The sequence below is a fragment of the Eurytemora carolleeae genome, unplaced genomic scaffold, assembly GCF_000591075.1.
Source record: "Eurytemora carolleeae unplaced genomic scaffold, Eaff_2.0 scaffold373, whole genome shotgun sequence".
In the NCBI taxonomy this organism is placed as follows: Eukaryota; Metazoa; Arthropoda; class Copepoda; order Calanoida; family Temoridae; genus Eurytemora; species Eurytemora carolleeae.
The window spans coordinates 177,956-249,330 of NW_019396273.1; the positions used below are offsets into that span (position 1 = coordinate 177,956).

A 71,375-nucleotide genomic window follows, 5' to 3' on the forward strand; every position below is an offset into this window, starting at 1 on the left:
CAAATTTTTAACATGAAACATAGAATCTATGAATTTAGTCCATTTTTAAAAGTTTATGTAATTCATATTCAAAAGATCCTTAAACATCCCCTGATGTCTGTTGATCGGTTGTGTACAATACTTGTACACACTAGAACCTGCTGTGGAAAATATCGAGCTTTTAATTGATCTCTGTAACTCTCTTATCTCTGGTTTTAAGTGTTTCAATGTGAATTCAAGGTACATTCTAGTTCTTTTCATGTACCGGGCTGAATTTCAACTATCCAGGGCAAGCAGTACTGTACAAATACAGACTAGGTAAGACTAAACGGAACGGTACGTCAAATGATGATCCCTTTCTTGTGAAATTTATATAAATCTGGGCCCGGGTATGCCACTCTAATAAAAAGGTCACTAAAAAATACAACTACAATAACTTTAAATAGATCACAAATCAAATAAGAAACTTTCGATTGTCATGTTTTGTGGGACACCCTGTGGATGTAGAAAAAATGTCGGAATTAAATTGAACAATAGATTGTATTCACGTTATTGTTTGTTTCTGAATAAAACGAAGCATACAATTTGTTGCAAGAACTACAAAATTAGTTACAATCAAAATAATTGGTTAAACCTCCGCTTCTGCCAGTTTTGACATTTATTTTGATTACCCCCCTTTAAATTTAAATAATTCTAGCGTTAATTTCCTGATCATAGGTTTTTCATAAAAACTCAAAGTTGTACTTAAAAATTATCTTTTAAGGCTTTAAACGTAAAAATTTACAATGTTTTTTTAAAAGAATCCGTTGTATTTTTCTTAAACGCTGCAGCTACTCTCTTTCGATTTTATTCAACATTGTATGAATTGCATTTTTCTGCACTTCGTGTTACAAACCGATTTATCTTCCCTCCGTTTACGTAAACAAAAAGCAGGGATAGATAGATAAATAGTGGGATGCGCACGCGATAAGTGTGGTTTCGTCTCTGGGTCAAGGTTGGTCAAAAAATCACGCAAATGTTTAGTTTGCACGAATGCTGGAAACTATCGAGGTTGCGTGATTTTCTACCTTTTGTGAATAATATCGAGGTTTCGTAAAGTATTTATATTTTACTAAAATAAGTCTAACAACAAATTATTTTTAAACAAGATCGTCACAAAAAAAGTCAGATTTACAATTTTTCTGCGATCAATTATCCTAAATCTGCTTTTTTTCTGAATCCATTAATTATCCTAACATTTATAAAACTGTTTCTAAAACATATTTCGATTTAATATTCTCGTCAGTCAACAGTATATCCCTAAAACAAAAATGAACTATTACAAATTAATTAAACACAGCAACACAGACCCATTTCACTCAATAAGTTGATTTTTAAGCTAACTGTAAAACTATTTGCTTTATAACATAATTTATAACATAAGATTGATGAAAATGTAGTCTTCATATTCCAAAGTTGTATAGGTCCCATTGTGTTACAAAAAGGTTTAAAAGATTTATTCTAAAAAATGTCTATAGTTTTGTTTTATGTTTTTTAAGATTACATGGATAAAAGATGAAAAAATTTCTTGTTAGGCTTTCATGAAACTTCAAGGGACTATAAGCTAAGTGTAATTTCAAGGAACTATAAGTGTAATTTCAAGGTACTATAAGTGTAATTTCAAGGGACTATAAGTGTAATTTCAAGGGACTATAAGTGTAATTTCAAGGGACTGTAGGTGAAATTTCAAGGTACTGTAAGTACAATGTCAAGGGACTATAAGTGCAATGTCAAGAGACTATAAGTGCAATGTCAAGGGACTATAAGTTTAATTTCAAGGGGCTATAATTGTAATTTCAAGGGACTATAAGTGTAATTTCAAGGGACTATAAGTGTAATTTCAAGGGGCTATAATTGTAATTTCAAGGGACTATAAATCAATTTCAAGGGACTATAAGTGTAATTTCAAGTGAGACGCTATGCAAAGAAATATATATCAATGCTTATAATTTTGAAAACTAATTATTTTCAATTGTGGTTTCTCTGCAAAAGTGACTTGTGCTGAAAAACATTAACAGAATTAAGCACTTTTACCGTCTTTGTATGGAGATTCGCTGACAGTCTCTTTTACTTAGATAATAATATTCTTCAAGAGCAAATCACAAAGTAAAAATATATTTTTTTAATGTCATGGTCAATATTTTTAAATACCTCTTGAATTCCGGTGACAGGACCAGTCAGTGTGACGTCATTTTGTTTTGATTTGACCCCAGAAACTGGACCAATGAGACTGGAACAAAACAAAACAGATTTACATCATTTTTTGTGTTGGAAAATAACATTTTTATAAAAAGAGATTTATAAATGAACCTTTGAACGGTTGCCGTGATCTAAGTGGCATTTTTTTAAAGGGATAAGACCCAGTTAACAGGTGTTACCTTTAAGCTTTGTCTGAGATATCCTTGTATTTCAATTTGAAAATTTATAATTTTTCTCACTGAACGTTTCTTACTGAACGTTTCCTTACTGAACGTTTCCTTACTGAACGTCACCTTACTGAACGTTTCCTTACTGAACGTTTCCTTACTGAACGTTTTCTTACTGAACGTTACCTTACTGAACGTTTTCTCACTGAATGTTTTCTTACTGAACGTTTCCTTACTGATAGTTTCCTTACTGAATGTTTCCATACTGATTGTCTCCTTACTGAATGTTTCCTTACAGAACGTTTCATATACAAAACGGTTCCTGCCACCAAACGTTTCCTTCTACAAAGCGTTTTCTGCCATAAAGCGTTTCCTGTCACAAAACGTTTCCCGATTCAAAACGTTTCCTTACAAAAGGTATCCAAAAATGTGTATTTGTATGAAATATAGCATATTTTAATATTGAAAATTCGCCAAAAATTTCAAGAAAAATACACGATATACAACGGAAATCATCAGAACTTATAAAGAGAATATCGAGGGTACCAAAAATTGATAAATATGTGTGAAAAGAAGTGAACTGTGAACCCGGCAATTAAAGTTTAGGTGATTGGTACCGACCCTCCTATCATTGATCGAATCATTTCATCTTACAACCATGGTAGTGAAGTTTTACAAGATTTTGTCAAAAAAAATGTTGGAAATACCAGTGCAGTAACGGTTCTTAAAGAGGAAGAACCAGCATTGTCCAGTCTTCCTTATCCCCAGTGCAGTTGGTTCTATGTGCAAAACCAAAGCCCTTGTAGTATAGCCATAAATAGCAGTAGGTGTTAATGTCAACGATGCAAACAAAATTAGGATCTAAAACAGAGTTGCCAGGCGAGAAGATATCATATCTCCGTGACAGAGTGTGAATTCCATTCCTTTTCAGATGTACATGGAGAGTGTGGTAGATTTCTTCAAGAATGATTAAGTTTGTTTTCGTTATGATTGCAACCACAAAAATAGTCACATTTAATGTTCAATAGATTTTCAAACTATTTGTATTTTTTATGAAAGGTTTATCTAAAGGAAAAAATTTGTAATGAAACACTTTCTGACAGGAAACGTTTTGTAAGGAAAAATTCAGTAAGGAAACGTTTCGTAAGGAAACGTTTTGTGACAGGAAACGTTTTGTGAGGAAAAATTCAGTAAGGAAACGTTTCGTAAGGAAACGTTTTGTGAGGAAACGTTCAGTAAGGAAACATTTTGTAAGGAAACATTCAGTGAAGAATCGTTTTGTAAGGAAATGTTTTGTTATTTTCGTTGAACAATTAAAGCAGTCACTGTTAATGAGCAGTTTTTGCTATGAAAACGCTGCACTTTGGTCTGGAAGATTTTACTCGAACTCACTTGGCAATTTAACATCTAAAAGGCACAAAAAACGTCTTAAAATGGACAATTTAAGCGTTATTTCTACGGTACCATCAACATCTTTATCTGATCAAGTATGAATTAGAAATGCGTGTTTCTGTTTCTAACTGTTCCTTTTCATTTGATGAGGTTTCTCTGCATATTTTTTGCCTCAAAGAATCAATGGAAAAATTATCAGAATGAAACACTTTTATGTAAAATAAAAACGATATTTTCTTCCACATTTTTGATCAGATAAAGGTTTCAAGGGTAAAACAGGAATTGCCATCTTTGCATTGATGGTTGCCTGAAATTACGCTTGCAGTCACTTTAAAAAAAAATCCCTTTCGTCATACAAGACTCCCTTTTCATTGTTTAATTTAGAGTTAACATTTACAAACTTTAGATGGAAAATATTATTCTGTTTTTCCTGAGAAGGGTTGGTAATAACACTGTAAAAACACTAATAATATTCTAGGAAAAGAAAGAACATGAAGGGAATATATAAACTTAAGTTTAATTAAAATATATTTTATGTTTCAGATTTAATCAGAGAAAGGAAAACTTCTGTAAACGTCTTTTACTTCAGTGTACTTTTTTATTTAAAAAAGGTGGCAACGCCCTTTTCGCATATTCACCGTCAGTTTTTAAACCCCACCCCCCCCCCCCTTCTCTCTTATTATTACCAAAAAATCCAACACGCGCAACGAAACATGACGGTTGGTGAATAGGATCATATGCCTTTTTCCATATTTCTTTAAGTTGTTTGATACCAAAGAGAATAATAAAAAATATCACATGGCAGTCATATTATAGAAAAATTTATTTCATAGTAAAATTTATTTGAGTAAAAGATTTTTTCAACGAATTGAAGTGCGAAAAGTCTTTAATATCTAATACAGTAAGAAGAAGACATTCAAAACTATTCACCAATTGTCATGTTTCGTGGGACACCCTGTATCTCAATGCGACTTGAATTAACCCCCCCTCTCCCCCTTCATTTTTCTTTTTCAACATTTGTTTCGCCTTTAACTGAATTTTGTTTGCCTCTGCACATGTTGTAAGGGCAAGCCAATACTATCAAGAAATGTCGTCTTTCGATTTTTTCTTTCCCACAAAACTGATAGTTCTACTAAAGCAAAGGTATTGGTATTAGCCTTTTTTAATTATACTGCAGTGAGACCTATAAAATTGTGGAAGAGGAAGACGAGCTTAAGAAAATTTATTTGTTTTTGTTTTTGTTAAAAAATGTAGCTAAAAAAACAACTTATTAATGGAAATAAGTCTAAAGATTATTTAAAATCATAACTTAATTCGAACAGTCGTATTCCTATTTCACAGGTGTATGAGCCCCTTATGAGCTCATTTTGAATTTTGATTCAATATTATTATTTCCTAGGCCATTGAAGAGGCCAAACCAAACAGTCATTGTCATGATTTGAAAAATCATCATACAAACGTATCCCTAAACAATTTTATAGTATAGTGTCATTAAAAAAAACATTTAGTACATTACTATTATATGATGTTCTATGTGTGGGAGGGGTTGATACAGTGATAACCAGAAAAAGTTTGGAAAGGCAAGTAGACTTTTTAAGTCAAGGTATGACTTTAAATAGTCAAATGAGCATGATACACACCAATAGTGCAGTGTAAACAGACCCATCTCACTTACTAAGGGTTTTAATAACTTACAAGTAAAGCTATTTGCTTTGTAACAACATCGAATGTGTACTTCAGTATTGCTTTAATGTCGTCTTCCTATTCTTCAGCTTTCTTTTTATCACTGTATAAATACTTTTGTGAGAAAACACCTGAGAAGCTGCTAGTGGAAGGAAGACAACAAAAGTTGAAAATCCCCCATGAAAGATGGCTGGACCACATTCCTAAATAGAATATATCAGCTGCCCTATTCTGTTGCATAAAACACGTTTGGTCAACCACACACTGGGTACACTAGACGGGCTGGTACAGTTCATCAGTATTCGTAAAAGTATGCATCTTTCACAAATGAATACAGTGAGACCCTTAAAACTGAGTTATATGCAGACGACTGTTAGGCTCAAGTTATGATATTTCAGTAGTCTATTAAACATGAAACACAGCAATTGTGCAGTGCAGTGAAAATGTCGTCTTCCTTTACCAAAATTGTATGAGACAATTATATTTCCGAAACCTTGATTGTCTGAAAATGTTATTTTTATTGTTAAAAAATTCTATCTTTACTGTCTTAATGTTACCTTTATTGTCTGAAAATCTGACCTTTTGTTACGCGAGCCATGCTGCGTGTATAAAGTCTGCTTGTCACCCCTGTGTATTTCTGAGTTCCCCCTGAAGATCTGTACGGAATGTATTGTGAAAGAACTAGTTTAGGAACTGTTTACAGACTGACTACGCAGGCGCAAGATTTCTCGCGGAGTAGTAAATAATTTATATCAGTATATGTTTATTCGTTTTGCAAGTTTAGCCGTGTCCAGAATTCTGGGATCACTGTGGTAACTATTTTTATATATACTTATGCTCATCGTTTTGATTATAGTATGATTGATATTTATATATATGTGTTTGTTGGTTCCTAGCCACAGTTTTTTAATGCCTGAGTGAATTATTTGTTGTATTTGTATGATTTATCACTCAAAGCTTTTTCTGTGGGTTTATTAAACTTATTTAGATTGAAGGCTCAGAGAAATAAAATTATTGTTTGAAAATCTGACCTTTATTGTTTGAAAATCTGACCTTTATTGTTTGAAAATCTGACCTTTATTGTTTGAAAATCTGACCTTTATTGTCTGAAAATCCGACCTTTATTATCTGAAAATCTGACCTTTATTGTTTGAAAATTTGACCTATATTGTTTGAAAATCTGACCTTTATTGTTTGAAAATCTGACCTTTATTGTTTAAAAATCTGACCTTTATTGTCTGAAAATCTGACATTTATTGTTTAAAAATCTATCCTTTACTGTTTAAAAATCTAACCTTTATTGTCTGAAAATCTGACCTTTATTGTCTGAAAATCTGACCTTTATTGTCTGAAAATCTGACCTTTATTGTTTGAAAATCTAACCTATATTGTCTGAAAATCTGACCTTTATTGTTTGAAAATCCGACCTTTATTGTTTGAAAATCTGACCTATATTGTCTGAAAATCTGACCTTTATTGTTTGAAAATCTGGCCTTTATTGTTTGAAAATCTGACCTATATTGTTTGAAAATCTGACCTTTATTGTCTGAAAATCTGACCTTTACTGTCTGAAAATCTGACCTTTATTGTTTGAAAATCTAACCTATATTGTCTGAAAATCTAACCTTTATTGTTTGAAAATCTGACCTTTATTGTTTAAAAATCTGGCCTTTATTGTTTGAAAATCTGACCTTTATTGTCTGAAAATCCGACCTTTATTGTCTGAAAATCTGACCTTTATTGTTTGAAAATCTGACCTATATTGTTTGAAAATCTGACCTTTATTGTCTGAAAATCTGACATTTATTGTTTAAAAATCTATCCTTTACTGTTTAAAAATCTGACCTTTATTGTTTGAAAATCTGACCTTTATTGTCTGAAAATCTGACCTTTATTGTCTGAAAATCTGACCTTTATTGTTTGAAAATCTAACCTACATTGTCTGAAAATCTGACCTTTATTGTTCGAAAATCTAACCTTTATTGTTTGAAAATCTGACCTTTATTGTCTGAAAAACTCGTTCTTTTCTAGTCTCAGCTGAGGAGGTTATGTATCCATGAGCAACATGAGCAGCAAAATCTTTATCAAAAACAATGCTTGATGACTTATTAAACAGGACTGGAGGCATCATTTTTAAGTCACCCTCCATTAAAAGAGGTGCACCCCCAATTAACAACAGTTTGAGCTAAAAATGATGGAGATATTATTGTTTTTCTCTCTTAACCTTAACAAGTTGAAATCCTTAATAGTGACCCTTAATTGGATTTTTGCAAGGCAGGGAATTTTAGAATTTTCTTTTATTTAGGTGAACGGGTAGTATAACTCTTTAAACGGGGAATAACTTGAAATTACGCAGACTAACCCGTTAATATGATAAGAACAAATTCAAAACGTTATTTAGCATAAATTGAGGTTTCCTCTATTTCAGACTGAGGGATTTTTTAAAATTACAACTCTTTTCCTTTTTTATGCTATTCTGTTGAGTCAAAATCAATTGGTTTTATTTCCAAAATGTTTTCCATGAAAGGGAATTACGAAGTTATTTAACTTTTTGGTTATTTCCGAGAGAAGGGGTAGTTTAAACCCGGAACCCCCTAATTCAAATTTTGGCCCGAGTTTTTGTGATTAAAAAGAACATATTTTTTGTAATCACTAAACCTCCACAGTTAGAAATTATCAAATACAGGGTGTCCGAAGTAATAAACATGGGAATTCAGTGACGAATTCGATATCGTCTTTTTAAATAATTCTTTGATTTAGTATAGTGATACCTACTGAGAAAGCTGTAATTTGTAAGAGTTTCGTCTGCTATGTTCACATTTTGTTTGTTTATGTTTTGACTGCATACGTTGTACTTAGTAAAACAAGAAAATTGCGTCAACAGTTTTATGCGCCAGACAAAATTATTAAAAATAGTGTTAATTTAGAATAAAGTGCTTATCTTACAGTAAAATAAGTGCAATTTTATGATATGTATTTTCTGTTTTTACACTTTTTTATTTAATCTTGGAAAACATGTCAACTAATAGGAGAAAATTTCGTTTTCCCTTTATATTTGACACTTGTGACGTCGTGTATGACTGGTACATTTTCATAGAGAATAGAATATATATTAGAGGGGAATTTAGAGAATCTCTCGGTATGAATTTTTTTAGTCCCTTTCAGCCTGAAAGGGAGTTCAAAGTGTACAAATCATGTAAATGTTCACAAATGATATGCAGTAGAGTACATTCATACAGTATGTTCCCTAGACTATTCATTTCAATTTTGATTTTTTTAAAGCTGTTAAATAAACTTTATAACGAATTTGGTGAATAAAAAACATCATTTGATTTATAATCATCGTTTTTAAAGTGAAAGGCATAGAGTCTATTTGAAATGATCATTGGTCAATTATGAAACCAGCCTATTTCATAATTCGGATTTCTTTTAACATTAATTTAGTTTTTCTTTAAAATGATATTCCAGGGCCCAAAAGGTTGTATAGCATAAATATGTAAAATACACCTGCAGTATAGAAACAGTACAACAAAATGGCCGTTTTACACTTTTTTCTAGTAAATTCCTCTCTAATATATATTCTATTCTCTTTGTACATTTCTCTGTTGCCACCAATTGTAATTAATAATCTATTCGGAAATTATGAACGTTCTGAAAGTTTTCGCAAACTTTAACAACAAAGTGTTTAATATGTCGTAGTTTGTCTATCCCCCCCCCCAAAAAAAAAACGCTAAATCTACGATGCATAATTATGGTTGGATTTGAGAGTTACCACTTTGAACTACCCCGCTTTAACAATTGAACCCAATTTTTCTTTAATTCTGATCATTTCTACATTGCTTTCCTTCAGTAGAAATGCATAAGTCATTGACTACATGTAAAAGCAGCGTTATATATTGGTTCAGACGGCTTTTAGAAAATGTAATATTTAATTATTGAAGTATAACATTTTGGATAAAATAATACCTATTGAGAGTCCACATGAGAGTATGAGCATTAAACAAGTAAACCCGGTTAGAGTTAGTCCCAGAAAATGCATAAATCCTAAAAATAAAAAAATGCAGAATACAGAGTGTCCCACAAAACATGACAGTTGTTGAATAGTTTTGAATGTCTTCTTCCTTATATTATATTGGATATTAAAGACTTTTTGTTATTTAGTTAAAAACATCTTTTACTCAAATATATTTTACTTTGAAATCAATTTTACAATAATATAATTGGCATACAATATTTTTCATCATTCTCTTTAATTTTCAAACAACATAGATAATTATGTAAGAAGACAATTTAAACTATTCATGTTTCGTGGGACAGCCTGTAGATAGAATTTAAGAATATGAATTTGAATAACGCAAAAGCATATTGGATTTAAAGTTGGATTTGAAAGTACAGTTTGAAAGTTTCTTTTACTCAATGATTTAAAATGAGCATTATTTTTTTCGCTAGATGCGCTAGTATCAATCAGAAAATGAAAGGCATTTGCCATTTTCTGTTGTGCGCAAATTCCAAAACAGAGAGAGGGGGATTGAATTTTGTAGATCCAGAGAAATGATATCTGTGGGATGCCTGCGTAGAGACTAGCAGCTGGTGAGGTCTTAAATGTAAGACATGTGGCCGCAGCGCTCAGCCCCCTTGCCTGGCCTAACCTAAATAAATACTAATTTAATTATTTTTCTGGATCTACAAAATTCAATCCCCTCTCATTGTTTTGGAATTTTACGGGGCATTTGCGCACAACAGAAAATGACAAATCCATAAATGAAACGTATAAGTTCCTACCCATGATATTGACAAGGGTGAGTATGACAGTGAAGACGACTAGGAACGAGGTGATGAGGTCTGCCAGCAGGAACAGGGAGATGATGAGAACACAGAGGAACACTAATGTCATGTTTCTACTCAAATTATACTTACATCAAAACACAAAAACTACTCTTGTAACTTATAAATGTTGCTCAGTATGTACACGACCTAAAGTGAAGAAATAAATGTAAGTTTTCTCTTTCTTTCCTTTCATTTTTTAAACCTTTACCCCCTCATATCGAAACTGTAAATTTTTGTTTCGACAAAAGTCTAATTAGATTGAATGTAAATGACCGGTAAACCAGTTTTTACCCATCGAAACGGAGTTCATTGTGTATTACAGAATTTGGCGTATTCTGTAGTCAAAATTTGCCCACCCTTGAATTTAGGCAGAAGCGCATAGAAGTTTCGCACATACTGCGTTGAATTTTAAGACAGAGACTGAGTCTGTTCTAGCCGTCGCACTCGCCCCACTAGCCTATCCTTGCCGCAGCACTCAGCCCAGCTAGAATGTGTCTTAACCTAACCTAATCCTTTAAAATACACATATCTCTCTTTCATGTAATTCTACGTAGCAAGCGCGCGTCACTCCTTTAGGGAACTTCCTTGCATGTATTGCAATGAATCAATATTTAGAAATAATGTGAGTTCCTGAATATCTCTGCTTTCACCACTTGCTCCGTCTCCAGATTTGCATAATCACGTGACATGGTAAACACGTGACCTTTATATAGTAGTTTATTTATGTGAGATGGTAAACATGTAACCTGTACATAACATGTAGTTAAGTAACATGGTAAATATGTAACCTGTACATAACATATAGTTAAGTAACATGGTAAACATGTGAAATGTACATAACATATAGTTAAGTAACATGGTAAACATGTGACCTGTGCATAACATATAGTTAAGTAACATGGTAAACATATGACCTGTGCATAATATATAGTTAAGTAACATGGTAAACATGTGACCTGTACATAACATAGTTAAGTAACACGGTAAACATGTGAAATGTACATAACATATAGTTAAGTAACATGGTAAACATGTGACCTGTGCATTACATATAGTTAAGTAACATGGTAAACATGTGACCTGTACATAACATAGCTAAGTAACATGGTAAACATGTAACCTGTACATAATATATAGTTAAGTAACATGGTAAACATGTGACATGTACATAACATATAGTTAAGTAACATGGTAAACATGTGACCTGTACATTACATATAGTTAAGTAACATGGTAAACATGTGACCTGTACATTACATATAGTTAAGTAACATGGTAAACTTGTGACCTGTACATAACATATAGATACGTGACATGGTAAACATGTGACCTGTACATAACATATAATTACGTATCTCATAGTAAACACGTGACCTATGCATACATACCCTATAGTTACTTGATGTGGTAAACAATTGACCTGTGCATAACAAATGTCACGTGACATACAGTGTTAGGCGATTATACCAATACAATAAAGACGACTTTTGATTTCAAATTTGATTTAAATCAAGCTGTTAAACAGCATGGATACATATAAACATTGAAGTCAGGAGAACCTATCAATTAAAAAAGCTTCTCTTTAATTATTTGTAAACTTGTAGTTCGTAAAAATCTTCTTAAATAAAAAAGTCGTCGTCATTGTGGCTTGTTCATAACATATAGTTATGTAATGTGGGACGCGGGGTAGAACTGTGATATGGTAATAACATATAGTTATGTAATGTGGTGACGTGGTAAAACTGTAATATGGTATATAACATATAGTTACATGGCATGGTAATCACGTGACCTGCACATAACATATAGTCACGTGACATTATAACACGTAACCTGTCAATAACTTAGTTAACATGGATATTTTTTCAAAAATGTTTTTACGATTGTAAAACCTTGAATATTTGATGCATTAATGAGATCTTTAACTGCCATCATTGCTTTCATTCTTTCCTCAGAGTCTCCTAACTGGAAAGAAAGAATTGAATAAAAATCGTTTTTCACAGTGGTTGGGGTTTATATCAATACAGCAACTTTTCAACTTTTCTTTTAAATATTTTATTGCGAACAAGCTTGGTTCAAATAACAAGCTTTCGAGAAATCAAAGTGAAGCTGTTCAATGGCAGCTTCTCTTTGTTTTCATACTGATTGAAAGCTTGATAGAAATAAAAAATTGTAATCGAAAGTTGTCTTCATTGTATTGATATTCATGACGACGATCGAATGGTTTCAGTTTTTATAGATATTTAGTAAATTCCCTACTCCAATAAATACTTTTAGATCAGTACCAATCCAGGTATTACCTTTCGTATCCTTAGGTATCTGTCTTACAAGATACAACTCAATCAAGAACTCCAGGCTTCTCAATAATTATACTTTAGTCAATATCAGACCGGATACGACTCTATCTGTATTCTCAAGTATCTGTCTCACAAGATACAGCTCAATCAAGGACTCCAGGCGTCTCAATAATTATACTTTAGTCAATATCAGACCGGATACGACTCTATCTGTATTCTCAAGTATCTGTCTTACAAGATACAACTTAATCAAGAACTCCAGGTTTCTCAATAATACTTTAGTCAATATCAAACCGGATACGACTCTATCTGTATTCTCAAGTATCTGTTTTACAAGATACAACTCAATTAAGAACTCCAAGTTTCTCAATAATACTTTAGTCAATATCTTCAGTATCTGTCTTACTGAACATGTCTATTTTAAAGATTAAATGCTACATAGACATGGCTTTAACTGAGATTACTGAACATATCTGTATCTGAGGTTACTAAACGTGACTATATTTAAGATTAAATGCTACCTGAATATTTCTATATCTGAGGTTACTGTACACGTTTATTTTAAAGATTAGAGTCTACCTGAACATGTCTATATCAGAGGTTACTGAACGTGTCTATGTCTGAGGTTACTGAACATGACTGTATTTAAGACTAAATTCTACCTGAACATGTCTATATCTGAGGTTACTGAACATGTCTATTTTAAAGATCAAATGCTACCTGAACATGTCTATATCTGAGGTTACTGAACAAGACTGTATCTGAACCACCACAGCTGACATCCATTGTGTCAAAATTTTTGAAAACACTTCTGCGTGGGGAGCCTGGATGGTGTGTTTTCTTTATATATTTTTGGTTTTCAATTAAATTTGAAACTAACTACAATTAACATTAAAAATGGTAACTAAGAAATGAGCCCTTCATACACATCGCCGAGAGAAGAGTCGTGAGCTTACCAAGTGTTAAAGAATAAACGCGGGAATAGCTCGGATTTTTCCAAACATTAAAAAAACGTTCCTTTGATAGAGTAAAGGAACTGGATAAGTTTCTCCTGGAAGAAGGTTCCATTTTTCAACAACTTGTCATAGGACTCTAGGTTCATCCTGTACTTGTACTTCAGGTAAAAAATATAGCTTAACTCAGAAATTATACTCCCTATAAACTCAAATTTGTCTCGTCCTAGAAATTTTGTAACCTGATGGTGTAGACATTAAATATTTCAAAGTATAAATTATGTTAGATAGTCAAACTGTGAAATATAATGGATCATCAGGATTAAAGGATGAAAGGGATTAAAAGTTTAGAATTTAATGCAAAATTGCCAATATTGTTTTATTTAGTGCTAGCTGAAGGGCCTGGCGTTGCCCATGGAAAAAAATTTGAAAAAAAAATGTGAAAAAAAATGTTTAAGAAAAAATTTGGATTTTTTTTAGCCTATAACACCACCGGCCACCATGAGAGTCCACAAAAAATGTCAGCCCAATCGGTCCAGCCGTTTGGCCAGCAATAGGCAACTTAACATATATATATATATGAATGTCTTCTTTTATCATATAGATTTGAGATCTGTAAGACATCTAAATGTGTCATTTTTTCTTTGGTATAGCCGTGGTTTGTTACAATGCAGTTATGGCTGGGCTGCGGTGGGCGTGTTCCTACTTTTTATAATTCGTTTGTTTCTTTCCGTTCGTTCCTTTCCATTTGTTCTCTGTCTGTTTATTCCAATCTATTCGTTCCTTTCTGTTCTTTCCTTTCCGTTTCTTCCTTTCCGTTCCTTTCTTTCCGTTCCTTCCTTTCCGTTCCTTCCTTTCCGTTCATTCCTTTCCGTTCCTTCCTTTCTGTTCATTCTTTTCTTTTCGTTCCTTTCCGTTCGCTCCTTGCCGTTTTTTCCTTTCCGTTCATTCCTTTCCGTTCCTTCCTTTCTGTTCATTCTTTTCTTTTCGTTCCTTTCCGTTCGCTCCTTGTCATTTGTTCCTTTCCGTTCCTTCCTTTCCGTTCGCTCCTTTCCGTTCCTTCCTTTTCGTTCCTTCCTTTCCGTTCATTCCTATCTGTTCGTTCTTTTCCCTTCGTTCCTTTCCGTTCGTTCCTTTCCATTTGTTCCTTTCTGTTCATTCCTTTCCATTCGTTCCTTTCTGCTCTTTCCTTTCCGTTCGTTCCAGTTAAAAGAACAAGCGTTCCCCAGGAACGACACCCAGCCCTTTGCAGGCAAAGCATTTCTGACATTTGCTGCCGATAATTGGTTTTCAAATCAAATACAATTGTTTTAGTTCTCTAATTCATATTTTTAGTTCTCTAGTTCATATTTTTAGTTCTCTAGTTCAGAATTGTAGTTCTCTAGTTAAGATTTTTGATTATCTAGTTTACAGTTCAGATTTTCAGTACAGTGTACAGTACAAGCCTGTGTCTATAAATGTAGTTCCGGATTTCTTGAAAACATAATGATTAAGGTAACTCATGAAGTCCTCAGTCCAATTATCAAGGAAAGCAATGTGTTTCTCCTTCTCTAGAGTTAGGAGCAGATTACGGATTCTAACAAATTCCTGAAACAAAATTTCTATTATTAAAATCAAAATTTTAAATTAAATATTCAGCAAAATGCTTTAAAAGATTTTGAAACTATTGCATTCTTCAAAGATTATGAAATGAGAATTATGATTGTTTATAATGATGATCTGGAGAATGATGATCATGAGAATGATAGTCATGAGAATGATAATCATGAGAATGATAATCCTGAGAATGATAATCATGAGAATGATAATCCTGAGAATGATAATCATGAGATTGGTAATCCTGAGAATGATAATCATGAAATTGATAATCATGAGAATGATATTCTTGACAATGACGATCACGAGAATAATAATCATGAGAATGATAATCATGAGAATGATAATCATGAGAATGATAATGATAATCATGAGAATGATAATCTTGAGAATGATAATCATGAGAATGATAATCATGAGAATGATAATCATGAGAATGATAATCATGAGAATGGAGAATGATAATCATGAGAATGATAATCATGAGAATGATAATCATGAGAATGATAATCATGAGAATGATAATCATGAGTCATGACAATGACGATCACGAGAATAATGACCCCAAGAATGATAATCATGAGAATGATAATCATGACAATGACGATCACGAGAATAATGACCCCAAGAATGATAATGAAAAGAATACCTGTGTATGATTAACGTTAGCAAAGTATAGAACCACTGTATCCCCAACCTCAGGAAAATATTCCCTGTCAGTTCAGATTACACAGACAGACAGACAGACAGATTAGACAGACAAACAGACAGACAGACAGATTGGACGGATACACAGAATTGCATTGAAAAGCTGTAGGATAGATTTCTTTTAAGATCTCAATGACTAAATTTAAACCAAGCAAGACAGAATTTTAAATTTTAATTTTACAGAACTTTACATTTTGAAAGCTTTAAAGTTATCATGAAAAAAGTTCCAGAACTGAAAGACCATAGATATCTGGGACCGAATTAAGAGATGTGGAGAGGTAAGTTGCTGAACTAGGTAAAGCTGTTTCAAACTTCTTTATAAGTATTAACAGGCTCAAATCCTGAGCCATTGATTCAAATTTTAAGGTTCAGGATCGAGCCAGTAAGCATTTGAGAAATAAAGTTTCACGGACCGGTAGGTTGATAGTTCCGCAACCTTTTTTCAATTCCTTGAACTCGGTCCTGGATACAATTTGACGATATACATTGCCCTGTTTAATCTTTTCCTTTCAGCCTCGTAGAACAATCCTAGATAGGAGTCCTTGGGGATAAATACACCTGGGTCAAAATCATCCCTAGGATACATTGTTCGGCGTTAATATCAATACAATCAAGACGAATTTTCTATTTAATATTTGATTTATAACAAGCTTACAAGTTGACAAGTAAACAAAGGGAGGCTGTTAATTGACAGCTTCTCTTTGTTTTCATGTTTATGTGTATCTATGCTGTTTGAAAGCTTGGTAGAAATCAAAAATTGAAATCGAAAGTCGTCTTTAATGATACGTCGACAACTGTAGTATAATAGAATAGAATAGAATAGAATATAGTAGAATAGAATAGAATAGAATAGAATAGAAAAGAATAGAATAGAATAGAATAGAAAAGAAAAAATATAATATAATATGCTTTTTTTCAAAATAATCAAAACATTTGTAATTTTGACCTGAGTATAGTTGACCCCCAAACACTGACCTGAGCATGGTTGACCCCCAAACACTGACCTGAGCATGGTTGACCCCCAAACACTGACCTGAGCATGGTTGACCCCCAAACACTGACCCCTAAAACCCCTCCAGCTAAGCAGATAACCGCCAGCTTGAAGATAATACTCTCAGTGAGGAGGTATCCAACCTCACTCCTCATATCCAAACTATACAGGGAGATCCAATAAACATGAAAATAATTTGAGAAAATAAATTGCATTCAACAATGATTTTTGAATGTCTCCAGGGTGTCAAAGTTTTTGTGAATAAACAGAGAATGAAAAATTGTAACATTTGAAATAAATTTCAAAAAAACCTATCTAACTTTTTTGGCGTCCAAATTTAGAGCTGATCCAATTTATGATATAAGGTGATCTGTATTTATTTAAATTTGTTAAACATTTCAAAAGGGGAAATATGTAGCAAAATACGTATCATTCAGTTGAGATTACATTTTTGGGAAAAAACAAACCTTTTTCAGATATCTCAATATTCGGAGTATAAGATTTTTTTGTTATCAAATAAATGCCGTGTATAAATCAAAGACGACTTATGATAATCGGTGATTTGGTATCTCCCTGAAGCTACAGCTCTCCGTAGAATCTTCAGTAGAATCTTGAGTAGAACCACTAGCAGTACAGTTGTCTGTAGAACCACTAGCAGTACAGATGTCAGTAGAACCACTTGCAGTACAGTTGTCAGTAGAACCAGGAGCAGGACTCAAACAACAACACTGCCTTTCCTCCTTCTTCTCTTCCTCCTAGAACTCAGAACTGTAGAAATTTTGCAATAATTAATTTCTTTCATTATCAATATTCATTATTTTGATTAGAATTGATTGTTTCACTTGGGTGGATTTATTTTTATTAGGATTGATCTGCAAAGTATTCGAGAAAAAATTATCGCATTTTCATCTCAAAAGACGATAAAATAAAATACTACTTTTAAGGAATATTAAAAATTTTACTTAAAGGGAAATGAAAGGGGGTATAGGTTAGAGCCTAAAATGTTTAGGACCCATATTAGTTCTATCTGATGTCTGTGTCCAAGTTATACAAAAACTCATATATCAACCACGTGTTCAATCGGCCAATTTTGCCTTCTAATATCCCTAACTGCGCTACGGATGTTTTAATTTAACGTCCCTCTGTTGGGTAAATCAAAGGTAGATAACGTTAGTTACAAATAGGGATGTTAACGTTTGCACTTTTTTAAAAAACGATCGTTTCGTTATAAAAAGTTTTTAAAAACGATAGTTTTTTAAAAGTTAGTCTTTTAAAAACAGTCGTTTTTCAATATGATTGTTTTTATAAAGCTCGTAGCCTCGTCGTTTCGTTAACGATGTTTTTTTAAAATATAATCGTTATTCGTTTTCTAAGTTTAAAACGAGTGGGTCGTTTTTAAAACGGTCCTTTTTTTCCGAAAACGAATTCAAAAACGATCGAAAAAAGAAACAAAAAACGTTCGTTTAACGATCGTTTTCAAAAACGATGAACAACCCTAATAACAAAAGGCGGAAAATAAAGAAATTACCTTTGAGGTTTCAATGCTGATACAAGCTATAAGAAAAGTACTGGAGAGAAAGTACAAGAAAAGAACTCCTATTGCAGACACTATTGAGAATGATCTGAAAGAAAAGCTAAGTAAATTTTAAAAATTTCAAACTGATTTTTAAAAATTTTAAATGAGAATAATAGTCTAATAAACCGGATTCCGCGAACGCTGTATGAGTCGGCATATTAATCTTAAATCTCGTATCTCTTATTTCTTTTTTAAGTGGTAACAACACGATTGTAAAAGTGAAGAAATTTAAAAAGAGATAAAAAAGTAATCTTTGAAAAAACACAAAATCAAACACATTGTACCTGACACAAAGAGTAGTGTTAGAGACACCCTGTATTACCTGACACAGGGGAGTAATGTAAGGGACATCCTGTACCTGACACAGGGGAGTAATGTAAGGGACACCCTGTACCTGACACAGGGGAGTAATGTAAGGGACACCCTATATTACCTGAAACAGGGGAGTAATGTAAGGGACACCCTGTATTACCTGATACAGAGGAGTAACGTAAAGGAACCCCTGTATTACCTGACACAGGGGAGTAATGTAAAGGACACCCTGTACCTGACACAGGGGAGTAACGTAAAGGACACCCTGTACCTGACACAGGGTAGTAATCTAAGGAACATCCTGTACCTGACACAGGGGAGTAATGTAAGGGACACCCTGTACCTGACACAGGGTAGTAATGTAAGGGACATCCTGTACCTGACACAGGGTAGTAACGTAAAGGACACCCTGTACCTGACACAGGGTAGTAACGTAAAGGACACCCTGTAGCTGACACAGGGAAGTAATGTAAGGGACACCCTGTACCTGACACAGGGTAGTAATGTAAGGGACATCCTGTACCTGACACAGGGTAGTAACGTAAAGGAACCCCTGTACTACCTGACACAGGGGAGTAATGTAAGTGATCCCGTGAAGAAAGCAAAAAGATCAGTTACAGACGTCACGGTGATGGAGACTCCAGCTTTTCTGATCATCTGCAGTAGTCTGGAGAATAGATAAAGATGAATTTTGAGATCAAATCAAAGTTCAAAGAAGATTTCTATGATTTCATGTTTAATGGAACACCATATATTCCAGAATTGGATTGTATGACGTAGTTTCCAGCGACCCTTTATTTCTAGTGATAAATGTGAATGCGAAGAAACAAACATTTTTAGAAATAAACATTTTTAGAAATAAACATTTTTAGAAATAAACATTTTTAGAAATAAACATTTTTAGAAATAAACATTTTTAGAAAAGGTGATTACTATTTGAGGAACTCTGGACTCCCTCCCTGCCCCCAGTCTATTTCCAGGATGCCGAACAGGAGGAGAAAAAGGAGGAAAAGGGTGAGAAAGAGCAGAACAAAATTAAAAGAAAATGAAACCATCCCAACTTCCAAGGAAGCACCTGTGGTGAGGTCAATGCAGACTCTTATGAACGTGGTTGTGTCCCGGATGACTCCCAGTTTCGTGGTGATGTCCCAGATCACTCCTAGTTCCGTGGTGATGTCCCAGATGACTCCCAGTTCCGTGGTGATGTCCCAGTTGACTCCCAGTTCCGTGGTGATGTCCCAGTTGACTCCCAGTTCCGTGGTGATGTCCCAGTTGACTCCCAGTTCCGTGGTGATGTCCCAGATGACTCCCAGTTCCGTGGTGATGTCCCAGTTGACTCCCAGTTTCGTGGTGATGTCCCAGTTGACTCCCAGTTCCGTGGTGATGTCCCAGATGACTCCCAATTCTGTGGTGATGTCCCAAGTGACGCCCACTTCCGTGATCCAAGAGACTCCCACTTTCGTTGTAAGGTCCCAAGAGAGTACTACCACTTCCATTGTGAGAACCCAGGAGACTCCCATTTTCGCCGTTAGGTCCCAAGATACTCCAACTTCCCTGTTGAAGTTCCAGGAAACTCCCCAGTCTATACTAATGTCCCAGAAAAAATCTGTATCCAGTTCCAAGAGGACTCGTCAGTCATCTGCGCAAAGAGAAAGGGAGCAGAGAAACGAACAACATAAAAAAATTGAAGAATTAAACGCATTTTTGGCCGCGGAGTGCAAAAAAAATTTAACACTCAAATAGAATTATTCCGCATCATTATAGATATATACAATTAATTGTAATAATGTATGTTAAAGTAGTAAGCTACTGTAATGATGAATGTATCGAAACCTAACTATAAATTAGTATGTATGCAAACGATAAGCTTTACTAAAATAAATATTTAAATATTAAAATTATCCTACTATAATACCTAGAAGTAGGAGGGGTAGGATCAATGATAATGAAGTATACCCTGCTATAATACCTAGAAGTAGGAGGGGTAGGATCAATAATAATGAAGTATATCCTGCTATAATACCTAGAAGTAGGAGGGGTAGTATCAATGATAATGAAGTATATCCTGCTTTAATACCTAGAAGTAGGAGGGGTAGGATCAATGATAATGAAGTATAACCTGCTATAATACCTAGAAGTAGGAGGGGTTGGATTAATGATAATGAAGTATACCCTGCTATAATACCTAGAAGTAGGAGGGGTAGGATCAATGATAATGAAGTATATCCTGCTTTAATACCTAGAAGTAGGAGGGGTAGGATCAATGATAATGAAGTGAAGGATATACTGGCAATGCTTGCTATTGAAATTGTTGCCAAAGTAGCAAATCCTACAGTTGCTAAACCTAAAACAAAATTCAATTAATTCGAGAAGTAAAAAAGAGAGATATTCAATATCAAAGGATTCTTAAATTTCAAAATTCAATTTGTTTCCGATAAAATTAAACCTGCCAGAACAAACCAAGGTCTTCTTACTGAGATAAAAAGATAAATAAACTGAAGGATAACACCAGGGATGAAATTATAGCAATCCTAAAAATAAAAATAAATAAAAAAACTAGATTCATGGTGCTCTTGCTGATGACTTGTTTTTCAATGTTAACATTTTTTGTCCGTTAGGCATAAAAATGATTTGTCTTGTATGTAATATGATTTTAAAAAACATTTAAAATATAAGAAAGTGTCAAACCTTCAGAGCAATTCTGTTGGAAACTTCACCGAAGGACAACTGAATATTAGGATAAACCTGGGAAAAAAACACTTCACACAATGGTAAAGAATTTTAAATATTCCATTTTAAGACATGTTCTAAATTGGTTAAATTTTTACTTCAGGTTGGAAAATATTCTAGTGCTTGTGGTAGTGCTGAAATATTTTAGTTTAAGTGCTAGTGCTGAAATATTCTAGTGCTAGTGCTAGTGCTGAAATATTCTAGTGCTTGTGCTAGTGCTGAAATATTCTAGTGCTTGTGCTAGTGCTGAAATATTCTAGTGTTTTTGCTAGTGCTGAAATATTCTAGCGCTTGTGCTAGTGCTGAAATATTCTAGTGCTTGTGCTAGTGCTGAAATATGCTAGTGCTTGTGCTGAAATATTCAAGTGCTTGTGCTAGTGCTGAAATATTCTAGTGCTTGTGCTGAAATATTCTAGTGCTTGTGCTAGTGCTGAAATATTCTAGTGCTTGTGCTAGTGCTGAAAACCACAAAATAGAAAAAATTAAACATTTTTCCCTTTTTATTGTTTCTTAAAGGTTTCAAGGCTTATAAACAATATTCTGCCAGCCCTGTCTCGCCCTTGTAAACTTAATATTGTGAGTGTACATTAAATGTTATCCAAGGTTGTTTATAAGGTTAGATAGATACACTGGATGCGCTTCAATGTAGGTAAATGATGTCTTTGTTGCATTAGACACTAATCCTCATATGACGTCACTGATGCTTAACTAAATATCATCACTTTTAACAAATATTGATTGGGATAGTAAGTTTGATGCTAAAAAATGAAATTCTTTTTTAAGTTTTCAATTTTTGAGTTCGTTTATTTTTTGTGAGCCGCAAAATATATTATAATTTAAAATAAGCAGTGACATCATATGCGGATTTAGAGTGACTGGTGCTATAAAGGTCGTCTTTACATAAATTGAAGAGCGTCCATAGTATCCAACCTTATTTTACAACCTTGATTCCATCTCACCTGAACTCCTTGAGTATAGTTTCCTGCAAGTAAGCTCTCAATCAAACTGTATTCAAACTCTAGAACCTGACTAGAAGTTACCTAAATACAATCTAGTGAATTGGACTTGACGTTACCTAAATACAAACTAATGAACCTGACTAGACGTTACCTAAATACAAACTAATGAACCTGACTAGACGTTACCTATATACCAACTAATGAACCTAATTAGACGTTACCAAAATATTAACTTATGAACCATTAACTTATGAACCTGACGAGGCATTACCTAAAAACAAACTAATAAACCTAACTATATGTTACCTAAATACAAACTAATGAACCTGACTAGACGTTACCTAAATACTAACTAATGAACCTGACTAGACGTTACCTAAATACTAACTAATGAACCTGACGAGGCATTACCTAAAAACAAACTAATAAACCTAACTATACGTTACCTAAATACTAACTAATGAACCTGACTAGACGTTACCTAAATACTAACTAATGAACCTAACTAGACGTTACCTAAATACTAACTAATCAACCTGACTATACGTTACCTAAATACAAACTAATAAACCTAACTAGACGTTACCTAAATACAAACTAATGAACCTAACTAGACGTTACCTAAATACAAACTAATGAACCTGACTAGACTTTACCTAAATACAAACTAGTGAATTGGACTATACGTTACCTAAATACAAAACTAATGAACCTGACTAGACGTTACCTAAATACAAACTAATGAACCTGACTAAACGTTACCTAAATACAAACTAATGAACCTAACTAGACGTTACCTAAATACTAACTAATGAACCTGACTAAACGTTACCTAAATACTAACTAATAAACCTGACTAAACGTTATCCAAACTCAGAGGTAGAATCGCAAAATGAATGAGAATTTAAGGAATACTTTTAAATATCGTCCTCAAATATTTGTCCTGATGTTTTCAACTAACAAAAGTTCCAAAGCTAATACGGTGCTACAAAAATAAATAGGAAGACGACATTATAACAGTTCTTTAGTGTATTTAATTGTCATAAAGCATATTGTTTTCCTAGACACCAGAGGCAGCTTGTTGGTGGTAAAATTAGGAGCACAAGTCGAGAGAACAGGCACCTTCTAGCCCTTTCATTTCAAGAGAACAGGCACCTTCTAGCCCTTTCATTTCAAGAGAACAGGCACCTTCTAGCCCTTTCATTTCAAGAGAACAGGCACCTTCTAGCCCTTTCATTTCAAGAGAACAGGCACCTTCTAGCCCTTTCATTTTAAGAGAACAGGCACCTTCTAGCCCTTTCATTTCAAGAGAACAGGCACCTTCTAGCCCTTTCATTTCAAGAGAACAGGCACCTTCTAGCCCTTTCGTTTTGAATTTTATGAAAAGATTTTAAAAAATTTGACCAAATTCAAAACAAAACTCTAGTGGGGGAATTTTTTACAATGGGTGGGACAAAAATTAAACTTTACAATTATATCCACCCCCTCTGGAAAATCATAAGCCGCCCCAGCCAGGCGCGGATCCGGGGAGTCAAGGGGTCGACGACCCTCCCTTTTGAAAAAAGGGGGGGTCAAAAGTATCTGTTAACCCCCCCCTTTTCTGGAGACTAACCTAAAAGTTTACTGTAACTTTTTTCCAGCAGATACTTTAATATGCTTTAACAAAAAGCCAGAATGAACAATAACAGATTTAATAATCTGACCCTAATGAACATTCATAGAGACATCTTAGAAACCGTAAAACCCACAAAAGTGTTAAAAGCTTTTATAGACAAAAATTCCCGTAAAATTGAATTAAATATATTCAATAGGTTCAGGGTTTATTTATCTTCATTTTTAACAAAAAAAAAATAATTATAAAAATGCCTAACAAAGTTGACAGGCTTTCTTTATTCTTGAAGATTAGATCTTATATCTTAATACAACTTTGCAAACTTTACTTTTAATCCTCATGCTTAATAGTTTACATATAAATAATTTATTTTTAAAATTTTAATAGGGATTGGCAATATCCAGATTCATTTTACAGAAACTTTTAACGTTTTTAGTTCGTTTTTGCCTTATTTTCACCTAGGATAACAAATTTGCATGTTTGTTAATAGTAAACTTCTACAAAAGACAATTTCAAATCGTTGAACCCGTAAATCTTTTAAATGTCCAAAAGTATTAAAAGTTTCTGTAAAACGAATCTAGCGATTGCCCATCGCTATATTTAAACCTACAGGAGTAACCACAAAGAATAGGAGTTTAGAACAGATTTAAACTCTACAATCTTGAAATCGCATCCTTTGGGGTAACTTGTAACTTAATTAGTCTCATGAAAAAAATCCTGAACCTTTTGCAGTTAATATCATAATCTTGACAATATGTAAAATTGTGATTAGAAACTATGTAATGCCAATGGAAATGGAAATATATTTCATTATGGCTGAGTGAAAAAATTGTAAGGTAGAAATATTTTTACATGCTATAAGAGTAATTTTCTGTTTTGAGCACTTAAAATGCTCGCTGCTTATTTCTTTTTAAAAAAATTGCGGGGCTACGCCCCCTCCCTCCACCCCCCTAGCTCACTACGTTTCGCTCGGTCGGTACTATACCCTAGACAATTATCATTCAAATCACTTATTTAGTGAAATGGGTGTGTGTCTTTACACTGCACAATTACGGTGTCTCATCAGGGGCGGATATAAGGATTCTGTAGGGAGGAGGGGGTAAAAAAATTTTCATGATGTATATCAAATATTATTGGTTTTAATTTGGTTTGATTTGCATTTCCACCCATTTCTGGGATTTACAAACTCAATCTAATAAAGGCTTCATTACATACCTTTCAGCTTTCACCTTGTTTTATACCCTTCATTATAGTCATTCATTTTACATTAACTACAAAGATCTGTAAAAAAAACTGAATTTATTTTTTTTAACTAAACTTTTTATATTAAGTTTGCTGGCAAACATTGAAAAAAGGCAGTAATATAAAAGATAATAGTTTTACTCTAAGAGGAAAAAAATGTTACTTTTTTAAATCTTTAGAAAAGCTACTCTGCCAAACTTTGAAAAAATATGATCATTACTCATTGTTAAATTTTCTTGTCGTCAATGTAGTATGTTAAGATCTTAACGANTTTCAAAGGTTGAAGGGAGGGGAAATATTAGGCTCAAATAAAAAAAATAAAGATAAAAGTGAAAAACGGAGAATTTTAAATTTAAATTTTTTTTCCAAATTTTATGAGTTTCTTTGATTACAATTTTGACTGATACGATCACACTTATTCATGAAAGACTGTTTATTGACCCCAGGATTCTAGGGGGGGGTATTTACCCCCAGGATTCTAGGGGGGGGTATTTACCCCCAGGATTCTAGGGGGGGGTAAATAACCCCAATAACCCCCCTTATATCCGCCACTGTGTCTCATGCTCATTGGACTTTTTAAAATTGTAAAAAAATCTAAAATTCTAAAAGTCGAAAGTTTTCTTGTTATCACGTTGCATTACTTTCAAATTAGTCCTGGATCTCTTTTAAAAACCATGCACACTTCCCTTATGCATGAATTACCTCTATAGAGTCTGAGACAGGGAAGTCTCTGAGCTCCTGTTTATCTACTCGAGCAACTAATCCCATTTGTGCAGTCCGAGCCCCTACCCATGTATATATATAGCTGGGTTCCGTTGTGAACCAAACATGGCTTTGAATTTGGGGTCACTTGAAATTATGCCGAAAGTTCCGGTCAAATAATTTTTTTTCCAAAAACAACTGAGGGCAAAAAGTCCTGTAAATCCAAATTTTAAAGTTTGTAAAAAAAAAATTTTTAATGGTAAGCTTAGATTTTTTAAAAAGTATTTAATTAGAAGCATTGAACATTTTTCAATACAAAAGGAGTGTACGCCTATATTTTAAGTGACCCTCCATGCAAAGATGGCAATTAGAAAACAATGATTGTAATTTTGAACCTGATCATTTTCAACGATCTCTTCAAAACTAATTTACATATTTCTGTAACTGCAGGAACAGATACAGGAATTATTAGAATTAAATACTTAGAAAGCAATAAAAACGACAATATTTTCCACATTGTTAATAAGAAAAAAGTTTCAATGGTACCGTTGTGCATCGAGCATTGCCATCTTTGCATGGAGGATGACTTTAAATTACGCGTACAGTCCCTTTAATATTAATGAAGAAATAATAAAACGTACCTATTATTCGTCCATTTCTATCATATGTAATGCCTCCAAGGAGTTTACTTTATTAAAGATTCAAATCATAAATAAACATCGAAATATGGGATCTTATCAGTCGTCGTCGTATATATCCATACAATGAAGACGACTTTCGAATTCAATTTTATTTTTGCCAAGCTCTGAAACAAAATGGGATACACAACAACATTGAAACAAAGAGAAGCTGTCAATGAACAGCCACTCTTTGCCACTTATTATTCAAAAAAACCTTGTTAGAAATCAATACTTTGTCACTCTTTGCCACTTATTATTTGCCACTTTTTGGTGTAAACTTATTATTTAAAAAAAGCTTATTATAGTTCAATAAGTGTATCGAAAAGTACTCTTCCTTGTATTGAAATATCAGAACTCTTGGGGGTTTGTTACAAGATATGATTTTTTGAAATTATTAAAACCCGGATATTAATTCATGCATACATTCATAACATTTTTCCTTCGCTATTAATAAGGATCAAAATGTTACATATTAAAAGTTAAAAACATTTCAAGCAAAGAAATTACATTTTTTGAAATTCGCAAATTGTGGAGTGTTTAGTTTATCAAAATTTGATGGAAAAAATCAGTTCCTTTAATTCCTAAAGTTTCTGTTGACATTAAAGATTCCACTTGTAGTTCTAGTATTGATAACATCTACTATACTCTCATCAGTTAAACTAAATATTAAAGGAAGAGACCGGCTAGACATGGTAGTTGAGCTGAAAGTGAAGGATTGTAGAAAGAAACTTTCACATTAAAATAAAAAATATCTCCAACCAGTGTAAACCTGCGAGATTTTAATAATCAGGTTTGTGTTTTTGAATTGAAAACAGAGAAACATGAGCAAAGACCCAGCAATTATTAACTATTATGAATCTACAGTTTTAGAAAAATCAGATTTTGTTTTTTTTTTGAATTAAAAACAGAGAAACATGAGCAAAGACCCAGCAATTATTGAACATTATGAATCTACAGTTTTAGAAAAATCAGGTTAGGATGTTTTGAGTTAAAAAGAGAGAAACATGAGCAAAGATTTTGTAATTATTGAACATTATGAATCTACAGTTTTAGAAAAATCAGGTTAGGATGTTTTGAGTTAAAAAGAGAGAAACATGAGCAAAAACCCAGCAATTATTGAACATTATGAATCTAAAATTTTAGAAAAATCAGGTTTGTGTTTTTTGAATTAAAAACGGAGAAACATGAGCAAAGACCCAGCAATTATTGAACATTATGAATCTACAGTTTCAGAAAAATCAGGTTTGTGTTTTTTGAATTAAAAATGGAGAAACATGAGCAAAGACCCAGCAATTATTGATTATGAGTTTAAAGTTTCAGAAAAATCCGATTTATTTTATTGAATTTAAAAACCTGAGAAAATCCTTCTCTTGATATTCTCCTTGTCTTGCAAACAATTCCAAGATACTCAGCTCCAAACAGGCAGAAGTAAACGAGTCTAATCAATAAATCAATCAATCGAACAGTCAATCAAATAATTGATCAGTCAATCATTCAATTGATCAGTCAATCATTCAATCAATCATTCAATCTATCAGTCAATCATTCAATTGATCAGTCAATCAATCAATCAAGCAATCAATCAATCAATCGATTGGTTAATCATTTAATCATTCTACTTATAAATCAATCAATCAATAAATCTGGCAAACTATTTCAAAAAACTCAATTCCAAACGGCAGAAACAAATGAGTCTAAATATACAATCAATCAATAGCTTGGTTTAAAAGTTCTAAGTTAAATTGGTTGACTTTTGCAGGGAAAACTGCAGACAGAGCTGTGTTCCCAAGCTAGTCAATTAATGATTTAATCAGTTAATCCGTTGACTTATCAATCAATCAATCAGTTAATCATCATATAAATCAATCTTATAAACAAATGTGTGTATACCAATACGATATACGTATTTATGAGTTCCCATGCATTTAACAAATAAAAAAGATAATATTAATGTTGGTTTTTCTTGGAGAATTAAAGTGACTGTATAATTGTGATTTCAATAGTTCTTCCATTTAAAAAATGGGCACACCTGATTCACAACGGTACCCTTTGACTGATCATCGAAGACAGAGAACTCAGTGCGAATATCTTTTAAATGTTGTGTAAAAATCCGCAAACCTGGCGTGTACGCTGGCGTACTATTTGAACTCAGCTGACTTAAGATTTATTCCTGGAAAATCATACGCTGTTTTTAAAAATTCAAATGTGAAAATTTATATTCTGCGCAAGGAAATATTCAAATTTTATCAAAAATAAAACAGTTTGAAAACGAGCTGTTCTTCAAAGACAACCGTTTCTGTAGAAAAATAAGGAAAAGTCTGTCATCCTTGATCAGCCAAAGGTTCAAACTGTGAATCGGGTAAACTCCCTGTGAGCAATTTTTACCTAAAATAGCGCAATAAATATCAGGGTAGAGATCAACACTTACAGAAAGCGCTGTGGACACATTTATACTAAAATGAAGAAAAAATATTTACTTTACAGCAGAGTTCCATATAACAAAAAACGAAAGAATTGAGTAAAATTACGAAAGATTGCATTTTATCTTTCAATGCTTGTAAATTTTAAAAAGCTATTTAAGAGTCAATGGTAAAAAATCCTCGAATTTTATTTTTTAAATGTGTGTTCATGTTTGTCTATTTTAAGAGTTTAAGTGATATATATTAAAATAGTATAAAATCTGAAGGACAAGATACAAGCTTCATTTTCTTCAGCCAAATCACTGCAAACCAACCAGAGACGGAGAAGGTCAAATTAATGCGATACTGGTAGGACTTTGTGACCTCGTACCACTTCTTGTTTATAGTTTACGCTCAAGTCTGAAAAAACTGATATCTTCGGTTTTTCTTCTTCTAAAAAGCTCTTTAATAAAAGGAGTTATGATTGAAAGCATATATTATTTTTCATTATTTCAATCTTCCGTTCCTTATACTTTATTTTGGCATGAAATATGTAAAACTGTCCGATAAACAGAACTTTCTCAAGCTTAAAAACTAAATTTTATTTAGGTAAACCAGAAAACTCTGAAATATCAAGACGACTTTTAGACTCAAGCTATGACTTTAAAAAGTCCAATAAGCATGGGACAAAGAAATTGCGCTTTATAAACGGATCCATTTCACTTAATTAGTGATTTAATAAGAGTCTAGTAAAACTATTCTCTTTGTAAGGCCATCAAATACACTTAAGTATTGCTAAAAGTCGTCTTATTTCAGAGTTTTCTGGTTATCGCTGTAGTAAAACTAACGTATTTCTGGATAATAATTATTTATACATCCAAATGCAAAAAATATACTTTTAATAATCCAGATAACTGGAAGAACAATAGTAAATAGATGAGCATTCAAATACGGTGGCAGGCAATTATATCAATGTAAAAAAGACGAATTTCGAGTTAAAATTTGATTCGCAAATCAAGCTTTTGAACTTTTAAACAGCAAAGAAACAAAGAGAATCTGCTGTCAATTAAAAAGCTTCTCTTTCATAGTTTGCAAACTTGTAATTCTAAAAAAGCTTGTTAACAATTTTAACTTAAAGAAAAAACGATCTTTATTAGATTGATATAATTGCCTACCCCCGAACTATATAATTGGTACGTCAAACCTTACGCAAATATATATAAATTACATAATATATAATATTATTATTATTATTATTATTATTATTATTATTATTATTAATAATATTATAAATTAAAATCCCACTCGTAATTTCAAGTTATCCTCCATTTAAATCGGGTTTTGAGAAAAATTGTCGAATTCAAAATTTTCTTAAATGTCCCTTGAGCACCTGCGCACTTCACCACAATTGAAACCAAATCAATTTTCAGTTAGACACACTTGGATATCTTATTCATCTGTATATCCGCCAGAGGTTTAAAGGGTATCCGTTGTGAATATGAAGTGCCACTGAAACTGGAGGATCACTTGAAAGTTAAAAATCACCTTTACAGAATTTTCAAGCATTCTTACCTGGAATATATATTCTTACCTGGAATATATATTTGAACCATTTGAGGATTTCCATAAACTTGGATCCTAAACATTCAGGATTATCTTTAATTATTCTTAAAGAAGGTGTTTAACCATTTATTTCACGATGTTTTCTAGGTATAGTTGGGACTGCGAATATGATTTCAATTATTATGTGAAAATATGTTTAAATACAATAGACACGTTCTTTCACAAGATATATGGAACTCCTAACTGAAATAAAGATTATACAGTGATAACCAGAAAACTCTGAAATAGAAAGACGACCTTTAAGCTCAAGTTAGGACTTAAACTAGTTCAGTGAACATCAGACATATTGTAGAGTGTAGAGTTGTAAATAGACTTAAATTGTGCTTTGCTAAGTTACTAGTAAAAATATTTGCTTTGTAACAACATCAAAACGCTTAAGTATTGCTATAATGTCGTCTTTCTATTCCATTGTTTTCTGGTTATCACTGTACAATGCAAGACCCTGATCACTTAAATTAGAATAAGGATAGAAATGCGCAGTCGTAGTTTTTAAATAATAAAAATGCACAGCTCAGATTAAAAATTATAAGAATGTGCAGCTCTAGTTCTTAAATAAAAAGAAAAAACACGCACAGCCCTAATTCTTTTTTTTAACCATGAAAAAATTTAATTGTCACTGTCATATTTCTTGTTTGAAAAGTTTAATAAACAGAGCACAGTCATATTGTCTAAAATACTGACCATTATGACTGGAACCTTCTGACAGCTTGAAGCCCATGTAATATTATTCTTGCTTCTAGTTTCCAGAATAATCCTAGAAAACCACATATTATAAAAATACTTGAACAAAATCACCTAAACCTAACTCATTGTCAAGTCCGGTTTATTTGACGAACCGGTCTGATTCTCAGAAGTTGCTACGTCACGACTCACGGATTTCTGTACTGGCCCAACCATAGAAAATGGTACTGTCTCGGATCTTGTACCGTGTCGGATTTTATTTTTGTACCGTCTCGGAAAATATAGTAAAGGGTCATTTGTGTGATGAAACTCTTTAGATTCGGGCCTGGACGCTTTTTTATCCGAGTTCCGAATTTTATCTTATTTATATAATTAGTTTTGACTGGATGAATGATCCTTTCTGGACCCTGGTTAAATCTACATGAAATTACGTACATCCGACCTGTTCCGGAATATTTTTAATGATATTTTGAACGTCGATTTTGCGCTCAAACTCAGTAATTAAACATCATTAAAACGTTTTATATGTCTCAAATAAATCCTTAAAAAAAATCTCCACAATACTACATTCTCAGTTCAACTACCATACATATGCCGGTCACTCCCTTTAAACATAACGCCCCCAACGGTTATAAGCTATTAAATAAGTTTGGACCCAAGTTTACAGCTGATAGGGTAAAAATAATTTATGAAAAAAATATTGTATAAATCCTGTACTGTCGTCTCTGAAGTCTCATCCTTTAATTAGTAACCCTGTATGCCGCCCCCCCCCCCCCTGGAAGATGGAGAGAAAGGAAATCTAAATATCTGCTCTCTACTGTTTACCTGATAAATTACCAGGGGACAAACAAAGGACGAGAATTCAAAGACGACTTTAACCAGATTTTAATCAATTTAATCAAAACTCCTGATTCTCAACTGCTGCATTTATTTTAATGCATTTTCATGAAATAAACGACCCCGCCAGAAGTAAATGTTGATATCTAGAGCTCACATTCAAAAGAAAACTTGGAAACCCCCAGTAAAAATGTACATAAACTTTTACATGACGATGGTAGCGTTTTATCGTACCTGTGTACTTGGTACATAGTGTACAACACATCAGGCTTTAGTACATTTTCAGCTCTAAAATAATAATAACACTTACGCTGTACAGTACAACATACAATAGTTTAGTACAGCAGTACAGTTAGTACAGTAAAGTTAATTTTAGTGTGGTAAAGTATATACATATGAAAAAATTAAATGTTCACATGCTTACTCATTCACTTTATGACAAGTTTTTGAAATTATTATAATTTAATTTTAACGCAACTAAAAACATTTCATATTCGCAAACCATATTGAATTTCTCAAATTTAAACATACAAAACGAAACAGAAATACAGAAATACAGCCGTAAATTCGGAATGAAAAGTAGTTTTAAGATCATAGCTTTAAAAGGAACAGTTTAGACCATTATTATATTTATTTCTTAAATATATTTTTCTTTTTTTAACTTTTTTCATTTTTTTCCTTAATTCTTTTCCTTTCCCAATTTTATTTCTTTTTCTTTTTAAAGGGAGTGTTCACGAAAAAAAGAAAGGGGGTATAGGCTTTTGATCTCTACTAATCTTACTTCTATCTATTGCGTCTATAAGGAGAAAATTGTTATAAACGGCTTATGCTGAAGAACGTAGCGTCCAAACAAATTCAGAAAGTTGCAATGTTCAGCTCGGATCCTAAAAAAATCATTTTAATTTCAAACAAATCATTCAGATATTACAACCAATAGTCATCGATTATTTTTCGACGCATTCGTATAATATTGATATATAATATTGATATTTCAAAATATTTTTATTTTTTATGATATGATAGATACTTTTGAAAACATTAATTCCTGTTTCGAGGATTTTTGAAAATGAAGATGACATTTTCATATTTTCCAGGAATGTTCGAAAATCCAGCGCCAGCGAAATATTATTTTAAAAAACAAAATCAAAAATATTATGAAATATTATCTTTATGCGAATGCGTCGGGGAAAAATCGATTACATTGGTTGTAATATCTGAATGATTTGTTTGGAATTAAATTGATTTTTTTACGACTCGAGTTGAATGTTGCAACTTTCTGAATTTGTATGGACGCTACGTTCTTCAGCATGAGTCGTTTTTAACAATTTACTCCTAATAGACGCAACAGATAGAAGTAAGATTAGTAGCAATCAAAAGCGCTTATTTTTCAGCGTATGCCTAAACCTCCAATCTTTTTTCGCAAACACTCACTTTAACATCCTTCTTTTCATTTTCCATCCTGTTCTTTTCCTTCCCCCCCCCATTCTCTTTCTTTTTCTTTTTTTATATCTTTGTGTTCATTTTCCACCTTGTCCTCTTACTTTTCGATTTTCTTTCTTTTTATTTTTTAATATCCTTCTGTTCATTTTCCACCTTGTCCTTTTCCTTTTCCATTTTCTTTCTTTTTATTTTTTATTATCCTTCTGTTCATTTTCCACCTTGTCCTTTTCCATTCTCTTTCTTTATCTTTTTTAACGCCCTTCTTTTCATTTTCCACCTTGTCCTTTTCCTTTTCCATTCTCTTTCTTTTTATTTTTTAACATCCTTCTGTTCATTTTCCACCTTGTCCTTTTCCTTTTCCATTCTCTTTCTTTTTCTTTTTAACGCCCTTCTTTTCATTTTCCCCCCGGTTTTTTCTATTTCATTCTCTTTCTTTTTATTTTTTAACATCCTTCTTTTTATTTTCCACCTTGTCCTTTTCTTTTTCCATTCTCTTTCTTTTTCTTTTTCAATATCCTTCTGTTCATTTTCCACCTTGTCCTTTTCCTTTTTCATTCTCTTTCTTTTTCTTTTTAACGCCCTTCTTTTCATTTTCCAACCGGTTTTTTCTATTTCATTCTCTTTCTTTTTATTTTTAACATCCTTCTTTTCATTTTCAAGCGTCTTTCTTTTTCATTCAATCCCCTGTTCACCCTCTTTTTCCCTTTCCCTAATCCACTAATCAACTTTCCATTTTCCAATATCTTTCTTTTTTTCTCTTCCTTCTTAATTCACTTGCAGATTTCCTTCTCATCTTTCACTCTCTTTCACTCTTTTCTTTTTATTTACTTTTCTTCATTTTTTTCTTCTTTTTTTACTTTTATTTTCTCTCATTCTTTTTATTTAGATACTTACTTGAAAATTATTGAATGATATCTGGTATCAGGAGGGTAGACTTTCATCAACCAGTCATGGTTTATCCTTGTATCCTAAATATAGTAGACTTTCATCAACCAGTCATGGTTTATCCTTGTATCCTAAATATTGTAGACTTTCATCAACCAATATCCTTGTAAACTAAACATGGTAGACTTTCATCAACAAATATCCTTGTATCCTAAATATAGTAGACTTTCATCAACGTATCATGATTTTTGTTTCTATCCTAAAACAAAGACCTGTATCAACCATTTAAATATAAAATCTTTCTTAATTCACATTAAAAAAAAATAATGGTAGATAGGCTGTCTTTCTGTTATTATTTTCATAATTCTTTAAAATACAGTCTTATACTCTTTTTTTATAGGTTACTTAAGTAGCATGTAAGGAACTTATCACTTTACCATCAAACTCTGATTTTCTAATCCCCATATCGTTTGTGGTGAGGGTGGGTATCTTTGATATTTCAAACTTTACCTATTTGATCTAACGTAGTTGCATAGATAGAAGGATTAAAAAATTTAAATTTGGAACGACCAGTGAATCAATATTTAGAAACTGAATGAATTTTATATACTTTAAATCAAATCAAATCAATTATTTTGAACCAATTTTAAAACAATCAGATTGATAAAATAACAGACCAATAAATATATTTGAATATTTATATCTATATTATAATAGGAAATAGAGATTAGCATCGTTTTTTTTCTAAACGAACGAAACTTTTGTAAAAATTAGTGTTTTTTCAGAAAAATTAACGAGAACGAACGAATTGGATCCTTTAAAGAATTAAAAAAGAGAATCGTCTTTTAACTTGAACGAAAACTATTTAAACTCAATAATGATCGTTCCTGTCAATGGATTAGTCAGACCAAAAATGAAAACTTTCTTATTTTTACTGAACAAGTTTTAGAACTTACTATTGAAAAAAAACTATAGTTTATTGCAAGAGCGTTTATCGAACGAATTAAAAAACGGCAAAACGCCTAAATCTTTATTAGGAAAATAACCAGTTCTTACCGATGCTTCCGAATTCCATAATTTGATCGCTTCCTGTTCATAATTTAGCCTGAACCATGAACAATTTCAATGTTGAATTTTGGATATATCAAAGACTGTACACGAAATTTCCATTTTAAAATAAAAAAGGATACCATGTCCAATTTACAACAGTACCCTGTAAACCACGGTACCCTGTAAACCATGGTACCCTGTAAACCATGGTACCCTGTAAACCACAGTACCCTGTAAACCATGGTACCCTGTAAACTACGGTACCCTGTAAACCACGGTACCCTGTAAACTACGGTACCCTGTAAACCACGGTACCCTGTAAACCACGGTACCCTGTAAACCACGGTACCCTGTAAACCATGGTACCCTGTAAACCACGGTACCCTGTAAACCATGGTACCCTGTAAACTACGGTACCCTGTAAACCACGGTACCCTGTAAACCACGGTACCCTGTAAACCACGGTACCCTGTAAACCAAGGTACCCTGTAAACCATGGTACCCTGTAAACCACGGTACCCTGTAAACCACGGTACCCTGTAAACCACGGTACCCTGACGGTACCCTGTAAACCACGGTACCCTGTAAACCTATTTCTGAGCAATAATAAGGAAATATAGTTGTTTTTCTGTCAGGGTTTAATTCTAACATTTTTTTCAGCATACTTCGATTCGCAAGTCACGCTATCAAAGAATTCACAATCAACAGTAATCAATGTTTAGGTAGAATAAGGCTTATCTAATCATCCTTGATAAGACAAAGGGTTAAAGGGCACCGTTGTCAATCGGACATGCCAATTTTCTAAATACAGTGTTAACCAGAACACAATGGAATAGGAAGACGACATTATGATAGTGATTAAGAGTATTTGATAAAGTTACAAAGCAAATAGTTTTTCTAGACATCTATTTTATCAAAAATTTTGTAAAATCGGTCTGTTTCCATTGAACAATTGCTGTGTTTTATGCTCTTTGGACTTTTTAAAGGTAAAATTTGATTCTAAAAGTCGTCTTACTATTTCAGAGTTTTCTGGCTATCACTGTAGAAGATCAGTTGAAATTATCTCTGCAGTCCATTTAATAACCTGTTAATTATAAAATATTCGTTTTCTTCTAAACTTTATATTTGAGATTAGAAATCTTCTTTTATTTAGCAAAAAGGCTGGAGCACAATATAACTTAACCCACCTGCTAACTATACAGAGTTACCCACAATATAACTTTACACACCTGCTAACTATACAGAGTTACCCACAATATAACTTAACCCACCTGCTAACTATACAGAGTTACCCACAATATAACTTAACCCACCTGCTAACTATACAGAGTTACCCACAATATAACTTTACCCACCTGCTAACTATACAGAGTTACCCACAATATAACTTTACCCACCTGCTAACTATACAGAGTTACCCACAATATAACTTTACCCACCTGCTAACTATACAGAGTTACCCACAATATAACTTAACCCACCTGCTAACTATACAGAGTTACCCACAATATAACTTTACACACCTGCTAACTATACAGAGTTACCCACAAAGAATGAGACTTCGGAGACGACTTTATGGAATTTTCTTAATCTTTTTTATTTAGTTCCTATCATACTGTAAATTTGTTACTTGTTGAATCATCGAGATTATATTCAAGACAAAATATAGATCATTGAATACAGATCGATGAATACAGATCGATGAATACAGATCATTGAATTTAAACACATTAGGTCGTCATGTCTTTTCCTTTGTGGATGACCAATTATTTAAAATACCTGATAAGACCGGGAGAAGGTGCAACACAAACAAGCAAGGAGAGAAAAATTGTCAACTTAGGTCTTTTTTCAATCTAGGACATTGAGAAGAAATACAATAAAGACGACTTTTTATTAAAGTTTGGATTTTAACAAGCCTTTTTTAAATACAAGTTTACAAGTAATCAAACAGAAGCTTTTTTAATTGACAGGTTCTCCTCAGTCCTCACTTCTATGTTTATGTGTACCATATTGTTTTAAAGCTTGATATAAATCAAAATGGAAATCGAAAGTCGTCTTCATTGTATTGATATAATCGCCCACCTCTGATATTTTTCCCAATATTCCAGATTGTGTTATAAATTAAAATAGATTTCAAAATTCATGAAAACATTAATTTTATTTTCAGATAAAGTGTTTTCAACAACATTCCAATCAACTATCAAATGTTTTTTTTTAATGGATGCCGACATTTAAACAACTGAAGGATAACAAAAATGTAATTTTTCAATCATAAAAGTTTTTTAATTTTTTCCAATAAAAAGTTGAGTTATCAATTTTCAAAAACGAGTGAAAGATTTTTTAAACTTGAAGAATTCATAATTTGAAATATAGAAAATTATACATGGAATCGAGTTATGGTTCCTTTTTTATTCAGTAGTGATGCTAGGCGTTAGACTTAGATCTCTTTGATACAGTGTTTCTTTCTTTGTCTAATTATTAAAAAGTCCTTCAAAAGACATCATTTAAGGCAGAGGACAAAAATTAGCCTTGAATGATCATATTTTATGAGTTTCAGGTCGTCCTCACATTCTCATTCTTTATGGGTAACCCTGTACCTTCTTAGCTAGCTCCATGAAACCATCTTCCATCTTCTTGAAGAGTTTCTTCTGAAACTGTTGAACTGTTGGGATTCGATCCAACATGATATTTCTACAAAAAGAATATTTTAAAGGTAGTGACCGGCTATGAAAGGTAGTTGAACTGAGTATGTAGTGTTGTGGAAATCTTCTTTCGCATTCATTTGAGGCATATTAAACTTTTTAAAGATCTGTAAATCCTGAGTTTGAGCACAAATTCGACGTTCAAAACTCCTACTTTGGGGGTGGATACGTTTTCAGAATTAGTTTTTTTAAATTATTAAATAAGGACGACATAAAATGTAAAAAAGTTCGACAAGAAACTACAAACGTCATGTATAGAAACATGTTGAGAAATTAAAAATTAATCTTATCATCGAAAATTAAATTATTAATCGAAAATAAGTAATCTTGTTCAATTATTAGTTTCTATTTTCTCATTACTCTGGTTTTTCATTATTCACAAAGATTTTCTGCAGATTTTATAGAATTATTATTGAAAAGACGACATTTGAAGAATTTGGAGAAATCTGCGAATAAATTCAAAGAAAATGAAAAATTCAATATAATAATGAAAACGAAATAATCGATTTTATCATTCATTTATTGACAAATTTCTTTTGAGAAATATGTTCCTAACCATCTAATTAGATTACAGTATAATTTTTACTTTTTTTTCGTTGTCGTTATTAAATAATTTTAAAAAAATTATTCTGAAAACGTAACAACCCCCACAGTGGAGTTTTGAACGTCGAATTTGCGCTCAAACTCAGGATTTTCAGATCTTTAAAAAGTTTAATATGTCTCAAATGAATCCGAAAGAAGTTTTCCACAACACTGCATACTAAGTTCAACTACCTTACATAGACGGTCACTCCCTTTAAAATGAAATGTTTTCTGTTCGATATTACGGAAAAAATACAATATCTTCCTCATGTTACTCAAATATAGGCTTAAGGCCTGCGAACCAAATTTTAATCTGGATTTAGTACTTTTTCACTTGAATATTTGTTCAATAAATCAGCTTGCCTTACCACGCTCTACTTACTAACTGGTAATATGATATTAGATTTATATTGTGTACACTTTGGTAAGCCTTCGGCACAATGAATTAAGATCCTTAAATTGAGAATTTTCCTCCTGATTTATTAACATAAATTTTATACAAAGTAGCCAAAAAAATATATATATATCCTGGCCAAACAACGTAAGATGTTTTGTGTGGTTCATTTTGACTTTCTCTTGTGTGGCTTATTGCAGTTGCCTTTCCTTTCTCGTTAAATTGCGTAAAAAGCAATATGACGTAGACAATTTATGACATGATCACAAAGTGAAAAGTCAATAAAATCCAGAACTTTTTAACTTTAAAGCCCGCGCGTAAAATCAATTTAAAAGTAAATATTTAAAAAAATGTTGTCCAAGAAAGCGCTAACTTTTCTCTATGTACGGTATTAACAGGGGTTTGGATGTGCATGTTGATTAAATCAAAATCGACTATAGGTGATATTTAATTTGTTTCTGCTTTCCGGACCCCTCAGCTTATAGGCTGAGGTGAATGAATCTTGTGTATTAAAACAGTTAAAAGAGAGTGACCGGCATTGTATGGTGGTTGAACTGAGATTGGAGTATTATTGAACATTTTTTAGGATTCATTTGAGACCTACCAGACGTTTATATGGTGCATATTTGTTCAGCAAGAGCGCAAATGCGATCTTTAAAATCCTCATAGATTTTCCATTTCGGAGGAGTTTAATTTAAATTATTCAATAACGACCACGAAAAATGTAACAAAAATTCTACAGTAAACTAATTAGTTGTTTAGGAACAGGTTGAGAAAATAAAAATTAGCCCTTATTATCGAAAATAAGTAATCTTATTCAGTTATTGGTTTATGTAATGTTTCAATGTTCTAAACCATTTTCTGTAGATTTCCTGGAATGTTTAATGAACAGACGACATTTGAAGAATTTGAAGAAACCTGCGAACAAACTCATAAAGAATAAGAAAATCAATATAATGATGAAAAGGAAACTATTGATTCTAACATTGATTTATTGACAAATTTCAAATGAGAAATATATTTCTGAACATACAATTAGTTCACTGTAGAAATTTATTTACATTTTTCTTCGTCGTTTTTGAATAATTTTTATAAACCCGATTCTTAAAATCATCACGGAAATGCCTTAAAAAACGGACTCATAAAACTAATTTAATGTCTTCCTCTCTCAACTTCAAATTAAAAAGACTATATTCTAACGATTTCCACAGCCAAAGCCGCAGCGCTTGGCCCCAATTGCCGGTCCTAGCCACAGCGCACGGCCCCCTAGAACATCTAAACTCCAGAATATTATTCAGAATAACTAAACTCTAGCTAACATTACTTGGAATATCTACACTCCGTAATTTACTTGAACATATAAACTCTGAAAACTCGATTTATCTGAACTCCAGAATATTATTCATAATTTAAACTCCAGAATATTATTCATAATTTAAACTCCAGCACATTATTCATAATTTAAACTCCAGAATATTATTATGAATATATATCCAGAATAATACTGGGAATATCTGAACTCCAGAATATTATTCTGAATATATATCCAGAATAATACTGGGAATATCTAAACTCCAGAATATTATTCTGAATATATATCCAGAATAATACTGGGAATATCTAAACTCCCTAATAATACTCGAACTATCTAAACTCCTGAGTCCTGAATCCTCTCAGAACATCTAAACTCTTAAATCTACTCAGAATATCTAAACTCCAGAATAATAATTGAAATATCTAAACTCCTGAATCCTCTCAGACTATCTAAACTCCTGAATCTACTCAGAATATCTAAACTCCAGATTATTACTCCAAATAAACTCCTAAATCCTCTCATAACATCTAAACTCTAGAATCTAGCCAGAATATCTATACTTCAGAATATTACTCGTATTATCTAAACTCCTGAATCCTCTCAGAATATCTAAACTCTTAAATTTACTCAGAATATCTAAACTCCAGAATAATACTTGGAATATCTAAAGTCCTAAATCCTATCATAAAATCTAAACTCTAGAATCTATACTTCAGAATATTACTCGTATTATCTAAACTGCTGAATCTTCTCAGTAAATCTAAACTCTGGAATCTACTTGTATCTAAACTATAGAATCTATTTATAATATCTAAACTCCGAAATGTACTTAAAATATCTAAACTTTAGACTATTACTCGGAATATCTTAACTACAAAATCTACTAAGAATATCTTAACTTTGGAATCTACTCGGAATATTTAAACTCTGAAATCTACTAAGAATATCTAAACTATAGAATCTACTTAGAATATTTAAACTCAGGAATATTACTCGAAATATCTAAACTTTGGAATCTTCTCAGAATATCTAAACTCTGGAATCTACTCGGAATATTTAAACTACAAAATCTACTTAGAATATCTAAACTTCGGAATATTCCTCAGAATATTTAAACTATAGAATCTACTTAGAATATCAAAACTTCGGAATCTACTCGGAATATCTAAACTCCGAAATCTACTTAGAATATCTAAACTCCAGAATCCTATCATAACATCTAAACTCTAGAATCTAGCCAGAATATCTAAACTTTAGAATATTACTCGGAATATCTTAACTACAAAATCTACTAAGAATATCTTAACTTTGGAATCTACTCGGAATATTTAAACTCTGAAATCTACTCGGAATATCTAAACTCCGGAATCTTCTCAGTACATCTAAACTCTGGAATCTACTTGTATTATCTAAACTATAGAATCTACTTATAATATCTAAACTCCGGAATCTACTCAGAATATCTAAACTTTAGAATATTACTCGGAATATCTAAACTACAGAATTTACTAAAAATATCGTAACTTCGGAATCTACTTGGAATATTTAATCTCCAGAATATTACTCGGAATATCTAAACTCTGGAATTTACTCGGAATATTTAATCTCCGGAATATTACTCGGAATATCTAAACTCTGGAATCTACTCGTATATATTCAAACTCCAGAATAATACTTAGAACATCTTAACTTCTGAATCTTCTTGGAATATCTAAACTCTGTAAACGCCAGAATAATACACTGAATATCTAAATTCTGGAATCTACTCATATTATCTAAACTCTTAATACAGAATTGAACTCCGGAATCTACCAGGAATCTATTCAGAATATCTAAACTCCGGAATTTTCTTAAAATTTTCAATCTCCGGAATTTTCTCAAAATATCTAAACTCCGAAATTTCCTCATGTTTATTTTACCAACTCTGCGACCTCAGGAACCTCGGGGGACAGAGAAGGAGAGAAATTGTGCTGGAAGATGAAGGGAGGCCATCTCTATATCATCCTCCATCTATCTATCTATCTATCCAACAATTCACCTATCTATCTATCTATCTATTTGAGAGAGGCTGTAAGAATGAAGAACAGTATATATCTAGGTAGATACTCAACACTACACAAGTTCTGAAAGCAAAACAATGATTTTTCTTCTATATCTCCTCAGCAGTTTATTTATGTAAGTATAGTTTTAAAAATATAATATGTCATCTATTGGCCGACTTAATATAACATTATTTAAAATATCCGCAGTAAATATTTTCACAGAACTAAAGCAAAACATTTATGTCATAGTGTTTTACTTCTTACTTATTTCAGTATCTAACCATTTATCTAGGAAAGGGTTTTATTATTATAAAAATGTTTTTAAAAGAGAAAATTAATGTAGCTTTACACTTTTTGTTTTCATTTTTCCAAGGTTATAATGCAAGGAAAGTTCATTGCAGTTGCGTATGCTCTGCTTACATATTGAAACCAGTTCTCTCTGGGCGGAATTTGTAAACAAGAATAGATGCATCAGGTGTTCGTTTAGTATCCGAGAAGGTTATAAGCATTAAATTTTGATAACTTTGATAATTCACATAATAGTTTCCTATGACCAGAATATTTCATTGATTTTTTATGTGAAATGTGTTTACATTACCGCCCAGAGACAGTACACTGCAGTACAAAAGATGCGTACACCTCTGAAATAACTTTCCTTGCATTATAACCTTGCATTTTCCCAAATTTATTGTGATAGTTTCTTTTTAAACATTGATGTGTACATCAATGTTTGGGTTTACTGCAATTTGTTTAGATGTACGGCAATGCTAATGTGTACATTTATGTTTAGGTGTACTTTATTGTTAAATTCTATATTAATCATTAAGTGTACTGAAAAATTGAATGTTCATGTTTACTGCAAAGTTTAAGGTTTAGGTGTACTGCAATGCTTAAGTGTACTGCAATTTTAAATGTTTATGCGTACTGCAATTTTAAGTGTGCTGAATTGTTTAGGTGTACTGCAATGTGTATTTGTACTGCAGAGCTTAGGTAAACTGCAATGCTTAGTTGTAAATTAATGCTTAGCTGTACTGAAATGCTTTCATAATCATACGCATTATTGTGTAGGTGTACTGTAATGGTTAGATGCACTGGGATAGTTAGGTGTACTGCAATAGTTAGGTGTTCTGTATTAGTTAGGTGTACTGTATTAGTTAGGTGTACTGTAATAGTTAGGGGTACTGTAATAGTAGTTAGATGTACTGCAATGTTTAGGTTTACTGTAATAGTTAGGTGTACTGTAATAGTTAGGTGTACTGTAATAGTTAGGTGTACTGCAATGTTTAGGTTTACTGTAGGGGAAGCGGACACCTGTTTTTTCTCTTACAATCTAGATTCAACTACTCAGTCCCAGGCAACATTTTATTTCAATAATTTGGAACAAGAGAAATATAAACATTTATCTATAAAAGAATCTTCTGTTAGATCAGTATTTTATTTCAGGTGTTTGGACCCCATCTGTTGGATGTGGAAACCCCCTGTCTTATCTGGTAAACGTACATCAAAATGAATCTTAAAAATTTTAGAAAAAAATCTGCGAAATTACTGGGACAATTAAAAACTTTTATTTTTATTTTCCAAAACTATACAATTGAAAACATTTCACACAGATTTTTATCTAGGTTTAAAACTGAAAAAACTGGATTTTTCCGGCTAGACGTAAACAATAAAATATTTGCTTCTAAGCGAGAGAAGAAAAGGTGAAAAATATAAAATATGTATGTACTTATATAATTTGTTATTATTGTTATTATTGACTTCGATACCCACTAGGGTCATTTTTGAATTGAGGATCTATAAAAACTATACCTTTCCGTATCTCTATTTTTGTTATTTCTCCCCTGAACAAAGCTCCCTTCAATCCCCATGCGGGATATCAAATAAAGATGAAATAATCTGCAGATTAATAAAAGATCAAGATTAAGCATTGCTCTCGATATTCACAATACAAGAGTTCCAGCTTTTTGAGATATAAATTGGGCAAAGGAGCTAGGGATATACTTATATAGAAAGCTGGAACTCTTGAATTGTGAATATATATTATAGAAAGAGTTTTGTTTCACGGATCTGAGACTGTTGAATTTAGAAGAATATATATATAAAATAATATAGTATATAATATATAAATATGGAATAGAAAGACGACAGTAAGACTCAAATTATGATTTTAAATAGTCCAATGAACTTGTAAGTCACAGAAATTTGTAGTATAAACAGACCTATTCAATTGAATAAGTGATAAGTATTGATAATACGTCGTCTTCCTATTCCACAGTTTTCTGGTTCTCGTTTTAGAAAGGAATTGAGTTTTTGCCACAAATTTTGATTTTCTAATCTCCATATTTGGAAAAATCAAAGGTTTGCACCATCAGGTTGTAAAGATATTGGGATAAGAAAATTCGAATTTGTGGGAAAAACTCGATTCCTTTATTTTTAGTTGTCTGAGTGAATATGTTGTAATACAATCCTCCAACACATACGCTAAACTCTGTCACAGTAATGTAACTAAACCTGTAGAAATCAAAGATTTTACAGGTAAAATGATAATATTAAAATTATTATTATTATTATTATTATTATTATTATTATTATTATTATTATTATTATTATTATTATTATTATCAGTATTATCATTATTACTATTATTATTATTATTATTATTATTATTATTATTATTATTATTATTATTGTTATCAGTATTTTTATTCTTATTATTATTGTTAATATTATTGTTGTTCATTCTGATTATCTTTACTAGGTGAGGTGACTGTTCTGATAAAGTGGGTTGGCGTACTTGACCCATCTACATCCTACCTTGGCAGGTACCTGGTGAACACTAGGGCTGAGCATATTATTTATGTTTCAAAATCTTTGTTAATGAGGAAATCCAGTTGGATCATTCATTTCCATTTCGTTATTTGAACGTTTCTAACGGTGTTAATAATTTTTAGAAAAATGTGATAAATCATATTAAGAAAAAACAATCGCTTTCCGTTAAGAGCGCCCAATCCTGGAGAAAAATCCAAACCTTGAAATTTCTAATTCATCTGAAATCCTTTTCCAGGTTTAGTTTTGAAGAGGATCTAAAGGCTGGGGGTACTGCTGGGGATGATGTATCTGCTAAACTATCTGAAACTATTGCTGCAAAGCTGAAGAAGTATATGACACAGAAGGATCAAAAGCATCGGCTTCAGGATATTGATAAATATCAGTTTAAAACTTCAGGTTAAAGCTAATTATCCAACGTTGGATCCAATTTTTGAATGTAACGTTTTAAAGAATACTACCCTTAGTAGAATACTACCCTTAGTAGAATACTACCCTTAGTAGAATACTACCCTTAGTAGAATACTACCCTTAGTAGAATACTACCCTTAACTACGGGAGAGGAAATTTAGAAGCTGCGCAATTAAAGGGACAGTAAAGGAAAAATGAAAACGGGGTATAGGCTGAAAGCTAATCACTTTAGCTCTTGATCTCGACCCATGAAAGTCATATCTGATGTTCCTGTCTCGAGAAATTGATATAAAACTGTGTCAAATCTATACGAAAATTAATATATATACAATTTTGTATAAAAGTAGTGGGTTTTAACAGATCATATTAAGCAAATAAGCAACCAATCTGAAAACGATGATATCCCAGAGAAAGCTAATTGTAATTTAGGTTTACTTTCATATTTGTTGTTTTTATTTTCAATAGATTTCATCCATAATATTATTTTTACGTCCGTATTACTTGACCAGAAATTCCACCAATGGCAGTGCAGTAAAGTGGTCACGTGATACAGGCGGAGACACGTGACCAGTATACTGCTCTGCCATTGGTTATAGTTCTGGTCACGTGATTTAAGTTTCAGATTTTCTAAATTTTACATATATGAATTTTCGTATAATTTTAACACAGTTTTATATCAGTTTCTCGAGACAGGGACATCAGATAAAACTTTCATAGGTCGCGATCAAGAGCTAAAGTGATTAGCTTTCAGCCTATACCCCCTTTCATTTTTCCTTTACTGTCCCTTTAATAGGCGTCTGAAGAAAAAATATAAATATTAAATATGTGCTTAAAAATAGCTTTCCTAATGAATTTTCACAATGTTTTTCAACATTAACATTAGTGAGACATTCCTGGGAATTAGAGTTATCACCAGGGATTTAGTAAAACTTCTACCCGCTTCTAGGGAAAAAGAAACAGATACATATTCAAGAAACCTCTGAAATCAGAGGAGGTTTTCTATATATGTGCACAGTGCAACATGTAATTAGTTTTAAGGATAATTAGATTTTTGAATTTTTCAGTTGAATGTGGGAGAGACCAAGGAGTTATGTGCAAACATTCAAGGTTCTGTGCTGATCTGAATGCAGGAACTACATGTAACTCTTCTCTGTACCTCTGCCTGCCCTCTAGGTAGGTTATAAAGTACACCAAGTGGCAGGAATTACCTGTAACTCTTCTCTTTACCTCTGCCTGCCTTCCAGGTAGGTTATAAAGTACACCAAGTTTCAGGAACTACATGTAACTCTTCTCTAAACCTCTGCCTGCCTTCCAGGTAGGTTATAAAGTATACCAAGAGGCAGAAACTACTTGTAACTCTTCTTTTTACCTTTGCCTGCCTTCCAGGTAGGTATTAAAGTATACCAAGAGGCAGGAACTACTTGTAACTCTTCTCTATACCTCTGCCTGCCCTCTAGGTAGGTTATAAAGTATACCAAGAGGCAGGAACTACCTGTAACTTTTCTCTATACCTCTGCCTGCCTTCCAGGTAGGTTATAAAGTATACAAAGAGGCAGAAACTACATGTAACTCGTCTTTTTACCTCTGCCTGCCTTCCAGGTATGTTTAAAAGAGTTCCCCAATCAAAATTTGAGGCAAATCGGTCTAGGGGTTCCTAAGTTATGATCGGACAAACAAACAGACAAATAGATAGACAAACAGCAATTACAACTTTATACATATGTAGATACGTGCAAAGAACTTTGATCTCTGATGCAGTTAAGGACTAAAATTGTAACTTTATTACTTAATACCTTTTCTGTTTTTCAAATTAACAATTCTACTTTAGTGTTGCCTGTGACGGAGTATTTGATTGCCTAGATGGGGATTTATCTGACGAAACAGGATGTAAGTTAATTATGTTACTTTATACCAACTTTACAAGGAACTGTAGTGCCAGGAACAGGAGGACGAAACAGGATGTAAGTTAATTAAGTTACTTTGTACCAACTTTACAAGGAACTGTAGTGCCAGGCAATATGCCCAATTTACAACAGTAAACTTGAAACTTTAATCTTATCAAAAATGTTGAAGATACCGTCGTTTTTCTGACTCAAAAAATGTAATATTTCTATGAATTTCTCCATTGATTCTTAAGAACAAGAAATGCACAAGATAGCTTTGCAGAGAACCCGCAAATAAAAATAAACAGCTTAAGGAAAGAAAAGCATTGATAACTAATAAATGCTTAATCAGTCAAATCTCTCAAGGGTACTGTTGTAAATCTGGCATTGCCCACTTTACATTGAGAGTCACTTGAAATTACGCTCACAGTCCTTTTTTTCTATGAGATAATTTGTCTAATTTTTGTTCAGGTTACCTGCCCTATGTCCTATTTTCTACTGGTGGTGTGGTGTTAACATTAACACTGCTAGGGAGTGCAGCGTGTTTTATTCAACATCATAAAGTAATGTCAAGGTATACTAAACACAAAATCTTGTGAGAGCCATACAACTTTGGAACAGGAGGACGATGTTTTGACTGTATTTTGTCCAATGAACATGAGACGCGGCAATTGTGCAGTTTAAACAGACCCATTTCACTCAATATTTGCTTTGTCATACCATAAAATACATTTGATTTCAATGTCGTCTTTCTAGTTCTTACGGTATAAAAACTCAGGGTTTTTTATGGAAAGATTGTTTAACTTGGGACGCAGGCAGTGCACATAAAACAGTATTTTAAAGGGTAAAGCATTTCATTGCTGATTGTAAGTATTTCTTTTAAGCAGCTAGAGCAGGCTGTACAGTACACATACAGATTATGCAAGTCAGTTTAAAGGGTCAATAGAGGATTAAGCAAAGACCACTTTAAATGGGCCGTCTCTTGAAATTTACAATGACAGTCCCATCTATATATAAATTTAGCTTGTCTGTCTGTTTGTTTGTTTGTATCCAATAAAAGTCAAAACGGCTTTACCGATCGGTCCCAAATTTTGTGTGGGACCTCATGTGACCCTTTGGAAGATTTATGAATAATCAAAATTTCAAAATTTGTGCTTAAAAGTTTTTTTTATTTTTTGTAAAATTTTGTTTTATACTGTACAAAGAGAAGATGCTCAAAGATAAAGCCACAGTTAAAGTTGAAATAGAAGATGAGTGCGAGAAGCGCCCCAAAGGCCTAATTAATAATATGTTGTTTGTTTAGGAATGATATGGTGAGGTTTAACAATGACCTTGTGAGAAGGAAGGATAAGGTCAAGGCCAGGAAAGCTGACCTCTACTCAAACAAGTAAGTTTTACAAAGAAATTCAGTCTTTGCCACAAATTCAATTTTTTCGGTCCCTATATCTGTGCAACCTAATGGAAGTGAATGGTGTAAACCTTTTATACTTAAAATTTAGACTATAGATTTAGCAGAATTCATAGTTTGAAATATATAAGGTCATACGACATGTGGGCTGCAAAGATATAGGGATTAGAAAATCAGAGTTTGTGGCGAAGACATTAAGCGTCTAAAAAAAACAAAATGTATAAGTGGCTTAATATGAGGTAAAACACTTCAAAGTTGAGCCAGTCTCAAAAATTGATTGACAATAGCTTCCTGGTTCTCCGTGTATCTGATTATATCTAGCTTTATAAAATGTATTTTGGATAAGAACCATCTTGATCAGCAGTTTCTAAAGAAAACAGTAATTGTTTGCTGACAGCGCTTTCTACTTATAGCAGCTATAGGGTAGATAAAGTTTTCTAAAGTTTTACCACGTTTACCAAGATTATTTAGAATTGCGAATTATCTGAAAATTAAAATAATAAAATAAAAATAATATTTTTGGGAATTAATTCTTCGTCAATCTTCATTCATTCATTCATTCATTCATTTCTTAAGCAGAAAATCAACAAAAGTCGTTATTTTTATCCAATTGTCCTTTTGTTAACCATTAATTTCAAAACCTCTATAAAATGTCGTCTTATACTGGAATCTCCTGTCGGAGACAGCCAAACCAAATTTTCAGCCCGCAAATTCCATTGTCCTCCTCCGACGGAGCTTAAAATATTTTGTTGTTGTGAAATCATTAAAGTTAAGCAAAATATTTTCATAAGAAGCATAAGTGAATTTCGTTAAATATTCAACTATAATTTTTCAGAAGTTAAAAAAACGTATATCAATACTGATCAACAAATAAGTCACCCCTTCTATACTTAAATAATTCGTAAGATTTTTTCTACTATTAACATTCATTATAACATTGTACAATTAAACACGACCTATAATTTATGTTATTTTTTAGGAAATAAAGATTTTGTTATCGAATTTCTGTGACGGGGTTACTCTGTTGTGTGTGTATTGTTCGGCCATCGGGAAAGAATCGTCTGGGGATAATAAACACCCCTTTCAAAATCCTAACCGGCCTATTATCCGGATTTGTCTAGCGTGTTGCCGTTATCTGTCAACACCTTTTTATCCCATTCTTTTTGTTTCGTAAAGTATTTTTTATCCATTTGTCCGTTTTTTCCATTCTTTTGGTTGTGTAAGGTATTTTTCGTTCGTTAACGATCTCAAAATTAACGTTTTTGCCGTTCGTTCACAAAAGAATCTTCCTTTAATTTTCAAAAACCTGCGGTTTTTTAATGTTAATAGAAAATTGACTAAGCTTTTTTCTTGATTCCGAAAACTAGAATGATTTGATTATTTTCAAGATACTAGTATTATAACTAAATGATTTTATTTTCTAGGCCAAAACGCGGAAAAGAAAAATCTGTCAAAAAAGAGGATTCGTTTTCAAACAATGGAAAACGTCAGGTATATTAAAATAAATGCATAGCTTACTTTAAAAAATGTAGATTAAATAATGTTCAAAGTAAATAAAACATTTGAATGAACAAAAAATACATTGATTTGTTACCTTTGCCCCCCTCCCTTTAAAAGAGTGTTTAAAAAAATGAGGTTACATCATAGGTCAGGAAGTCATAGATGAATCATTGACGCGGACCGCCCTGCCTATCTAGCCTGAAAGAGATTTACTAAACAGTCAGCAGCATGTTTGTAGATGACTGTTTATATATGTAGCGAAATTATCAGAAATAAACACTTTTCGAGCCAGAAAACAACAGTCCTTCCACATTTTTATCAGAGAACTGTTTCAAGGGTACCGTTGTAAATCGGGCATTGATATCTTTGCAATTATACTTACAGTACATTTAAAATTATTTCTTACGCAGGGTGAGAAGAATTCCCAATTGAGTATCCCCACAACCTCCAGCTCCCATACCTCTAAAGAAGGAGGAGCAGGGAAGCAATCTTCTACCTCCGGTGGAGCAACTGCATTTAAAACTCCAGGGACCGAATTTTATGAATTGGAGAAGTCGCTAAACTACCTACCGCGCGGTTCAATTCTTGAATCACCGATTTAAAGAATTTAAATAACTATGAGTAGGTAGTTCAGCGACCTAGCTATAATTCATTAAATTCGGTCCCAGGTCCGGTAACACATACATCAAGCTTGCCACCATCTGGTGCTCGGAAACCTATTGAACCTGCTGTAATAGCTTGTAAACCTGGGGCTGCACTTCAGACAGCTGAAGAGTTTGAGATGAAGCCCCCAGCTCCCACCTTAGCATCAATTGGTAAGAAAGAAAAATCATTATTTTTTGATGCACGGAAAAAATTGTTCCTGAAACAGAAACTATATTTAGATTTTAAAGGGGATCAAGATCTGCAGAGAAATGTTAAAATACCGGAGTGTGCTCAGAGCGCCATTTTGACACCAGCACCCAAAGAATCAGCAGTGAGAAAAACCGGGTTTTGTCAGGAAACTCCTTGTATAAGCTCCGAAAGGGTTCAAGAAAATGGATCAGCTGACTCCGCAGAAAGGATTAACAAGAATGGATCAAAGTTAGATCTAACTCAGGAAATATATTCAGATATAAAACATACATTTTTAAAGGAAAACTTTCAGAACTCAGAAAGGGATTCAAGAATTAAAAAATAATACTTTTAAAGACGCACAGTGATCCAAATGTTGCAAGCTCTAATGTGAAAATCTATGAGAATTTTGCCAATTACTTCTCATAATCTAAGCCTTAACGATATAGGGAGTGACCGGCAATGTATGTTAGTTGAACTGAGATTGCAGTATTATTGAGATTTTTTTAGGATTCTTTTGAGACCTATGAGATGTTTTATGGTGCATATTTGTTCAGCAAGAGCGCAAATTCAATATTTAAAATCCTTAATGAATGTCCATTTTGGAGGGATGATTTTGAGAATCGGTTTTATAAATATTATGCAAAACGACGAAGAAAAATGTAACAAAATTCCTACAATAAACTTAATAGATGTATAGGAACATATTTTTCATTAGAAATTTGTCAATAAATCAATGTTAGAATCAATTGTTTCTTTTTCATCGTTATATTGATTTTCTTATCCTTTATGAATTTGTTCACAGATTTCTTTAAATTCTTCAAATGTCGTCTTTTCATTAAAAGTTCCAGGAAATCTACAGAAAACATGGTTTTGAACATTGAGACATCACAGAAACCAATAACTGATCTTATAAGATTTTCGATGATAAGGGTTAATTTATGTTTTCTCAACCTGTTCCTAAACAACTAATTAGTTTGATGTAGAATTTTTGTTACATTTTTCGTCGTTGTTATTGAATAATTTAAATTAAACTCCTCCGAAATGGACGATCGATGAGGATTTTAAAGATCGCATTTGCGCGCTAGCTGAACAAATATGCACCGTAAAAACGTCTGATAGGTCTGAAATGGATCCTAAAATGTTTTTCAATAATACTGCAATCTCAGTTCAACTACCATACGTTGCCAGTCACACCCTCTAAAGAAAGTGCTCTATGGTTTTAAATGTTGAGAGGAACAAAAACAATAAATCAAATAAGCCTAGATCTGTGTAAACGACGTATTTAATTGCTTTAATAATATTAATATTTCTAATTTCTTTCAGAAAGATCCCTTTAACAAGGAATGATTTTCAGTTTTTATTACTCGAACAAAGCTTTTCCATAATTTACACAAAAATTTCTGAAGGTCTTTGATATTTTCCTCCATAAATAAACATTGAATTATGAATATTGTTTGAAGTTGGATGAACGAACAAAATCAATACCTAGAAAAGAAAGGAAAATATTGGCAGACGAAAAGGAAATTCTAAGAGAAATCCGGCAAAGGTAAACAAAATCAAAGATGAATAAATATTCATGGCATAAGTCTGTTGGTTTTTTTAGTATCCAATAAACGCTAAAAAGACTAGATCGAACAGATCCAATTTTTTACATTGAGTTACATCATAATCTCGAGGATGGGTTTGTAAGTGTTGATAACCGGTTAAAGTTTACATTAATTTGCTTTGTAAAGGAATTGAGTTTTTGCCACAAACTTAGATTTTCTAATTCTAATAACTTAACAACCCGTTTTCCTAGACCTTTGATATTTCAAACTATTAATTCTGGTAGATCAAATAATCTAAGTTTGAAATATCAAAGGTTTACACCATCAGGTTGCAAAGATATAGGGGTTAGAAAATTTAAGTTTGTTGCAAAAACTCAATTCCTTTAAGATTATCTTAAATCCACCAAAAAAAGATAAATCTGCAAAACTTTCAGTTTTATGATTTACAAAGAAAATATGGGGCCATGGATTTCAACATTTTAAAGTAAAACTATCATGAAAAAGAAGCACCCTAAAAGTGTTATTAAATTATTAATTTTTACTTTTTTTAGGGAAAGTGTTAACTTATGATTTTTTTTAAATCCACCAGTAAAGCGATAAAAATCTATGATACTCTGGTGGCGTGGAGGCATGGATTTCAACATTTTAAAGCAAAAAATACCAGAAAAAAGAAGCATTCCCAAAACCTAGTAATTAAGTAATTTTAAAGCATTATTTTTAATTTTTTAGGGAAAGTGTGAATGTAGGAGCTGCAGAAAAACCCTTATACTTAGGTAGAATAAAAAAATTTATTTTTAAGACTAGAAAACAAAAAACAGCTGAATTGAATTTATTTTTGTTTTTTTGCAGTCTGACCATTTAGGTTTTACAATATACCATCTTCATTTTTTTAAATTTTAATGATAAATATTAATTTATTACTTGCTAGATGTATGCTTTTTAGTCTTGGCAACTTTTTTGTAATAACTTAAGTTTATTAAGAGAAAATCAATATAAACATTGGAATAATGAGACGAATTGCAAATATTCTTCCCTTTTCGATAATCATAGTGAGACATAAAATATTTTAATCAATTTTGCTGTTATTGGAATCTGGACAAATTTCTCTATATAATACCATCAATTTTAATGGCGAAATATGGTAGACCATATTTTGGAATTTTTTCATATTAATTGTTTTTACTGGGATACTACTAAATTTTGCGAAATCTTAACTTAATTTTCATGTTTAATGGGACACTCTGTATATTAAAATAATTCAAACAAAATATTGATTTAAAGGGACTGTATGCGTGATTTCAAGTGACCCTGTTGCAACGACGACAATACCCAATTTATGACGGTAGCCTTAAAAGCTTTGTCTGACTATAAAGTATAAATTAGATATCCATGTATTTGTTTCTTCAAACTGCATTTTTATTTGTGGATTCTCTGCAAAAGTGACTTGCGCATCTATTGCTTATAAGAAGCAATGGAGAAAATCTCCAAAATATACACTTTTTGAGTCAGATCTTCCACATTTCTACTCAGATTAAGGTTTCAAGGGTACCGTTGTAAATCGGACATTGCCTTGTTTCCCTGGTCGGGGTCACGTGATATTATACTCACAGTTTCTTTAAAGATATCTTTGTTTAAAGGACCAAATGACAAATATGAAATGAACGGAACGGAACCAATTGTTACTCAATCTCAGGTTTAATTAAATTCTTTAATATTTTTTAGAAAAATTTAAATTTAATATTTAAACCATATCAAATCACTACATATTCCAGCCAATAAACAATATCAAAACAGAACATATCAAATTAACATATATTCTAATAAACCATATCCAATCACTACATATTCCAGCCAATAAACAATATCAAAACAGAACAAATCAACATATATTCCAAGAAATGTGTACTCCTGTGATTTACAATTGCTCTGATATAAGAAAATGTGGGTTTTAGTGGAGAGTGATATCAAAATAAAACATTGATCAAATGAAAACATATCAAAACAGATCATTAACACATATTCTAATAAACCATATCAAAACAGAACATATTCCAGCCAATAAACAATATCAAAACAGAACAAATCAACATATATTCCAAGAAATGTGTACTCCTGTGATTTACAATTGCTCTGATATAAGAAAATGTGGGTTTTAGTGGAGAGTGATATCAAAATAAAACATTGATCAAATGAAAACATATCAAAACAGATCATTAACAAGTTCAACTATCAAACATATTAAAACAGAACAAGTTCAACTATTAAACATATTAAAACAGAACAAGTTCAACTATTAAACATATTAAAACAGAACATGTACAACTATGAAACATATAAAAAACATATCAAAACAGAACATAAATATGTTCAACTATTAAACATATTAAAACAGAACATTTACAACTACGAAACATATAAAAAACATATCAAAATACAAAAAAATCAAATAAATAAAACATATCAAGATATACAACTTATCAAAATATAAAACATACCGAAATACAAAACAAATAAAATTATAAAACATATTATAATATAAAACATATCAAAAATATTATTTATTGAAAGTTTTTCTCAATTGAAAAATTGAATCCTTTGGAATGAATAAATAAATCATAAACGGCACACTAAACTTTTTAAAAACATTTTAACATTGAATTTACCCCCCTAGCTTGAACGTTTGGAACAAGTTGGAATCACTCCTATTAGACGACCTATTATCAGGTAGAAAATAAAGAAATTAATTTTACGAATGTTAAATTGTTTCAATCCATGCAAAACTGAACACAAATTCTCAAAATGGTTTCCAAAAATGTTAAATATTTTCTTAATTTCTTAAGATTCAAGAATTGAAGACGACCTTTGTACTTTATTACTTAATTTTTTATCTTATTTTTAACATCATCATGTTGTTAAAAATAATATATTAACAAAAGATAACTTTATGTCTTGTAAGAATTGAACTATTAATTTCAACACATGTTTTACATTTAGAGATGACAGTCGTGATTCTCTGATAAACTCACAGGTTTGTTTAAAAAAAAAAAAAATTTGGATTATTTTTAAAAACCGTGATATAAACAAAGGTTAAGCAACGAAAAAAATTAGGTTTACACTTGTTTATATCTTTAAACATGTCACGATTGGGGGGGGNAACACCCCGGCCCCCTGTGTGTTTTTCCTAAATAACTCAAAAACGGCATTTATACTTATATATTTGAACAGCCATTGAAAAATGGATGTAATAATTGTCACATAGGCTAACGTCGAATCGAATTCGATTGTGATCGCTTTCAATCTTACTTCTATCTGTTGCATCTGTAAAGAGTAATGGGTTTAACACGACTCATGCCGGATAGCGTAGCGTCCATACCATTTCACGGTGTTGCAACATTTCACTTAGATAAGTTTCAAAGATTTCTTTTCGGGGATTAGGTTAATTTGTTTGTTAGTTAAACTCATTACGTTCATTCAAAAGTTTCCAGCTTAAAGGGACTGTAAGCGCAATTATAAGTGAGCCTCCATGCAAATATGGCAATTCCCGATTTACAACGGTTTCCTTAAAAACTTCGTCTCTAATCAAGATGAATAAGATTTCAATGATTTTGTTTATTTAACTGTTTATTTTCATTTGTGGTTTCTCCAAAAATTGACTTGCTCATTTCTAGCCTATAAGAAACAATGGATAAATGGAAAGAAATAAACACTTTTTGAGTAAGAAAAACTATCCCTTTTTTATCAGATACCAGTGTTAATCGGGCAGTGCTATCTTTTTATGGAGGGTACCTTGAAATTACGCTTACAGTCCAATTAAAAATATCTAGGGGTTGGAAGACACAAGCAGGACCGGATATGGATACAGGTTTGTTAATATTATACAGGGTTACCCAAAAAGGATAAGACTTCAGAGACGACTGTACAAAATTACGAAAGCATTTTTCATCATTGGTGATTCCGCGTAGCTTAAAAATGTTTTTTTTTTCTAAGCCAAATGATTTAGGACACCAATAAAGGACAATATTTAAGACAAAAGACCAAATTTTATTTTCAAATCGTCTGAGTTTAAACACTTTTACCTCGTGATTCAAGTCATCCGTTGTAAAATATTATTTGTTCAGTGTGTTCTATAAACTTCATCTATATAATAAAACAAGACATTCATATATATGTTGCGTATATAGCCGGCCGAACGGCTGGACCGATCGGGCTGATTTTTTTGGTGGACACTCAAGAGTGGCCTGAGGGTGTTAAAATCGAAAATAAAAAAAATGCCATTTAGTTTTTAATATTTTAATTCAAGGGTGTATACAGGAATTTGTCCAGGGGTGGAGGGGCTTAATTTTTGACTTAAATATGATTTTATATTAATTTCGATCTTTCCAGGTTCGATTTCCGGGGAAGTCACGAGTTCGAGTTCACCGAAGATGCTTATATCTAGAATTCGAACGGAAATCCTTGAAAAAAACTAATAGCAGAAATGTTGAAAAAAAATATTTTAGAAGCCAAAACATCAAGAGACAAAATGTATAGTCATAAATGAATCAAGCCATGAAATTTAAAAACCTATGTAAATGTGCTTCTAGATATGTGTAAATAAATGTAATTCTAGATATGTGCATATAAATGTAATTCTAGATAAGTGTATATAAATGTAATTCTAGATATGTGTATATAAATGTAATTCTAGATACAGTGAAACCCTTACTAACGAATACATCGGAAGAATTTATCAAATGTCGTCTTGACAATTTTATACTATATTACGTTTTCAGTATTTGCAAAAATAAATAAATAGGCATGAATATGCGGGAACAATTTTAAAGAGTTCCATATAATCATTTAATTAAAAAACTAAATGTCTGCAATATTCCATTATCAGAAAGTGAAGAATACGACATTTAATGAAATCTTTCGATGTATTCGTTATTAAGGGTTTCACTGTATGTGCAAATAAATATAATTCTAGATATGTGTATATTAATGTAATTCTAGATAAGTGTATATAAATGGGATTCTAGATATGTGTAAATAAATATTATTCTAGATAAGTATATATGAATGTGATTCTAGATATTTGTATATACATGTAATTCTAGATATGTGTAAATAAATGTAATTCTAGATATGTGTATATAAATGTAATTCTAGATATGTGTATATAAATGTAATTCTAGATATGTGTATATAAATGTAATTCTAGATATGTGTAAGTAAATGTGATTCTAGATGTGTATATAAATATAATTCTACATCTGACACTAGATTTTGTTACTCTTGAAACGGGTGTATTTTATCCATAGAGAATAGAATATATAGAGAGGAATTAAAAGAATCTCTCGGTATGAATTTTTTCAGTCCCTTTCAGCCTGAAAGGGAGTTCAAAGTGTACAAATCATGTAAATGTTCACAAATAATATGCAGTAGAGTGCATTAATACAGTATGTTCCCTAGACTATTCATTTCAATTTCGAATTTTTTAAACTGTTAAATAAACTTTATAATGAATTAGTTGAATAAAAACATCATTTGATTTATAGTTAAAACGGAAAATCATCGTTTGTAAAGTGGAAGGCATAGAGTCTATGTGAAATGATCATTGGTCAATTATGAAACCAGCCTATTTCATAATTTGGTTTTTTAGATTTTCTATATAATGATATTCCAGGGCCCAAAAGGTTATATAGCATAAATATATGAAGTACACCTGCAGTATGGAAACAGTACAACAAAATGGCCGTTTTACACTTTTTTCCATTAAATTCCTCTCTATATATTCTATTCTCTATGATTTTATCTGAGATAGTATAAAATTTATTTTTAAGTAATTGGTATTATACTACAGTGAGAACCAGAAATAGGAATTTAGACTTTTAGACTTAAGTTAGGACTTTACAATAGTCAAATGAACATGAAATACGGGCCCATTTCACTTAATAAGTAATGTAATAAGTTACTCAAGTGATAGGCGATGATATCAATATAATGAAGAAGATTTTAATTTTCATTTATATCTAACTTTTAAACAGCATGGGTTCACATAAATATGTAAACAACGAGAAGCTGTAAATAAAAAAGCTTCTTTCAATAACGGGGGAAATTAGTTTCCAGCGAAAATGAAAAATCGTTTAGCGAAGTTTTTTTTTCGCGAGCATTTCGCTTTATTTTCGCATTTCGTTCGTTCGCAAAAAATGCAAGATTTTCGTTTCTTTCGCTTCAATCTGTTTCGCGAAAAAATGCGAAAATTTCGGGAAAAAATGAAAATTATGCAAAATCAAATCACCAAAATTTCGTGTAAAATACAGAATTTTTCAAAACAAATGCAACATTTTAGAGAAAAAGTTGCGAAAATTCATCAAAAAAGACTAAATCCAGGCTTAATTGATGGATTTACACAAAATATAAATATAGATTTAAGAACTTCTTAAACACAAAATAAAATCTACTACGGGAAGAACCAAAATATTTCGGAATATTTTAAATTCACCCTGCTTAATAACTATACATGATACGTAATAAAATTTTATTCGTTATTTGTTACTTGTTTATGTTATACATGATTATGATTATGATAACAATTGAGCTATCATATCAGAGAATTCCACAAGTTCTTTTGAGCAATTAATTGTTGCACCAATAAAACTCATGGTTTTCACAAAATTTTCGCATTTTCGCTTAACTTATTTTCGCGAAACGTTTCGTTCGCTAGAAACCCTAGTTCCAAGTTTTGTTTTTAATTTCCCCTGAATAACTTGTAAACTTATATTTCGAAAAAACAATTAAAATTTAAATACAGAAGTCGTCTCACTTTATTGATATAATCGCGTACCACTGAAACAACATCAAATACGTACTTAAGTATTGCGGTCATGTCGTCTTCCTATTCCACGGTAGGTTTCCTAAATCGCCAATGGATTCAGTATTTTCCTAACCTTACTGGATGTTTTAAAGTTATAACTTGATTCTAAAAGCAGTCTTCCTAATTCAGAATTTTCTGGTTATCATTGTGGATAAAGAAACTCCTTCAATCGAACGAAGTCAGTAAAAATCCGGTCTTGATTTCGAAATAAAAAATTGTTATAAATAAACATTGGTAATGCTTATTTGGTACATATAGAAAATAAACTTGTGAAAAACATTTGGTTAACAACTTCTCATTTGTGAGGACTTTACTCACAATTTTGGTTTCTTGATAAATTTTAATTTTAACAGAATTCTTAGTATCTTCGGTAAAATTATCACAAAAAAACAGGCCACATTTTAGAAATGCCAGGACTAAATGAGTTTTGTGATTAGTGTTTAAAATAAGCTGACGATTAAATGCCGGAAATAAGACCCGTAAGTCGTCATCTTTCTGTAGTTTCGTGGGACACATATTTTCATTACTATATGGACTATTAGCTGACCGACAACATCTTCATTTTAGGCGGATCTTATCTCTATATTCTATATTACACGGCTACCCACAAAGGATGAAACTGTACAGCCGACCTAAAACCAGTGCTAAGGATCCATTTAAATTTGATGCGGATCCGGATCCTGGATCCGCATTAAAAAAAAATGGATCGGGATCCTGGTCATTTCTTCAAGATTTACTGAAATTTTTTAACAAAAAATAATTTTCAAATTTGTTATATATTTTTTCGCTTATTTTTATCCTAAAACTTGATGAACCATTCAGAAAGAAGGAAACATTTTTATAATCTCTCTTTTTTTCAAAAGCTCAGATTTGGGTTTCAGGAGTAAAAAAGTAGTTTTTTGTAGTTTTTGGTTGATATTTTACCTCTTGGATCCGGATCCGGATCCAGGAAGCCAAAATCTTGGATCCGGATCCTAAGCACTGCTTAAAACTATTTTCAAAGTTATAGCAAGTCTTGAATGAAGTCTTTTTATGGTCTTTCAAATGATTGAGAAAGGAAAGAAAAAAGTTTCAGTTGAGGGGAATCCTAAATCTAAGACAAAAGACGGTGTTAATTCCGTAGAGTTAACTATGTCGTCTTATCCTTTGAGGGCAACCCTGTATATAAAGTAGCAGTCTCTGTTTGTCTGTACGAATGTCTCTTTAACCGATTTGCCTCAAACTATGAATAGAAAACTCGTTAGAACCACGAAAATGTTCTGAGAACGGTTGTTAAAATCTAAGTTGATTGGGTCGATTTTTATTAAGAAAACTCCAGGCAAAGCTGGTTTCCTAAGCTAGTAATTATATATTGAAAGAAGTAATCACTGTCATTCTAAATGTCGATGAACCCAATGTCCATTTTGCCTCAAATTTTGGTTGAGAACTCTGTAGAACCTCAAAAAATGTTCTAAGCTTGGTTTAGAAGTATGAATTTGAAAATTTTAGTTTCCCGGCTAAGATAGGTTTCCAGGAACCCTTCGACAGATTAGCGACCTCAGTATACACCTTAGCATGTTCTTTTCTTGGGTTTTCTTGCATTCAGGTCTGTTAATATCACAAATAGAATTTCTTTATGTTACGACCAAATAATATTTTCTATAAAGTTATAAAACAGTAATATTTTAATAAGAAAGCTAATAAACCCTTTCGACATTATTCCTAATAATCAAAATCAGAAGAAACAAAAAATCTACTTTTTTCCGATGTTTTTTTTAACAATTAAACATTTTATTATCAAGATTTATTAACGTAATTTTAGACTACATCTCAATTCACAAACTTACAGGGGCAGGCTATATTTATCAGGGGCAGCGTGAACCTGAAAATATGATATTTTTTAAATTTCAAAATAGATTAATCCAGGGGTGTTTATTTTCATGAAAAATAGCTCCCCCGCCTACTGAAAATAATTACTTCCCCCCCCCCTTCCCCTCCCAGTAGAAAGGTATGCTTGCGCAAAGGTTTTTGTTTTCTGAAATGCAGAAAAAAAAACATTTTTTTTTTTTTGGGGGGGGGGGTAAAGCGCTGAACACGGGATGAAATTTTTTTAATGTGGTAGTTCCTAAAACTTTCCACCCCAGGATATATATTTTTTAGGGAAAAAGTTACCTTGAGTTCGAACCAGTATCCACATGCACACCTCTTGGGGGCACCCTATAATTATTTTTTTTTGGTCAGATCAAATCCATCAGAAGTCAAGGATTTTTCTCATCAAACTATTACCCACAATTTGATTGATTAGATATTAAGCTGAACATTATGTTTGAAAAGGAATTGAGAATTTCTTTTCGCGAAAATGTCTCAATTAAAAAAAAATTTACTTTCGAAAAAAATGCAAAATTTTACCAAAATCTTTGTAAAATACGGAAAGAGAATTTTCGCATTTTTTTTTTTGCCTGGAAACCCTAGCTATATATCAAATGAAAAATCCCAAAGATGGTTATGTTTTAATTCCAACGGAGTGAGTTAAAGGTATTATTTAATTAAAATTATAATTAATTTTTTTTATGAATTTTCTTTTTCACCTCGCAGAGCCACATCCACTTGATGTTAGTATCCTCCTCGTTACAGACGCAACCAACACTCCTGTAGGTGTCCATAGCGTTGACAATAGTAGGTTCAGCCTTTGTTCCCTACAATATACAATAATATTTATACAATAGTAGGTTCAGCCTTGGTTTCCTACAATATACAATAATATTTATACAATAGTAGGTTCAGCCTAGGTTCCCTACAATGTACAATAATAGTTATATAATAGTAGGTTCAGCCTAGGTTCCCTACAATATACAATAATATTTATACAATAGTAGGTTCAACCTTTGTTCCCTACAATATACAATAATATTTATACAATAGTAGGTTCAGCTTTGGTTCCCTACATTATACAATAATATTTATACAATAGTAGGTTCAGACTTGGTTCCCTACAATACACAATAATAGTTATACAATAGTAGGTTCAGCCTTGGTTCCCTACATTATACAATCATAGTTATACAATAGTAGGTTCAGACTTGGTTCCCTACACTATACAATAATAGTTATACAATAGTAGGTTCAGCCTTGGTTCCCTACAATATACAATAATATTTATACAAAAGGTTGTATTAAGAAAATGATAATCTTATGAGGAAAAAAATGTAATAATGGAAATTCTTAAATGAAATGAAATAATAATTATGTATTCTTTAACGAAGGCCTGAGTTAAAAAATGCATCAAGATTATTTTATCGAGTTTAAGAATTCCATTATTACATCTTTATCCACACAAGATTAATATTATGTCATATTTGTGAGGTTCCATGAGCAAATACCAAAGAAATTATAATTTTTCAAAATTCGTGTGAAATACGACTTTATCAAGTTGGAACAATTAACATCATGAAGGCTTACAAATAAGTTTTTATATTTCACTTATGCTCTTGTTCAGCGGGATTCAATGATAAACCCTTGGGCTACGCCCTCGGGTTTATCATTGAATCCCAATTAGTTTTTATTTCTCTGATGTTACAATGGTAAAATATTTGGTGAAAATGCCTAATATAAGGCTTAAAGCATTGTCCATAATTTTTTTTTAGGGAAGAAGGTCAGAAAATTTGAACGTCCTCCGAATCATTCTTAATGAGATATGTTAATTAAACACAGGNACCTATGAAAAACTAACTATAATTTTATAGACTTACCGGGCCTCTCGCACAAGCCTTGAGAAAGAAAGGATCATCGTTCCCAGCCTGTTTAGCCAGAAGCTCATATTTCTCCAAACCTGACAGAATTTATTATAATCATTTCATCATAATCAAACCTGAATAATCTTTAAACTACGAAATTTTCGCTCAAAATTAATTACATATAGGTGATTGGTGTTGAATTGAGTAAGATGTATTTAAATGTTTTAAAGTGCAAACCATTTCATTTTCGCCACAAAATTTTGTTGGGCGTGGAAAATTTGCTATAAAAGGGATTTTAAAAGCCTGAATTTTTAAACAGGGGGAGGGGGGGGGGGGGGTTGAAAATCATGCAAAGATTTCATTATCCCTAACATACAAAGCATCCAATAGCTTTAAGATTTATTTCTAAGTTGCCAAATTGAGCACAGAATACTAATTTACTAAAATAGCTCTGTTTCGACGTTTTAATTTACTCAAAAATTTAAATTATTAAAAAAAAGAATCTGTATACGACGTAGTTCAGTATTCTTATAAATGTTGATTTTATTTCATAATTTCTAGAACTGACCACACGTTTTATTCATCTTTTTATTGGAATTACGATCATATCCGTTTCAGAGCTAAGATTCTCTTATTACCGGTGGCATGCTCAATTGGATCGGGCATTGTCTGTTTGGCAGCGGAGACAGCGCTGACATGAAGACTACGTCTTCCAGATTGGAGTAGGCTCAGGGACTTGGACACAACACGAGACATGCTTCTGAAATTAGAAAAAATTATTTGAAAATATCATCACCTTGTATCCTATTATCTATAGGAATATATTAAATCTAATTTGTATTACTAAAGGGTTATGTAGGAGTTGAGTAACATATGTATCTCATATGTAACCCGTGGGCCTAGTTGGGCAAGTAGACAAAGTGCTTGGCCTCTAGATTATGCTTGCCACAGTGCTCGTCCCCCTAGCCGGTAATTTCCTAGGAAAAAGATCTTTGGTCCCCTTCTACGTCAAAAATTAACATGAAATGTTGAACGTGTGGCCGCAGCACTTAGCCCCGTAGCATGTCCTTACAGCAGCGCTCGGCCCAGAAATTGTCTTACCCTAACCTACCTCAAATAATACAAACTACATCTAGATATTTTGATAAAGGGGGGGGCGGCAGGAGAATTCGAGATTAATAAATCTTTCTCTAAGACTAAGCCCCCCACCCTGTCAAAGCCGCAGCGCTGCACCTAGAAATTGTCATGACCTAACCAACACCAAAAATAATACATTTGAAAGTTTCATGTGGTAATTTCCTAATATACGATTTTTTGACTCCCCCCGGCCCCCTCTTAACAATTTTGTACAATGGATCTTATGTAAGACATGAATATAATTGACCAGCAGCACCCGGCTCCCTAGCCTGTCCTGGTTGCAGCGCTCAGCCCGGAATTTGTCTTTTGGTATTCTCATAACAACATTCAGAGGCGCAAATAGGGGGGGGGGCAGTACGGTGCGCCCTCCCCTGAAACTGAGCGGGGGGCGCCCCCCCCTGTCCTAGCCGTAGCGCTCAGCCCGGAAGTTGTCTTAACCTTACCTAACCTAAGATCGTATATTAGAAAATTACCAGATTTAAATCTCAAAAACAAAGAACAACTTGTTTAAAAAATCACATCTTTAACTGTTGCTGAGATAGAAATCTATAAAACTTTTAACTTTCAAATTTTAGTTCATTTGATATATATTAACTAAATTCTGAATATATCCGGTAATTTAAACTAACAAAAAAAGGGCAGACTACATTTAGGAAATGCTGGAACTAGATGAATTAGTGATTATAGTTTGAAGAATCATAAAAGGCGAATATATCGCTTTATGTGAAAATGAACGAATGAATGTTGGTCCTCCATTTAATGCAATGTCAGCTGACTGAGGATCGGAAGATCGCGGAGTTTAGTTTGTAAATTATAGTTTCTACGCAGTTTAATATGCTTCATCATCTGGACTACTTGTATTTTATCGGGGATTGGGGAAAGCAGGCTAGGGTTTCCAACGTAATAGATTATTCTCTTACGCGTAATTACGTGCAGTTACGCGTAATAATTTTCATTTCATGTAATTTCGCAGGATTATGCGTAATTGGGAAAATATCCATTTCGCGAAATTACGGCGTAATTTCTACAACGTAATTTAGCGAAATTAAGTAATGATTACGCGTAATAAGCGAAACTATAATTACGCGTTATTACGGCATAATTTCGCGTAATTTCTACAACGTAATTTCGCGAAATTAGGTAATGATTACGCGTAATAAGCGAAACTATAATTACGCGTAATTACGGTGTAATTTCGCGTAATATCTATGAGATAATTTTGCGAATAATTAGCGAAACTTCAATTTCGCGAAATTACATCATAATTTTGGGTAAGATCTATTAAGTAATTTTGTGAAATTTTGCAATAATTACATCTATGAGATTTTGAAGATTTAATTTTTAATTTAAATAAAACAACTAACTTACAAGGAAAATAATTTCACGCAAGTTGAATCAGAAATTTCAGCCAATACTATGTTGATGTAATTTTTATGTTCGACAACTAAAAAGTTTAACAAAGGGCCAACAATTTATTTTTATCAAAAAAATACATAATCTATAAAGGAATTGAGTCTTTGCCACTAGCTCAACTTTTCTAATCCTTATATCTTAGGAACCTAATGGTGGAAACCTTTTATATTTCAAACTTTGATTATTTAATCTATAACAGAATTCATAGTTTGAAATATCTAAGGTCTACGGCATTAGGTTGCAAAAATATAGGGATTAGAAAATAAAATTTTTTGGCAAAGACTCAATTCCTTTTTCAATTTTTGACGACTTGTTAATATTTCAACCTACTTTCTCAAGTTTATCTTCCTTGTTTGAAAAAAATGTAAAATTGTCAAAATATGTTTGACATGGTTGTAGCGGGTCTTACAATACTTTCCCGCTATAATTATTTGTGAGAAGTAATATGTACTTTTGTATTACGGAATTGTTTCGTATTACGTAATTTTGCGTAATTACGCATTAATTACGCAAAACTCGACTTTCTTTCGTAAACGTAATAAATGCGTAATTACACATAATGCTCCTGCGTAAGTGAAAGAAAGTGTTACGCGTAATTACGCATAATTACATGTAACGTAGTTACGACTGGAAACCCTGAAGCAGGCGCGCAACTATGGGGGGGCCAGGCCCCCCCTAGCCTGATTAAGGGGGGGGGCATGCCCCTCCCTTAAGAAGTCTTGCCCCCCCCCTGTAGGGGGGGGCAAGCATGGATTGGAAAGTGTGGGGGGGAGTTTCAGGAATATGCCTCATTCTAGAACCATCCCCCCTTAAACAGGACCAATTAAGTATAAGAAAAAGTTATGTTTCCTTTATGATTATTTCAATCCCACTATTAAAATCAAATTTCTAGGAGCGGTTTATCATTAGTTGATTCTTTCTCTGAAATTTGAGGATTCATTTAAATTTCAATCATAAATCAGTAAAAATCTCAGTAACGATGAAGATGCTATCTCATTTGGACTACTGCCATTTGAACTATTGTTCATTTGAACTGTGTTCATTTCAACTACTGCACGTGGGACCACGTGAGTAGTTTAAATGAACAATAGTTCAAACGAGTAAATATATTGCTCATTTGAACTATTTTTTAGTTCATTTGAACTATTTTCATTTGAACTATTAAAATATTATTAATGAAATAAACAAAAAATAGTTCAAATGAATTCATAAAAATAGTTCAAATGAATTCATAAAAATAGTTCAAATGAATATAAAAAAGTTCAAATGAATAAAAAAATAGTTCAAATGAACAAAAAAAATAGTTCAAATGAACATAAAAATAGTTCAAATGGACAAAAAAAAATAGTTCAAATGAACAAAAAAATAGTTCAAATGAACAAAAAATAGTTTAAATGGACAAAAAAATAGTTCAAATGGACAAAAAAATAGTTCAAATGAACAAAAAAATATTTAATTTGAACTATTTTTTACCTAACCTAACCTAACCTAACCTAACCTAACCTAACCTATTTTTTTGTCCATTTGAACTATTTTTTAGTCCATTTAAACTATTTTTTTTTCATTTGAACTATTTTTTTTTCATTTGAACTATTTCATTTGAACTATTTTCATGTTCATTTGAACTATTTTTATGTTCATTTGAACTATTTCATTTGAACTATTTTTATGTTCATTTGAACTATTTTCATGTTCCTTTGAACTATTTTTATGTTCATTCTGTGTAATGTTTATCTAATTAATTGTCATGAATATAACTTTATGAAGATTATAAAAAAATTTTAAAACTGAATTGGGGTAGAAAAATAGTTCAAATGAGCAAGAAATGCGTTGATTTAAACTACAGGATATGACGTCATGTCAGTAGTTCAAATGAACAATAGTTCAAACGAACAATAGTTGAATCGTACCATAGTTCAAACGGCAGTAGTTCAAATGAGAATCCACCATGATGAAACGTGGATCAAAATCCGACTTTTAGCCGCGTAGAATTCCGCAAGAAATAATGGCCGTAGAAAGAAAATTTCTATTTAAAATGTGATTAAACACTGAATTCTTTTGAATATTTATGTTTATTTGAACTTAATTTTTGAAAATATCATTGGAGAACAAATATACAATGTTTTTTTTTATAAAGAAAGCCTTTAAAAATAAAAAACCTGAATTTTCTTAGGTTGCGTGAGTTTTTTGTTCGACATCTTGCTTTCTTCTGGAAAAAGTATGGAGGCAAAGTTTGGTTTGGATCTGTCAGATGTTCTCATTTTATTTTCATGTCGTGGAAATCAGTGAAATAAATACAGTTTTGGATTGTTTAAAGCTTTTCTCTTGTTAAAAAATTCATACGTTAGAATAACAATATTCCCTGTTTTCAGACTTATTTAATCAAGATGGCATTCCGTACTGCAGCTTCCCTCTCTCTGCGTAGAATGATGTCTACTAGCGCCCCCAGGTGTGTTTTTACTTTGTTTTTTTCCTTAATGTGATTTTATACCCTTTTCTCCCTTTTTTACATTTATTTTTTTGTCGTTAATAAAAGTTTAAAGTTTCCAGGGTCCATGTAATTTAATTGAATTGGGCTAAGGGGATTGTTTGTAATGTTTATATTGTATACAGCCTAATTTAGACTTTGGGTCTGAAGATATATCGCTATAGATGCAATTAAACCCCCATCCTATTCATTTTTTGAAGTGCTTTGCATCTAACGTCTAGCAAGCTAGTTACACAGAGCGTCCCGTAACATATAAGATTATCTCACATCTTTATCATCAAAATACGCACATAATACTCGAAAAATCTAGTATTTTCTGTTAACAACTGTTCTTTTGCTTTATTAAGTTTTTCAAAATGATTCATTCTTCTGAAACTTTCTGATTTGTCCCCAAAATCGCAAGTTAGACCCATTGACGCGGTCTAATTGGGTGTGGGATACCCTGTACAATAACAAGTTCTAGGAGTTATATACCAATTTCTAATCTATATTGTTTAACGCAAGTAATTATTTTTGGATACTGTTATTTTAATGTGCGTAATAGATCTATTTCTGTCGCTTTGTTGATTTACAAATCAATCTCTAGAAATGCTGACATGGCCTTCACCTTCGCCGCCCCAAACGCCGTGCACTACAACGCTGCTGCTGTCAAGCAGATCGATGTTCCTTCCTTCAGCGGATCTTTCGGTATCCTCCCTGCCCACGTTCCTACTCTTGCAGTCCTTAAACCCGGTGTTGTCACTGTGTAAGTTATTCAGAATTACATGGGTGGGAGTCGTTTATTAATTTTAAAAAGAAATTTTTTTTGCTAAACCACCAAAGTACCACCGAAGCCTTTCAAATTTTTTTTAAAATTTCGTTGTCTACAATCCCTTAACACATAGGAATACAAATTGTTTAACGAAAGTTAAAATTTATCTTTAATTTCCTACATGGTAAAATGTTTCCTTCGAAACAGCAAAAAATATTTGTCGTCATTTATCTCCATATTTCCAGTGGTCAGGGTTGTAAAATTTCGGTTTTTTTTTAAATTAACCCATCCCAGTGGGTTTTGTTGTTGTTTTTTTGTTGGCTTTATTGGTTTTTTTTTTAAATTTTACAGTTGTTTAAGCCTACTAAAACTTATAAATCATCAAAATATGACTATTTTAGCAATAGGTGAACCTCAATAGTTAAAAAAAAATAATATTTTGTGATAATGGGTACGTTATATATTCACAAAAAATTATCTTTTATTATAGTAATTTTTCCTACCTTCTTCATGTGATTCAGCTCACTTATTTACATAATAAACAAGGGATTGTATTTCACTATCCAATCGCAACAAATTTGAAAATTCTGTTGTAGTATCTTATTGAGTTCAAAATATTGTAGATGATCGATTTCTACAATTGTTTTTTACAATGGGATTTGTCTGGTCTTAAACCAGAAACCGTCTTGGTGGTAGAAGGCAAATAAACTAGCAACTGTATACAGAGGAAACATCCTCAATACCATTACTTCTTCATTGCCTGGAGAAGAGGATTCAGCTGAGTGACTCAGCTGAGTGACAAGGATGAATAAATTCATTCAAAAGTTTTTTGGAAAATTACTCAATAATTCTTTTTAGTTTAGTGGTTTTAGTCACCACAGAATAAATGAATACATGTGTCAGTTATAGTAATACAAACCTAATAATCAATATCAATGATAGTAGACCTGTAGACCTCATTTCTTGAAAAATGTGTCATTGAAAGATTGAAGATTAGACTTGAAAATTGAAAAATCTAAACTCTCAAAAAAAACCCACTAATTTGGTCTATTAAAGTGGGTTTTAATGGTTTTTTTGGGGCTGGTTTTTTTTTTGCCAACTCTGTCAGGGGGCGGAGGGGGCTAAAAAACCTGGAATCCCCATACCCCCCTGTGTCCTTGTTTAAATCTGTTCATTTTAATTAGTTATGAGGAGGATGGAACAAGCAAGAAGTTTTTCGTTTCCTCCGGCTCCGTCACCATAAATGAAGATTCTTCTGTTCAAATTCTTGCTGAAGAGGCTCACCCGATTGAGAACCTTGATGCTGCCGGTGCAAGGTGATAAAGGTTTTTTTTTAGCATAGATGGACTCTTGAACAATGAACATAGATAGATCAAGAAGACTCTTAACGTAGATTGATAATTAAACAAAAGATCGATATTTTGGCAAAGATGGACACTACCCAAAACAGACACTCTAACATAGATAGACACTTTAACATAGATAGAAACTTTAACAGAGATGAACACTTCAACATAGATAGACACTTTAACATAGATAGAAACTTTAACAGAGATAAACCCTTCAACATAGATAGACACTTTAACAGAGATAGACACTTCAACATAGATAGACACTTCAACATAGATAGACACTTCAACATAGATAGACACTTCAACATAGATAGGCACTTCAACAAAGTTAGACACTTCAACATAGATAGACACTTTAACAAAGATAGACACTACTTGACCATTGATTGACATTTAAATATTAATAGACACCACTTTAACAGAGATAGACACTTAAACAGAGAAAGACACTTAAACAGAGATGACACTTTAACAAAGATTGACACTTTAATAACACAGATCGACACCTAAACATCTGTAAAAACTTTAACATAAATAGACACTTCAACAGAGATAAATATTTAAAATAAATACTTAAACATAGAAATATATTTAAACATAAATTAATGAGCATGGATTAAAAATTAAACATTAAAAATAAACATAGATTAACACTTACA

The 71,375-nt window shown here is 32.3% G+C and overlaps 5 protein-coding genes and 1 long non-coding RNA gene across 11 annotated transcripts in view; 2 read left to right on the top strand and 4 right to left on the bottom strand.

Annotated features, from left to right (window-relative positions):
- Positions 1–1,084: 1,084 nt before the first annotated feature.
- Positions 1,085–19,483, bottom strand: LOC111699899 (Niemann-Pick C1 protein). Of its 2 annotated transcripts, XM_023470657.1 has the most exons (19): positions 19,282–19,482; positions 18,360–18,453; positions 17,405–17,586; positions 16,874–16,993; positions 16,347–16,415; positions 15,782–15,845; positions 14,982–15,123; positions 13,601–13,675; positions 13,304–13,407; positions 12,179–12,251; positions 10,917–10,989; positions 10,242–10,357; positions 9,426–9,503; positions 7,459–7,538; positions 5,591–5,662; positions 5,172–5,241; positions 4,207–4,228; positions 2,170–2,248; positions 1,085–1,278 (listed from the first exon to the last, which is right to left on the bottom strand). In XM_023470657.1, exons 1-19 carry the CDS (start codon positions 19,374–19,376, stop codon positions 1,261–1,263), a joined length of 1,626 nt encoding a protein of 541 aa, XP_023326425.1. In that variant the 5' UTR covers positions 19,377–19,482; the 3' UTR covers positions 1,085–1,260. The 2 variants fall into 2 exon arrangements, with proteins under 2 accessions (XP_023326425.1, XP_023326426.1); XM_023470658.1 differs by lacking the exons at positions 1,085–1,278; positions 2,170–2,248; positions 4,207–4,228; positions 5,172–5,241 and having other exon boundaries at positions 10,242–10,343; positions 19,282–19,483.
- Positions 19,484–20,602: 1,119 nt separating this feature from the next.
- LOC111699903 (uncharacterized) lies at positions 20,603–38,271 on the bottom strand. Of its 4 annotated transcripts, none has more exons than XM_023470665.1 (16): positions 38,157–38,271; positions 37,339–37,412; positions 35,566–35,614; positions 34,519–34,592; positions 32,419–32,472; positions 31,348–31,420; positions 30,635–30,681; positions 29,030–29,097; positions 27,998–28,082; positions 27,226–27,303; positions 26,606–26,652; positions 25,965–26,047; positions 22,409–22,489; positions 21,408–21,464; positions 21,166–21,250; positions 20,603–21,063 (listed from the first exon to the last, which is right to left on the bottom strand). In XM_023470665.1, exons 1-16 carry the CDS (start codon positions 38,241–38,243, stop codon positions 20,618–20,620), a joined length of 1,488 nt encoding a protein of 495 aa, XP_023326433.1. In that variant the 5' UTR covers positions 38,244–38,271; the 3' UTR covers positions 20,603–20,617. The 4 variants fall into 4 exon arrangements, with proteins under 4 accessions (XP_023326433.1, XP_023326434.1, XP_023326436.1 ...); XM_023470668.1 differs by having other exon boundaries at positions 20,973–21,063; positions 21,194–21,250; positions 38,157–38,270; XM_023470667.1 differs by having other exon boundaries at positions 20,979–21,063; positions 21,170–21,250; positions 38,157–38,270.
- On the bottom strand, positions 22,530–25,098 carry LOC111699904 (uncharacterized). Its single transcript, XR_002764855.1, has 3 exons — positions 23,564–25,098; positions 22,665–23,530; positions 22,530–22,579 (listed from the first exon to the last, which is right to left on the bottom strand). It is a non-coding gene; the product is annotated as an uncharacterized LOC111699904 (long non-coding RNA).
- Positions 38,272–42,591: 4,320 nt separating the features above from the next.
- LOC111699905 (uncharacterized) lies at positions 42,592–57,616 on the top strand. Of its 2 annotated transcripts, none has more exons than XM_023470670.1 (22): positions 42,592–42,727; positions 43,882–43,948; positions 44,038–44,084; positions 44,217–44,294; positions 45,032–45,129; positions 45,353–45,416; positions 45,659–45,819; positions 46,896–47,004; positions 47,660–47,718; positions 48,186–48,288; positions 49,018–49,101; positions 50,547–50,613; positions 51,033–51,150; positions 51,291–51,437; positions 51,516–51,721; positions 52,920–53,005; positions 53,736–53,779; positions 54,644–54,699; positions 55,678–55,730; positions 56,001–56,034; positions 56,831–56,868; positions 57,390–57,616. In XM_023470670.1, exons 1-22 carry the CDS (start codon positions 42,690–42,692, stop codon positions 57,442–57,444), a joined length of 1,812 nt encoding a protein of 603 aa, XP_023326438.1. In that variant the 5' UTR covers positions 42,592–42,689; the 3' UTR covers positions 57,445–57,616. The 2 variants fall into 2 exon arrangements, with proteins under 2 accessions (XP_023326438.1, XP_023326437.1); XM_023470669.1 differs by having other exon boundaries at positions 42,597–42,727; positions 51,507–51,721.
- A 4,012-nt stretch (positions 57,617–61,628) lies between these two features.
- On the bottom strand, positions 61,629–64,363 carry LOC111699886 (cytochrome c oxidase subunit 5B, mitochondrial). The gene is made up of 5 exons (XM_023470643.1): positions 64,214–64,363; positions 63,591–63,670; positions 62,430–62,537; positions 62,014–62,058; positions 61,629–61,723 (listed from the first exon to the last, which is right to left on the bottom strand). Exons 1-5 carry the CDS (start codon positions 64,329–64,331, stop codon positions 61,685–61,687), a joined length of 390 nt encoding a protein of 129 aa, XP_023326411.1. The 5' UTR covers positions 64,332–64,363; the 3' UTR covers positions 61,629–61,684.
- Positions 64,364–68,467: 4,104 nt separating this feature from the next.
- The window catches only part of LOC111699890 (ATP synthase subunit delta, mitochondrial), a 4,236-nt gene continuing 1,328 nt past the window's right edge, over positions 68,468–71,375 (top strand). The window contains exons 1-3 of the mRNA XM_023470649.1: positions 68,468–68,574; positions 69,200–69,358; positions 70,549–70,680. Of these exons, the coding sequence (XP_023326417.1) occupies positions 68,513–68,574; positions 69,200–69,358; positions 70,549–70,680 (353 nt within the window). The 5' untranslated portion in view covers positions 68,468–68,512. The remainder of the gene's footprint in view (positions 68,575–69,199; positions 69,359–70,548; positions 70,681–71,375) is intronic.

Excerpts from the sequence above, each read along its gene's own strand:
- LOC111699899 (XM_023470657.1), bottom strand. The coding sequence starts at position 19,376 with ATGATCAGAAAAGCTGGAGTCTCCATCACCGTGACGTCTGTAACTGAT. Across the intron at positions 12,252-13,303 it reads TCAGATATAGACATGTTCAG|TTAGGAGACTCTGAGGAAAG; the intron begins GTAGCATTTGAT and ends CTTTCTTTCCAG. Across the intron at positions 10,990-12,178 it reads TAATGCATCAAATATTCAAG|GTCACGTGTTTACCATGTCA; the intron begins GTTTTACAATCG and ends TACTATATAAAG.
- LOC111699903 (XM_023470665.1), bottom strand. The coding sequence starts at position 38,243 with ATGTTGGATCGAATCCCAACAGTTCAACAGTTTCAGAAGAAACTCTTC. Across the intron at positions 21,465-22,408 it reads ACTATACTCAAGGAGTTCAG|GTTTATCCTAATATTCAGTT; the intron begins GTGAGATGGAAT and ends TTTTTTTCCCAG. Across the intron at positions 21,251-21,407 it reads CCAACAGAATTGCTCTGAAG|GATTGCTATAATTTCATCCC; the intron begins GTTTGACACTTT and ends TTTTATTTTTAG.
- LOC111699905 (XM_023470669.1), top strand. The coding sequence starts at position 42,690 with ATGATTTTTCTTCTATATCTCCTCAGCAGTTTATTTAT. Across the intron at positions 42,728-43,881 it reads CTCCTCAGCAGTTTATTTAT|GTTTACTGTAGGGGAAGCGG; the intron begins GTAAGTATAGTT and ends TGCAATGTTTAG. Across the intron at positions 43,949-44,037 it reads ATTCAACTACTCAGTCCCAG|GTGTTTGGACCCCATCTGTT; the intron begins GCAACATTTTAT and ends ATTTTATTTCAG.
- LOC111699886 (XM_023470643.1), bottom strand. The coding sequence starts at position 64,331 with ATGTCTCGTGTTGTGTCCAAGTCCCTGAGCCTACTCCAATCTGGAAGA. Across the intron at positions 62,538-63,590 it reads AGGCTTGTGCGAGAGGCCCG|GGAACAAAGGCTGAACCTAC; the intron begins GTAAGTCTATAA and ends TGTATATTGTAG. Across the intron at positions 61,724-62,013 it reads GATACTGGTTCGAACTCAAG|GTTCACGCTGCCCCTGATAA; the intron begins GTAACTTTTTCC and ends TCATATTTTCAG.